We start from the raw sequence: 72,089 nt of genomic DNA, 5'->3' as shown, positions 1-72,089 counted from the left end.
AGAAAGTGCATAAAGGAGAATTGTAATCGCACAACACCAGAAGAAAGCAATGGGACTCTGGGATTGAGAAAATGTAGTGACAGAAAATGGTAAATGGTATGAGATGAAGGAGATGAAAAAGTATAGTGGGAAAGAGGGGCATGAGGAAAGAAGACAAAGAAATAAATAGTTCTATTAACTCAGTTGCACAAATTACCAGTTTATCATTGTTACAAGTATGTTAACAACACATTATTTTGTCCATTAACATTTATCTTCAATCTTTTAAACCTAGTTATTACATCTTCAAATGCCAATGACCAGGTAACAGAATAACATATATAAATATATATATTTATACATATAAATATCCTAAATTTATTTTTGACAAATAAAATTTGCAAAATCTATTAGCAAACATAGTATTTTATTAACGGAATTATATATGTATATAAATATAAATATTTTATAGTATTTTATCTATATAAATACATGTAGGCATATATAGTATATAAGTTTATATAGGCAAATAAGTATATATATACATTTATAAATCTGTTCTGGAATTTCTTTTTCCGTACTGCATGCTCAGCTTCCTTTCTAAGATAGGGAAAAAAAAGTGTAAAGAAAAGAAGTTAAATCAACACAGAGGCTTCTTAAACGTCTTCAAAGCACATCTTAAAAATTTTGGCCACTACCTTTCTGTGGTTTGCCTTTCTTGACCTTTCTGTTTCTTCAGCTTCAGCAGTCAGCATTCTTCCAGCACCATGCTGCTCAGGTACTGCATCTGTTATCTGAAAATAAGTGAAACAGTGTTTATCTTCCTCACCAACTATGCAAAAACAAATAGAAAGTTTTGATCCTACACAGTGCTATTCCTGTGACAAGCTTTCCTGTTTGGGGCTGTTAGATATTTCCAGTATTCTGTTAAAAATTGAAAGGTTTTGTAATCTAAGTCAACCAGCTCACTTTTTTCTCTGTTTCTAAGGACTGCAACAGTTAGGCAACATTCTTGCAACCATAATAAAAACAGTACTGTGGATCATTAAATGAATTTTGTCCTATGTATACGTGTCTGAACCTCATCTCACTGCTATCTAAGGTAAAATTGCCATTGCCTTAAATAGATGAGGTCGCAAGAGCTATCAATTCCCTGTGGTAAAGCCAGTAGATCGTAGAAAGTACATGCTTAAGCAATTAGAACAAACAATTCAACTCCTGATTCAGACCTAAACAGATTTTCACAATTATGTCTATATTTGCACTCCAGGAATGCTTCCTAATCTTTGCTTTTGTGGGGGTGCCCTGACTCAAATCAGCCCCGTGCAGGTGTAAGAGCGCAAGTGTAGGAAAATCCAGGTACCCAGTCAAGAAGGGAGCTGAGGCACGTTTCCAGTTTGGGTGATTGGATGGAAGCACCTATGCAAGTGCAGAGCCACCATGCCATACAACTTAGACACAGCCTGCATGACTTTTGGTCTTCACTGTTCTTTCTGTGAAACTGTTTCCTATTTCTCTCAGAGAAATGTGATGAGAAATTCTGTAAGGTACTGGGATAAAGCTGCCACAAATAATGGCTACTCATACCATCACTACAGCAAATAAAAGCTTAAAGACATAGTAGTCCTGTGAGATCCATGGATTTTAAGAAGTTTTATATATAGAAAATATATATCTAGGCATATAAGTTTGCTATGATTGAGAGATCACCTTGTCAGCAAGTTCCCTTTTTCTGTTTTGTAAAATATTTCTGTTTCATAAGATGTTCCATTTCAAATTTTGTTTTCTTTTCAAGCATTATCGTTTCAGTTTTGCTTTGCTTTGGCAGATTGGTTATTATAATTTTCTTTTTCTTCTGCTTGCAGTGTTGAAAACTGAAAAATAAAATCTAATAAGCACACAAACCTGTTTTAGTTTCCTGTATTGAAATTATAATTCAGGAAAAGACCACCACTGATCAGGCACGCCATATGAGAAATCTGAAAGAAACTAAGCAACCTTAAATCTTCAACTCTCTTTCAGCAGGGTGTCACGTTACTTTCCGAACTGTGAATTAGATTCAAAACAGCACAGAGCAAATCTCGAAAAAAAACCAACCTCCAAAAGTAAGATACTTGTTCAATCCTCTTCCCAGCCATCTCCTCCTGGTTCTTCACACCTCACACGAATACATATTCCCTCCTCCAAGAGACATTTCATGCCTGTTGTGTTTCCGCAGGTCTCCACACAGACACTCTGGACATGAACCTGGTAAATCAAATACATTACCCACCCATCTGTTAGAACAGAGCTTCCAAGCTCTCGGTAGTGTTTTGTATTAAACCTGTCCAGATCAAGTCTTCATTTTGTTTTGTCAGCTGCAGATACATTCCACTTTCTCTCACAAACACATGTTGGTAGCTACGTGGCTAGTTCAGAGGTGTAAACATCAGAGTCAAAGAAGAGATCATATTGCAGATACATTATGGTATCAGGCCTTCAGATAAAGAAAAGTGATTTTATCTACATGCTATGAAGGCTGCAAATGAATTTCACTGTAAATATTAATTATTAATTATTACTAAATGACTGCAAAACCAATTGCATGGTCAGATTCTCTTTCCACACGTGGATTTTATATTGGTGTGACACTCTAGATTTCAGCAGCAATATAACTGGCTAAATAGAGAGTTTGTAAAAGCAGACTTGGGCCCATTGCATCTATACACAAAATGCTATGGGATACTAGTGCAAAGCAGCTCTAAAGCCACAAGATTTGGTTCCCAGATGCTTGAAATATAAGCATAATAGGTTTTCTGCAGTGATTGTAGGGGCATGGCAGGATAGGAAAGATCATACCTAAAGACATTCCACAATCTGAATATCCCTACCTCTTGGGATGGTCCCATGACGAAGCAGTGGCACTTCTGAACTCCAGTTCAGGATGGCAGTCAAGAAGAAATGGATGACAGTTGCACTTGTACTTCCTGTAACATTTTCTGTGGAAAGATGGCAAAAACCCCACACTTCAAAACCAATATTAACAGCAGCTACTCTGTAGGCTTCACCAGTCCAATTTTAAACTCATAAATTCCTCCAGCTCACTCCTTTTCCACATTGAAAACTGTTTCCATATTTGTCATTAGATCACATTACTATTGTCTGTGCTTTAATATTCTTTCTACTTTGTTTTTATTACTACTCTGAAATCTCTGTTGTTATGTGTATCTATCGAAACTATGCTCTTCCTGTCTGAAAGAAGAGCAAACGTATTTTCAAATGTGGAAAGCAACAATAAACTGGATTAAAATTTAACTGTGGAAGACAAGTGAGACTCCTACGCCTTCCCAAAAATCATCTCCAGCTGATTGAAGCATATTCTTAATACAGAGTCTTGATCAACCTCTTGATGAGAAAAGTAATTGCTATTTAAACTGTAATTCATATCCTTCAGCTTAAAACTTTGGGCAGGCCTAATTAAGATTTTAGTCAGTTTTATAAATAAAATCAATAAGAAACATTTAACAGTAATGTAACAACCATCAGTACATTGAAATTTTTGCTTTTCAAAAGTTGGAATTATATTGTTTTAAGTATTTATTACTGTCACTCAACTCACTGCAGAATGATGAGACTAAATTTTATACCGTCCTTAAGAAGGAAGATTAAATTTGATACCTTCCTTAAGGTATCAAATTTAAACTAAAATTTAAGTTTAAAATTTAAAACTAAGGAAACAAGTTTCTGCTACCTATTGATCTCTCAAATGAAATCCAGGTGGAGGGCTAAGAAACTATGTCTTTCTTCCTTCTTTTCGACTTAAGTTCTCATGCAGCTTCATCTTTTTGCACTAATGTTGTTCAGAGTAGGACAGCAGGACAATCCATAACCACAATCCTACTAAATATTCTCCACTGTGAGCTTCAGCTTTCAACAACCACCCTCGGTACACACGCATGGTCTTTGGGCTGCCTCAACACTTGACCATCTGTCATGATTGCATGGTGCCTCTCCACAACTGGGTCGGATCCTTGCCTGAGGGCATTAGGTTCCAGACAATGGTGGTTTAGATGAGCAGTTTGGTTAACAGTACAAGGGCCATCTGTTCTACAGGAAATCCTTCTCTGTGTCATTAATGAAGTGTTCCCAGCATGTAACTGTTTTATTGCCTCCTTATATCAGCTTTTATGTAATGGGAATTATGAGGGCATGTTACTTGCAAATGAATAGTCTGCAAAAATACTAAATTTCATTACATAAATTTGTTTGATACGCTTCTTAGTACATATGAACACTAACCATATATTTGGCGGAGGAAGTAATTGCTTAGCTAGTGTTTCAGCATAGTTACAACACCTCAGTACCTCAGGCGATGTAAAAGAGACCTCAGTCTAAACTTTGCAGATCTTGCAGGCTATTGTTTTTGGACATCAAAATGTGAAGCCTGTTGAACAGGATTCCAAAATTTAACTTCGCTAAGGAGGTTGAGCTCCTCTGTAGCGTAAGTTAAGGTGTTGCATGTTAGCGTGGTCATTATAAGAATTGCATTTCAAGGAAGATCTTTCAGATATTTCAGATATGTAATCAAATACTTAATTAATTTTTAGCAGATTAAGCATGGCCAGAATCTAATAACGGAAGGTTTTAATGCTCCCTAAACTTTTCATTCACTGTTTAAACACACTTAGGTTTCAGATACTGAAACTGTAACTTACTGAGTAGGAATGAGCACTCTGTGACTAGTATTTTGGTAACATCTCCCCTTCCCCCCAATCTCGTTTTCACCTTAAAAGGTGAAAGTTTGAAATGCATCATATCCATATCCTACTTATCTCCATACAAAAGGCTACTTACAGCTATGTAACTTAAAATATTACTACTGCATTTCAAAATATGATTAGATTTTGCCCTTTACAAGACTTCTAATTGCCTAAAAGGTTCTAAAACTAAACCCTCTTGGCCAAACAGCCACAACGGCCTGGAGATGGATGAAGATAAAAGAGTTCTATAGATTTGCCTGGAGGCTTGACAGGTTTTTGCTTTATGCTTAATGTAGAAGATTGTCATAAATATCAGACACAGTGACCTGACTGGGAATCTTCCATTTTGGGTAATTGCAGGAATAGTCTTTCCTAAGTCCTGGACTTAGAATTACTTGAGCCATTTAAAAAAAAATCTAGAACCTTAAAACATACCAGCTAAAGGCTAGGGTCTTCTTTTCTGGACATAGTTACAGGTTCCAGTACTTGCAATACAAGTGGCAACAAAATGGTTTTATAAACATCAGTTCATACTATATAGAAAAAACATTCCTTTTAGTTTACTTAAATTCAGAAAGATTAGTAAACTTGAATGAGCCTCAAGAGTATTAATAGGACAATTTTCAACCCTGATAAATATATTCTGTCCTTAATTGTAATATTATTATAAGGCTTTAGAATAACAAGGAGTAAACCTTGAAGAATATAAACACTAAGGAAGAAAAACATTCAGTATGCACTTAATATTAGGAGTTTAGGGAAGTTAGGAAACAGAATGAAACTAGGAAATCGAACTACAAATAAGAGACATGAGGTTATGAAATAGATTTCAGGGAACTATAGCAATCTTATTACCTATGACACTATTTCTGCTCTACTCTTATAACTTTCCCATCATAACATTACTTGGATATGAATTATTTGCTCTAAATGAAGAAAAGAATGAAAAACACTCGATAAGAAAAATCTTCCCAACAATGGGACTATCTAGTATGATCTAATTTGCTTTTCCATCTCTAGTCTCCTGTTTCTGTAATAAACATTATTTCTTATTGCATATATCTCCAGTTTTATCAATAGTGTAGTATGCAATTGTCAGCTACCACTAAAACAAACTATAAACAGATATCCTATTAGTTTCAAAATCTTAATGTATAACAAAATGGATTTTCCAGTGCAAATATAATCCCTGTTTAGACATATAAAAATATCTAGAGGTGAATGCAGGTGTCCCTTCCTCTATTTACAAAACAAAATTACACAACCAAACCTGCTACAGTACAAACACCGAGTAAAATATCAGCTAACACCATATGTGTACTTAAGAGTAATTGAGAAGTAATTGAACTTTATTGAATGTGCTATTGTGTGCTCCTCCAAACCCACACTCAAAAATTAAAAAACCCTATACAGAAGAACCTTGTAATATCCCTTAGTGTTTTACTCATTAACAGCAGATCGTATCTTGAAAGCACTTCAGGCCATGCCAAAGTCTACATGGTTTCTGAGAGGCACTGTCTGGAGCTATGGGCAAGACAGCAGGTTAGACCTGGAATATCCACATTCCTGGTGTGATAGCCAGTGAGGGGTGGTCAGTTTTTGACATTTATCCTCTTGTTTAAGAGACTGAAAAGAATAAATGTGCTTTGCTCTTTTTAGAAGGGTGAGGGAGGAGGCAGCTTCATGTACTTTCTGGCAGGATCAATACAGTGCCGATCAATACCAATACAAAACCATACAGCTCTGATAAATGAATTTTTAACTCACCAGGTTAAAATCCTATTATCCTTGATGTGTCTTAGAGCAGAACAGCAATTATGAAGGGTTGTAGGCTCTATAAAAAATAACAATACTAGTACTAGTAGTGTAAGAGAACTATGGTTATTTGGATAGTCTTAGAAATTCAGCTAGCAGGAAAAAAAAAAGATTGTGGAATAGCAGCAGTAAAATTGTCAAAAATAGTATACAGCCAAGGATAATGAAAGATAGAACAGGAGAGTCAGGTATTGAAGGAACACCAAAAAAAATGCAAATTGTGTTTCCAACTCCTCAAAATATTTCTAACACGAGAAGAACTAGGCCAGGTAACTTTAAAGATGGAACTATAATCAAGGGCCCCCTTCATTTCCTCAGGTATATTCAGACAGGTACAAACTTGGTCAATGGATAGCAGACTTTTGACATAACACAAAAATTCACAAAAATACTAAAGGAAGCAAGAGGAAATAAAGCTTTTGAAACCGCAAAAATTAAGCCTAATAGAATACTGGAAAACCTGAAATTCTTATTTTATCAAATTGTACTAGAATAAAAGAGGAGATGTGAAGATCTGTCGTTAAAAAGACTGCAAAGGGCTTTGGAGGTAAAGTGGAGGCTGATTTTCTGTTGAAATTTTATGTTGTTGCTCCTGTGATTTAACTCTACTATTTCAGCATTAGGGCAAGTAGATATCTGGATAAATGTCAAAGCAGTGTTTAAATGATAATGAATCCATTAAATACAAATATAAATGAAGTAATTTTATAAAGGATATTCCTCTATGCCTATAACATTTTGAAAAATAAGCCTAAGCAAGAAGGAGATAATTACTAACAGTATACTATTTTTTTGGTTTAATACAGTCAAATACCAATCACACATATTTCAACTAACCTAGATGTGCTCCAGTTCAGTTTATCTCCGCATATGGCTTGTTCTCACCACATGCCATAGATTTGCAAACCTAACTATGATTAATAGGATATGTCAAATAACTGTTGAAGGAAATCCAGCTTCAGAAAGTGAAGCTGATTAATACTTTGATTTAGATATTAACTTCTAAACACTGACTTGGTTTTTTTTCCTATTATTTGAAGTTTTAGGAAGATCAGGGATATTAACAAACCTTTACTCAAATAAAGGCATTGTGAAACTTAAATCTAACTTTAAGGATAATAAAACAATTAAAAAATTCTTTGTTCTTGTAATGGTTCACTAAATTTATTCTGATATTATAAAAACATTCTGCAAAAGTTAAAGAATGTCCACTAAGATAGATATAAGTTTTCTAGGCAATTATTTTCTAAAATGATTGAAATATAATTCATAGTGAAAGAGAAATCCAACAGTTTAACTGTCCATACATATTTGCTGAATTACAGGATGTTGTAGTATGTACGGATGACAAATTACATTTTTATTTGAGCATGGTCACATTCAGAAATCTCATAGTAGAATGAGTTTATAGATAGTTCATATAGCGAATGGAAATTTGTTATAGATTCATAACTGCTAATCATTCTTATGAAGGAAGAAAAAGCAATTTGTAAAGGAAAACCTTCAAATGCTATTGAAATGTTAGAAGAGTTTGCCTTATGTCTTGCACATGTTCTTTACTTAAAGGATTACCAAGATGGTAAATGTACAGTATGACTTATTTGAGTAAGACTTTGGAAAGAGAAGATGACTAATGTAAAGCAGACCACACTTTCTCTCCATAAACCAAAGTGGTGTTTTTGATAATTTGGCATAAAAAAGAGAAAATATAAATGTAGATTTACTCCTTAGAGATAAAGAATAACACAAAGACATATGATTTTCTTATAAAATCAGTTTGGCCACTGGAATCATAGAATCATAGAATAGTTTGGGTTGGATCTTAAAGCCCACCCAGTTCCAACCCCCGTGCCATGGTCAGGGACACCTCCCACTGGATCAGGCTGCCCAAGGCCTCATCCAAGCTGGCCTTGAACACCTCCAGGGATGGGGCAGCCACAGCTTCCCATGGCAACCTGTGCCAGTGCCTCACCACTCTCATAGCGAAGAAATTCTTCCTTATATCTAGTCTAAATCTGCCCCTCTCCAGTTTATACCCATTAGCCCCCTCATATGCCATTTTTAATGAAAACAGAATTTTAGGAGGGACAAATGGATTATTTGAATGAGCTGCTTTATGGACTTAATACATTTACGTGACTGTGGGCATTTTCTAAAGTGTTTGGCAGATAGATAACTATAGGTTTTTGAAATATACACAAAGCATTTAAACCATTTTAAAATTTAGTTATGCATTTATATTTTATTTGTAGACTCTTCTATATTCCAAATCCATTTATTATTTTGCAATGATCTTTACATTCAAAAGAATTTAATGGCTTCTCAGTATTCTGAATACTGACAGCTTCAATGCAGTAAGATAATTTAATAGATATTTACCTGTTTGTAACATTTCCTTCAGCTGTATAAATTTATAATGCGTATATTATTGTTCCTTGGAGGCTAGTACAAATTAAGTGCATATGTCTGCAAGAATAAGCAAGCATAACTCACATAAAAATGTCAAGAAACAAGAAAATCTCCCTGACAGGTATCTCGGTCATTTCTCAAGAGTCTCCCAGCACCACTGAAGACCTTCACAGGATTTTTCCTGATAGTTAGTAACTCAGATGTTTACTTTACCCAATCGCCCTAGCAGCATTTTAAATTCTGCTTCTATTTCCACAGTCCCTTCAAGTTCACATTCTACTTAGTCAGTCTTGATGAAGTAAAGGAAATATTTTTCACATGTGGATAAACATGATTGTCAGCTTAATTTTTGGAAATAGAAGTATTCAACACCTGGACTACCTTTCCTTAAAAACTTGCTGTGTGAAGGCACTGTTGTAGCACAGTAAGCTGTTGGTCTTCTGCAATACTATGACATATGCTTAGTATAGAATTTGTGCTTTTTATAGTCTTGAAATAAGTAGGTAATATGTCAAATAGAAAACATCCTGGATTTCTGCCCTTGTGATTCATGTAAATTGTATTTTTTTGGTAAAGAATTGCTGGCAGAAACAAAACTAGGATTTGGGGTCTAATGTTTAAATGTTCTTCAGTATTTTTAGCTATCTGTGAGATACAATGGTAATAAAGGAATTTCTTCCACCTGACTCCTACCTTCTAAGTTGAACTGATTTCAGCAGAACAAACCCTGAGTTAGGCTAACCAACTAATTATAGCTGTCAAACATCTGTGATCTGCCATGCTCATTCACTTGAGATTAAAGTGCGAGGAACAGTGAGTACATGGCTTCTTTTCAAAGGGGCAGTGAGTAGAAGATAAGGATTTAGTCTAGTAGTGATATTTCTTAACTCCATTTAGATTAAGTGGAAAAAAAGGCTGTTTAAAAGAGTGTAGTTGTAATGAAGGCAGACTGGCACTAGCACAGTGTAAGGAAAGTATTTCATTATACAGTCAAAACAGGTTTAAGAGTGGAAAAAGATAAACTAGACTATGACAAATAAAATATAGATCTAACACAAGCAGAGCACTTTGCAATGTTAGCTCATAAAATCTATGTTTTTCTTAGGAGAGTTAATTCCATACTTTTTTCCTGTGCCACATCAAAGGCACTTTGCACCTTTGTCTTGGCATCTTCTCTCTTCTCTTTCTGCTGCTAAGAGGTACTACCAAGAAACATGAACAAAACTATAGGCAAAAACTTTTGGAAAAAGCCTAATATTAACTAGCGTTACGGTTTATTGAGGAGTTGTATTAAAAAGGGAAATAAGGAACCAATGTGTAAATAGTATATTCACAGGCATGGGACTTTTTGCAGATTTAAAGCTAATTATATTAGCGCTTTGATCTATGACAGTGAAAATCTGTCTTTCCATTTACCATCTGGGGACATAATAACTAGAGAGAAAAATACTTAGCTTTTTCTTTGAAAACTCTGTTGAATATAAGCTGGGACTGCCATTTTGATTGTCAACATTCAAAAGTGACAGCAACTCCTTGGCTTGTACTGAGTTGTACCAAAGCCAGTTGTTTCTGTGGTACTGCTCAGAATTGCTCAAAAATTTGTACTATGCAAATGATGGGAAGGCAACAAGATTGTTTATAGACAATGAAATGAAACTGAATATTGATGGAATCATTAGAGATGGCAAAAGGGGAACACTTAACCAACTGAGGTTTTTTCTGCTAAGATTTATGCCAAGATTTTACTGTTGATTCATTTTGGAGTACTCTGCTCTTGGTTATGTTTTGTAATTATTTATTTTTATCCAACTTTGTTACATTTTCCAGGACATAAGCCACTAGGAAACGTCATTATATAATATTAACATTTTTATTTATTGTAATAAGTTATAAATACGCAAACTCTATTATGACAGAAAATATTATACATCTTTCATAATCTTCATGGAATTGCTATGAAAATTTGTTAAAACTTAAAGAAGATTTTTCAGGATGCTTTTTTCCAATCACACATCATAGGATTTATACTTTCAGATTCAACCTTACTTACACATTACTTTTTACATTCAGTACGTACTCTTCCTTTTCTTGAGCACTATGTGCTCTGAGAGTCTGTTTATTGTCTTGCCCATCCATCTTTCATTTCCACATTTGTATGCACTCAGAGTACCAACAAGAAGTCTCAATGAGCAAAGCCTTTAAGTTCTCACTGAGTCCTTGCTGTTCCCCATAGGATAAGCTTCCACTTTCAGTGTTTTTTTCCCACTCACTGTGCACATCACTGCCCTGACTTACCTGACTCAACTGCATTACTGCTGTATTTCTTTTGTGCTTAACACTGATTTGTTTGATAAGTATGCAATGAAAAGATAAGGCCACAAAAAGTTGCATGCTAAAGGCTACTAGGTATGGCACATTAGTCAAGGTACCTTCACACCATTTCATGGTGAATTGTGATGCATACTCTGTGTTTTAGGGCACTCAGAGACCTTAGAACCCACCTCATGAATATGTTCTAGATATTTGGCAAATGGGTGTTTGAATTTAGAATAGGAGGAGAGGGAAGAGTGAGGCCAAATCCCACTCAACAGCCTTTGCAAAGGTTGGACTCTTACATGCTCAATTGTTTTGAACTCAGACTATTACTACATATGCACAAAGTTTTGCCCAATTAATCTGAGAAGATCCCCTTACTTAATGAAGTGTTTCTAGATAAAGATTGGAACTAATTTTGGAATAACAACAACAACATGTCTAATAATCAATATTTATTTTAAATATAATTTCATTTTTAAAACTCAGCTTTCACCTAAATCAATAGAATCTTCCTAATATCTAGATTTTTAAAGATATATTAAGGATATATCAAATCTGACTACATAATCTTTGATGTTAAGTGTCCCATTGGGATTTCTAGAACTATCACAACTCAATTTGTGACTAAAAATGTGGTTTCTACATGCCTCAGTTGTAACTGAGATCCATAAATCTGTCTGAACTTTCATGTTACATATCAGTTCAAAAACATATTAAGATGTCAAATCAAATCAACCCTTAGTTATATCATCTTACAACAATGCCTTCAAATGCTTTTCGTAAATGTACAAGTCAGACCGCGTACTTAGCATTAGCTAGAATTCTCTGATGGCACTTTCTTATCCCAAAATATTGGAAGAGAAGAGTCTATACCCTCATTTAATGGCTTAAATTTGGACTATTAAGTTTTAAAATCATGTTTTAAAATCTTTGGACAATTAAGTTTTAAAATCTTTCATCTATAATTTCCTAATTCCAACAGAGTCCTGCTTAAATCTTCAGGTTAAAAATTTTTCCTAAAATGTGATAAAAGTTATAAACTCTTTTCATTATGAAGGTCCTTATTGAAATTTACTTAATAGGCAGTTTATTTTGTAGGATTTTATTTTTTTACCTTCATAAATTGATTTGAAAGACCTACTCCATAATATTATGTTTTGTTTTTTCTCTAATTTTAAAAAAAATCAGTCCTACAGTACTTACTCAGACTGACTGAAACTGAGTAAGTACTGCAGGTTTGGCCCCCTATTAAAAAAGCCCAAGACATATGGTGCTGAGATTAACAAAACAAAGTAAAGCAGCTATGACTTGGCACAAAGTTTGACAAGCTGCAGAAAAGCAAATGTTTAAATAACTGAAGTGGTACTGATTTTCTATTCACAACCTTTTCTTTTCTAAACAGTATCATATTCTTTTCCAGCACATTTAGATTGCAAGTCAAGCTGTGTTTTATTTTTTATTATAATAAACCCAGTCAGTTTACTGTAACAAAGACATACTAGTGGCGATCAGTGTGAAAGCCAGTACGAAATCAGGCTGGGGGAAAAAAAAAAGTCAAATGGTAAAATAAAGGACCAGCCGTCTGGAAAGTTCCTGGATCATGTAAAAAGAAAATAAAAGGCAGTGTTCTTATGAGACTAATGCAGAATACAAAAATATTTTAAGACAAAACTCTGAATCATTGCCTACGAAATTTTAAACAGCAGCAGCAAATCCTTTCAAATAATGTTGCATTTATTAAATATTTCCCAAGTCCTCCTAAAGCAAAATAGCAGCATTTTTTACAAAAAAATATTTATAGTAGCATTGCTTACATCTGTTCCTCTCAAACTATGGTAGGATCAAAATAAAACTGTAAAGTATTTTGCCATCTTTTTTCATATGCAAAGCAACTTTCCTATTTAAAAAATAAGTTTATTCAATCTATGGGATACTAGAAAGGTTTTGCATATTTTATTAGATTTGCAATAAATTATGGTTTACAAAATATAAGGTTTTTAACTAATGGTATTTCATTTTCGAGTCCTGCCTTCATTTGTTCTTGGATTTTAATCAACTAAAATATGAACATGTGAGAACTAATTTCAGATTTCATACTGCAAGGTGGCATAATCCATTCTAAGTACGATCTCCCTGATCAAGAGGTTACCCATAGACATACACATGTTTTTTGTATTAAAACTGTTAACAGGCATTTTCACTTACAGTTAGATACTTTTATGTGGGGTTTAATAATTTCACAAAAGTCCAACTTTTAAAGTTATTTTGACATAAGGAAAGTAGACCACGATGTCACAGGAGGCAGGAAGCTGGTGAAAACATTAGAAACAGATTTCATTGAGTTAAACTCTCAGAAAAGTGTGTATTTGTGGAAACTTGTTACAGTCAAACAGCAGTGGCAGTTTGGAACCGCAGGAACAATTCCACTGTTCTCTGTAAAACTGCAGAAAGATCAGCAGATGTCTCTGTCATCTGCAGCAAGTTCTAACATGTCCTCTCACAATGTCAGGCAAATTAGTCTTGTCAAGGAGAAACGATTGTGCCTAAAGAGCTGTTTAAGCAAAATCCTTCAAGCATTCTTCAGAAGTTCCAGAATGAAACTCCCTTAAACCGTTCCATTGCATGGCAAAGCTTCCTTGACTCTGCTAGGTTTGAGATGTCTGGGACTTCTGTCAGAGCTACTGTCACTTAGGACTTGCAAGTTAAACATCTATATTTCTCAGTGTCACCAGGAGCGCAGTTTGCTACTTACTGGATTTGCATTTTGGACATATTTAAAACCAGACAATGATGAGTACAACAGTGACATTAATTTTCTTTCATAAATATGGAGAAATGCTCCCCTTCAGCATAATAACATAGATGCTAGAATGCTCAGCCACAAATCAGGGCAGCCAACAATGTATGCCGCTGGGAGTTTTATGGGGCTTGATTACAATATCCCAAGTCATGGAAAAGTAGCTTAACTACCCCTCTATGATGAGAATAAGCCACCAGTTCTGTTCAAGCTGTGCTGTTGGACACAAAGAATATGAAATTCATGAGACTAGATACAGAATACTCATGCACGAGCTTGACAACATACCAAAGCTGTGACTGCATGAGAAAGGGACAATCTTGTGTTTTGACTTGCTAGATCACTCATGCATTTTACATTAGACTATAAACTACAAGAAATGAAACCTCACCTCCACTGCCACACATAAAACCCAAGCAAAAATGCTCAGCAAAACTCTGAAGAAAGAACAAACCTACAGAAACATTCTATGCTGAGTATCCTAATATGTAGCCCAGATATTATGGCTCTTCTGTGCTTGCTTTCCCTGTGTCCAGCTTTAAAGACAGTGTTTTTGCACTCAACACAGTATAAACTAGTGATTAAGGCATTGGTATATGGAGCTACAGGTTCAAAGGTCCTCAAGTTCATCAGTGATCAGAACCCTGGGTAAACATTCTAGTCCTTATGAAAAACTCAATCCCTGCCATCTCTTACGATGCTTTGAGAGAAATTAAAGAGGCAATTGTCCAGAGCTATTGCACAGCTTGGTTGCCTGGGCACAGGAGGAATATCCAGGCTCCCAGTCCCAACTTCAAGAAATCAATCAATGATTTCCAATTAATCCAGGTAGGAGACAGTGCTTCCAATATGTTTCATCACCACTTATCACTAACTGGTGTCCGCTTTGAATCCCATTTTTAAGTGTTAGGTTTTCTTTACATGGTGTACATTGGGTACTGATGTCTGTATCAACCTTGTCAACTGTTTCTGGAGTGAAATGTCCAACTGGTGCTATAGTAGTGTGTGCCTTCATGCTCAGCTCCTCTTTTTAAAGATCAAAGCCTTTTAACCAAAGCAGAATTTATGCACATTCTGGCCATCGAGAGAACAACTTTCAATGGGATATGCAAAGGAGGGGGGAGGGAGGAAACTCAGAATCTAAAATCAATGTAGTTAATCTTTTAGAATTGTAGTTTTTCTTTCAGGAATGGAAATATAACTAGATTCATTTTCAGAATTACAATGGGAAGAGAAGGACTGCTTCCAAGACATCTTGCAGCACTTCAGTGTTACAATTTAGCTCACTGGACAGACACTGCAGTCACTGTGAAAAGCTACCTGTACACATAGCTCTGCTGGAGTCAGCTGGGAGGAAAGTGTGTGATCCAAATTTACACAAATGTAGCACTTTCAAATCATGTGAGAGGCATACAGAAAAGAGTTGCTATCCCACTGCTCAAATCCACAGATTGAGGTCGTATCTATGGAAAGATACAGATGTAAGACAATGTCCTCCATTATATGGAGATGAAGGGAATGGAAGGAAAGGAAAATACAGGTTTGATTCCAGGAAAAATTTCCAGTGAGTGAAAGGATAAAAAAAAAGTATCATTAAAAATAATCTTTGGACTTTGTAACAGAGCTAATAATCTTTGGACTTTGTAACTGAACTAAGGAGAGATGTTCAGTATAGGAACTGGCCTTTTCTTTCCAGTATAACGAGACTTCAAACTTAAGTGGGATTCCTGGGCACTGTCAGACCTAGAAAAAGAGAATAAAAACCAGAAGCAGCATCCCTTCTTTGATGGGCTAGAGCAGTGGACAGACCAATTGGTTTTCCACTTCTGATTTGGAATTCATATACAGAATCCTAATGAAGTTACACTTTCAACACTTCTGTAAGGATAAGCAGGTATCATCATTTTCAGAGTGGGAAACTTAGTCACAGAAGATTCATCTAAGGTCATAGGAAAGGCAATGACTGGTGCCTCACTCCCCACAAATATATATATTTTTTTACAAAAAGTATTTGTGTGAGAAATTAGTAATTCTGCAATAAGCCTGTAGAACTGTGACTCTTTCCCTTTATTTCTCAACACAGAAGTGAGTTATCTACAAAACATTTTGGAAATAGTTCAGGGAAAGAATGTTTGTTATAGGAAGAAGGTCTGTGTCCATTTCTTAATTTTCAGAAGGAGGACTATACACTGTAGAGTTTTAGAGGACTATTGCAAGATAGGAAGCCCAGTAGAAAGATATCTAGACGTTATACTGGGGAAACATTGACAGCTGTCAATCTTTGATTGACAATGGCATTGGAAAGTTTTTTAAGAAGTCAACTTTAATACCTTATTTAGCAGTTGTTTTGCTCAGATAGCACATATATAATAATTCACATACACTAACAGCTCCGTCCAGGGGTAGTGGAATATTTAGCAAATCACTGGTTACAAAAAATAAACATTTTCTTATTTGAAGTTATCAGCTATTTGCATATACAAATCTTCTTTCCTCACCTGCAAAAGCTGATTGAATATGTTTCTCATTTTATTGAAGTGTTCAGTCATTTTACTGAGGTTTATCAAGGTTCAGAATTTTTGCTGTGTTTTAATGGCATTCTGAAATACGACAGGATGAGAAAAAAAAATCACTGTATTATCACTATACAGTGAATTATGCCACCATAAATCAACATGTAACACAATTCAAGTTAAAGTCTATTTTTCAGCTATCAAATAGTATTTGAACTATACACTGCCAACAGTCCAAGCTCGTTCCTGTTCTCCCAAAAGCATAACTCACAATTATAAGGAATAAAATAGTTTTTGAAGAATTTGCTCATGTTTCTATTTTTGATGGCTTTCTTTGCATTCACTTACCTGAAAACAAGAGGGAAAAGAGAAAATCCATGAAATCACGTGCCTATGCCTGTGTATTCAAATGTTTGCCTCAGGTCAGTCTCTAAATCCAGCCGAACGCACCAGGGATGCGAGTCCTGGCAGAACGGTGACCTTCACCGCTGCCCTTGACATTCACGGCCTTCTTCCTGCTGTTCAGCCGGCTGGCCAGAGAGAGATGAAGAAGTAAGTTCAAGAGCTAAGTGTGACTGAGTGCCTACAGCTTTTCATTAATACTAATTCTGGACATCCTTGCTGCTATTCACAGCCAATACAAAGTGTTTTAGCAGGTGGTTCTTTATTGCTCATACAAAACTATCAGAAGATAAGAAGCACTATTGAATCAGAGGATAAACTGGAATTGGGAATATTGTCTATGCCAAACTAATCTTGCTGTTATTAAAGGTGATACTGGGTCTAATCTGCATGGACGTAACAAAGCTAAGCAGCCAAACTCTACTCTATTGCCATAGTTTCTAGTCCTCCGTTAAATGTTTCACTCTGGTAATATATGAGAAGTAACCTGCAGGTAAAGACTGTACATTTATTATCCTTATCAGGAAAAAAAGCTTCATTTTAAGAACCGTAGTAATGCATAGGTATCAAAAGTACTGATGGTTTATATGTGAGAAACTGATTCTGTTAGAAACTTCTACAGAAACAAAAACGTGATTCTATGAAGAAATGCACAAGTTCAAAAACTGCTCCAGACAGTACATTTTAATACAGTTCCCATAAGATACAACAGTAGGCCATCACTAAAATTATAAGTATCTACAAACAGCATTTTTCTATTTCAGTAATTTTATGGCATGCATCTATCACAAAATATGAACTGTAGGCACATTGCTAGGCAATATTAGAAGTCTCAAAAACCACGGTGAACATTCCTTTGTCATAAATTAAAAATATGTAAATCTATGCATTAAAATTAGAATAAATATGTATGAATTTCTCTACAAATACATACAGAATTAGCATTGAATACCAGAAAAAAGGCAACAGTCCAGAAACAAGTTACCATCCTTCTGAAGCATGTTAACAACTATTTCCAACTTTACTAGCATTTCTTACATGCTGCATTTAAACTAACCATCTTGATCTAACATCGGTTTAAAGTTTTACCTAATAAGTATTTTTCTTTTTCAGAGTGTTTTAGACCATTTTTGAGACGAGAAATCTCATTGTGCAGTCTGAAAAACTCTTCTTTCAAATCCTCATTCTCTTTTGCAAGCATTTTTTTTTCATGGTCATCAGCTTCAAAGACAACCTGAAAGATAGCAACGCCTTGAATTTATAAGTGAGGAACCAGGGATTTAAATATGCTGCACTGGTATAATATTATACAACACAGTATAATATAATTTCTGAATTCTATTACAGAGTCATAATATGAATAGAAAAAAAGTCGAGCCTCTAAATAGGGCCCTGCTAGAAGAAAGGCTGCAGTACATTATATACAAAGACCATAACACATGGGGACATTTTATTGACAGGAATAATGCATATCATACTGTTTGTGTGCCCTCATCATTCAGGTCAATTTATTATGGAGGCTGTGTCCAGGAAGGCAGCTGGGGCCTATCCACCCACACTTCCCCCCGTGTTTCTGAAGCGCTGTCCGTAACTAGGCAGGCAGGAGAGACCGCGGACAGGCAACACCAGGGGGTTGCAAAGTGCATGGCGAAGGAGGGGGGCTTGTTGCCTTTGTGCCATTTCTCAGTGACAGTGCTGCCAGTGTCATGAGGAGCACATCACATGTCAAAGCAGTGAAGTTTTCAGGCTGGGAGCCGCATGGAGTCCATCAGGCCTCCTGATATCAACGCAGTTGGTTTTCTACTTGGTGTCGGAGCCACCCAGAGGCAATTCATATTCTGAACATTAACATGGCTTTGCATGCCTGTCACACATAGACCGTGCAGGGGTTTAATGCTATTGAAGCCTACGGTTTAAATCTCTATGCAAACAGTGATTACCTTGTAAGAAGGTTCCAGGATAACACGCAACAAAAGACTTTAAAGTTATAGTTTTAGTAAAGCAAACTCATTTACATTTTTATTATGCGTGTCCTTTGTTTAAATCTTGCCACGTCCATTATGGAAAAGACTTCTTATGCAACTGAAGCTTATTGGGACAGCTACTCTTTTTTTCTTGTTGGTTTCAAAGCTATTGAAAACATTTGAATATATTGTCTTATGGCTGTCTAGATTTTACCGCCACATATTTCTTTTAAAATTATAGAAAAGCTTTCAGAGCTGGCACAGATTTTTATAGTAATAATAGAATATTAACTAACTCCTGAAACCATTTAAAATATTAACACAAAAGAGAAGACTCAGACAGTAGTTGCTTTGCTTACTGAAGAAAATTTAGGATATTTGCTTCCCTTGGTAAAAATATGAACTCTTTGTAAAAATAATTTCAAAACAAAAATGTTAAAGGACTTTGAAAATGAAAGGCCAAGGTTTTCAAATGACATTTAAACGTAAACTGTAATATAATTATGGGTAAAAGTTAGTCCATAACTTTTGGGTTTTCCTCAGAACATAGACTTTTTTTTCCCTCAAATTTACCAGAACAAAATACCAACGTATTAACACGCAGTTTTGGACATGAAGTCTGCACAGATTTTATAAGAAACCATGGAAATAAAACACCAATCGCTTTGGAAAGCAATTCATGTTAGTTTGTGTTTCCCCTTCCTTTACTGAAGAAACAGTAGCAATTTACATAAAGGCTAATAATTATTAACAAACTCGTCACTTTGAATAACGTACAGTTTTAATAAATTCTAATTAAATACTTCAACAGCATTTCATTTCAAACAGTCTTTGTGCAGTAACAGATTTAAAATTAATCCTCTAAGATAATAACCAGGATGCATGCTTTTCTTGAAATCTTTTACCAAGCGATGCCCGCAGAGGAGCCACTTCAAGGAAAACAGCAGCTAGGAAAACAACACAGGCCATAGTTAAGTAATTAGCTAACACCCTGCTCTAGCAGTGGTCAGCTCTAAACCACTGCAAAACAAACTTCGAATTTCAAAAGACCTTTTAAGTAACAGTTACAGCACTTAATAGGCTTAAGTATTTGTTCCTTTCCTCTGGCTGCATTTGAGCATCAGCAGCTGGTGCTCAAAGAACCTTCACATCAACGAAAAGATTTTCATGTGACTAAGATTTAAATGGCATCTCAAATATAGCTCTATTCACCATCTTTTCTGTTTTAAGGCAGGGCTACAAAGCCCTCACAAGGCACTTTCCTCCCCAACGTGCACTTGGCACACGACTGGGATAAACTTCAGCTGCAGCGCCACCGCCTGCTGGAAGCGAGGGCTGCAACTCATTAACTATTCTGTCTCCTGCGGCAATGAGGACACTCATTAGCAAAATGAACAAAGGGACAATTTTCTGTAGCTACAGTCATCTGTTACACTTTGAGTGGCAGGTTTTGTAGCAATGTTCTCTCTACCATCTGCCCACAGCGGTAGCGCTTGGCTTGCTTAAACTAGGGAACTTTTAAGTTGGAAGAAAAAAGGGCTAGAGGTTGGAAGGCAATTATAACACGCCTCACATAGGAGGCTTTAATATTTCTCCCTTTTTCTGTTTTATGGACTTCATTATAAAAGTTTTCTTACTTTAAAACACAAGCATATTTTAGCATTAATAAATTCTAATACGTATTTACTATGGTTATGTCTTGTAGACTCTTATAATATTACTTTTCCGATAATACCAGACAGATGTGCATACATAATTTTGGAATCTAACAAACTTAAACTAGATTCATCCACCTATACTTATAGCATTCTAACTCATTAGTGAAAGGGGAAAGAATATAGCTATTTATTATGCAGTTGTGAAATATGCATCTCATTTTGGTATGTCATATACACTAAAATTAATCAATTGGCCTTTTGAAAAACAGCTATGGTTTTTGCACTACTATTGCAAATATATATGATGCAAATTATTTATGCTCTCCTACAACACCAAAGAGGACAGTATTTGAGCATATTCTAGTTAAAATTATAAACTGAAGCTGTTACTGTTGTTGATTTATTGGGAATTTGCCTTGAAAACAAATCCATTCTTGAAAATCTATTATCTAACTTATGATATACCTTTAATTTCTAAACTGTACTTTAGGTATTTAAAGGCCACATTACGTGCACCAGAAGAGGGTGCAATTGTACAAGCTGTCATGAAAATCGCGAATATACCAGTTTTAAGTTGCAAGTGAAATTATCATTTCAATATGTATTTATATTTATTGCTATTATCCATAACATGTCACTTTCCTATTTTTAAAATTTTAAAATCAGTTTATATTTATATATTTAAAAAAAATGCAGTTTATGTTTGAACATGAGAACCTCCAGTATGGCCACTGGTTGAATAAATACCTGTACTTTTCAGTCAGTCACCCTGTTATTACACCCCTATCTTCAATCAGCTAATGCCTGTATTCCATAATGGCTTCTAGTCCGGAAGATGAAGATGCCATCATCCCCTTAACAATATGCTCTCATTGACAATCATTCTCATAGTGGTTTCATCTCACAGCCACTGTGTTGGATTTTGTAATCTATGGAGCTCTTTTAAATATATCAAAATGTAGACACCAGCCAGGAAGGGACTAACAAGTTGCTACTGGCCCAAATAGCTCCATTTACATTGTCAAGGCATGTCAGAGCTGGAAACAAAGATTAAAGACAGTGTAGCTTTGGAGGGAAAATAGACATTTAATTTCAAAGTCTTTGACAGAGGAAAATGGCAAATGTTCCTTGTTTCTGTTCTGTAGAAATGTAGAACTCTGGGATAAGATACTGGTGATAACAAACTTTTGCTGTATGGACCAGCTGAAGATTATCCGGTACTGAAAAAGTCCCTGAAGTGCAGCCTGAGGATAAAGGGTTAAAGAGACAATTTGACACTAACTGTTTATTCCAACCAGCCTTCTCTACTTTCCCTTTTTTCATGTATACATGTCTGGGACAAAGATCACTTAGACAATTTTTGTGAACTGTTGTTAGAATACTTCTTGTCACCTGGAGTGAGACTGAAGACTACGTGTACAGCACCTCTTCAGAGAATGCTGTATAAATCCCGAGCCCTAGGCAACATTCCCTAAGTCTTCTACATGGTAAGGTACTCAGATTCTGTAATCAAGTAATCTCAAACTACTTCATAAACAGATTCAAGCTGAGTTTTTCAACTCAGGGCATTTTCTCTAGACCTTTAAAATGTTTTGACTTTTTCTTGTTCACTTCCCTAACTACACAGAGTAGGACTAGCAGTGACAATATTCCAGAGATCAAATATTTCTTTATACTTATCTAATAACTGCAATATTAGATCAACCCCTTTAAAAACTGTTGTAAACTATGAGTCTGTGTGCAGTTGCCAGTGTACTCCAACCTCATCTCCCCTCTTCTTTTTTGTAGGTACTGAATTCCTGAAGATAGCTCCCTGTTTTATAGGTAGGAGCTGTGTTCCTTGCTGTAAAGGTGTGACTCATAATTTGTTTCAATAGACCCAGTGCATAGCAGTTTGCTACAACTGCCAAGTGCTGTCATTACTTACTTTAGCACTCTGCATTGCCTTCAAGTTTAATTAGCAGTCTTTTAATTTAATTCCAGGGCACCAATGAATAATGTCAAAACTTCATGATTTATCACAGAACTTTACTAAACAAACAAGCAAGACCTATACAGTATTGATTCCTCCTTTACAAGTATTTTTTGAAATCTTCCATTGTTGAACAAGAGCTTTGCCCAAAGAAAAGGTCTCCATCTCATTCATAAATTACACAAAGTGTAGGACCTAGAGAGCATCCCATCTTATTGGAGTTAGAGGACAAGCAGCAACTGTAGATGTTTACCTTACAAGCTCCACAGTCTATGTAACTAATGTAACTTTGACTGAAGTTCTTGAACTGAAGAAAAACTTCACTGCTGCTCCTCTTGGTTTTACCCTGCAGGCAAAGGGTCTCATCCATGTTTGTCCTCCTCTGCCTGAGGTCTGAAACAGGCTTTTAGGAGCTTTCCATCCCTTAATGGAAGATCACAAACATAAATTTTAAGGCATGACATATCTTACTGTAGCACATTGAATACTGTATTTTAAACACCGCTACAAAGTCAAATACCTTGCAAAAGTCTTCACAGGCACCACTCAGCCAAACTTGTATTATACTGAACTAATAAAATCAGCTTTGCTGGAAAATATCTATTTTGTACAAATCCTTTAGTGCTGTTAAAAAAACCCTATATTAAGTTTTCCATTATTTTAACATACGTAACACAAACTGTGCAGCTGTCTCTAGGGGACCCTGGGATCTAAGCCGTTTGTGTCTCCTTGTCTAGAAATATATACTATCTGTAAACATTTTAAATCCTTCCTGCAGCTTAATAAATCAGAAAGTAAGTGTTAACCTGGGATACAGGCATCTTGTTCTGCCTCTTCCTGTATAAGGGACATATATTTTTAAATTACCCCTAGGATTTTCACATTAATGTTTCTATATTTTTTACCTAAGAGTAAGCTCATACAGCTGCAGCTACTTCCCTTGCTCGCAATATATTAAGATTATTTTGTACTTAACTGTGCCATTTACAGTTCTTTCCTTGATGCATTGCCCACTTTATAGTAATTATATTAATTGCCATGATTCCCCCTTTCCCACATCTGTTGTATGTTGCTGTAATTTCTATCACTAACTAAAACTGGACTTCAGTAAAAACTATCCTCTTCTTGATTATGACGCTATGTCTTTTTGGTCATATAACACTTTTTTCTTAAGTATTTCACCTTTTTTTCATATTATTGTGTTCAGTTTTTAAGCATCAGCCAGTTTCCCTCATCAATGTAGATCAAGCTTTTGAAATATTGTGTGTATGTGCACTTGCATACACGAATGTGTTCATGTACTTATGGTATAAGTTATTAACTTATCCTTCCTCTTGGCTTCACCTTGAGTACTGTGTGCAGTCCTGCGCCCCACAATTTAAGAAGGATGTGAAGGTCCTTGAATGTGACTGGAGGAAGGTGACGCAGCTGGTGGAAGGGTGGAAGGAATGTCTTGTGAGAAGCGGCTAAGGACTTTGAGCTTGTCTAGTTTGGAGACATAGAGGCTAAGGGGTGGCCTCATTGATTTCTAAAGCTTCCTGAGGAGAGGAGTTGGAAAGGGAGGTACTGGTCTCTTCACTCCAGCATCCAGTGGCAGGACACATGGTAGTGGTTCAAAGCTGTGCCAGGGGAGGTTTTGACTAGACATCAGGAAACATTTCTTTACCCAGGTGGTGGTCAGACACTGGAACAGGCTTCTTAGAGAGGTAGTCAATGCCCCAAGCATGTCAGTGTGTAAGAGTCACTTGGACAATGCCTTTAATAAGATGCTTTAACCTTTGGTGACCTCTGAAGTGGTCAGACAGTTGGACTAGATGATTATTGTAGGGTTTTGTAAACTGAAAATATTCTAGTCTATTCTAATCTAGTTTAGTAATCCAAAACTAACGCAAGATCTTCCAAAGAAAAAGCAAAGAAAAGGGAGCCTGATCCTGCAATTCCCTGGTGAGAACACTGCTACTATATGCTTCATGGAATTCATATGCATTTTTTAATGATGGAGTGATCATATGAGCTGGATTTTTGAAAGAAAACTTTTCACACACAAAATGAAGTTTGCATTATTCTAGACAATATATGCAGCAATGACTTGACCTTGTGCAGACGTTCACATTTTAGCTAGACGCATTTTGCTTGTTTATTAGTTGTGGAGATTTAGTTCAAAGTCAGACAAGTCCAGAGGACATCACAATTCAGCCTTAAGTAGGTATCTGAAACTGATCAAATGAATTGTGTCCTAAAAACTACTTATTTCTCTGCCTTGACTATCAAGAAAGCAAGCTGCATCATAAACATGTCTAAATTATTAAGTGATACAGAGACAAATGCCAGTCACTTAATTTTTCTCAGAAGCGACTGTTTCCCAAAAGAAGTATTTCACAACTGGATTTTAAAAGGTAACATAGTTTTTCTTCAAATAGTCTATAGTCTACAGTGCTTTTTTAAACCAACCCTGCTTAAAATGTTAAAATCATTGCTAGGAAGATTCCAAGATTTTCATTTAAGAAACCATCTTTTACACTTGGTTTTGGAGCAGAATTTCTTTCTTCATGTGATGATGCTACACATTATTACTCTGGAATGAAGAAGAACAAAAATTAAAAATTAACATCTTTACTCTCTCTGACGTCGTAATAAATCTTGTAGTTTCTTTCTTTACAGAAATTATCCTTTCTTTCACTGCTCAAGAATAGCTTTTGCTTTTCAACCACCCACTTAAGCTATGCAACATTCTTGAAAAGTGTATCATCTTCTGTCACTTGCTCAGTGGTTTTAGCATTCTGACTTCCTCTCACATCTTTTTAAAATTCCTCAGTCTCATAGTTCCCCATATCTTTTCTGTGGACTTTTGTCTTTTGCTTCACATGTGTCTGTCCTATTCTATGAAACATCCACATGATTAATGCTAGTTTGGATTCATTCACAAGTGCACCTGTTCTCCTGGCTCTTCACATGTCTAGGAGATCATTTATTCTGTAAAAACACATTCTTTTCTCCTTCCAGGATTCTTTATGATTTTCTATATACTGTATTATACAGTAGATTCTGCTAATATACTGTGCGCACCTCTCATTATATACCTTCACCTGACTGTGTATAAACAACAGTAGAACAAATATAACTAAATATTTTTCCCTGCTACCTTTCACAACTAACCATGTAAGTAAAGTGGGGGGGTTCCTGTCTTTTCTTTCTAATACTGGCTTTGTTTTATCAAGAAGTGCAAACCTGAATTCTCCATTTGCATGTGGGGGAAAAAAGATAAAATTTAAGTTACGTAATTTCTAATTAGGATTATTTTTTACTGTTCCAATTCCATAATAATTCTGTTAATAAGACATTTTGTGACGCAGACCCTAGAGGGCAGCAGAAAGCCACCTGGAGGGCCCACTACAGGTCATCATTCTCTAGTCACCAGCCTGACTCTTCAATTGCCGAGTTTATCAAGATATTTTCATTTTTTATTCAACCAAACCCCATTTTATGTGATTACTATGCTTCTGCCTTCTACCAGATCCAGTCACAGATTGTGAATGAAAGCAAGTTCACCTTCATTTGCTATGAATTAAAGAATGCTCATCCCTTCATTTGATGTGACTACTTTTAACTACCCTCAACAATATGGAAAAGTAAGCATTGGGACTGCATGTTTGGGTCTAATTCCACACTACTTGAGTATTTTGTGGTCAATTTTTTTTCACTAGTCAAGGAATTAAAAACACTGCAAGTTTTGCTTTCTTCCACTGGCAACTACTAGCACACCTCATTCATGTTGTAGTAACCATACAGTAACTTGCGTGAAACTCCGCTTCATAGAATCATAGAATAACCAACTCGGAAGAGACCCACCGGATCATCGAGTCCAACCATTCCTATCAAACACTAAACCATGCCCCTTAGCACCATGTCCACCCGTGCCATAAACACCTCCAGGGAAGGTTAATCAACCACCTCCCTGGGCAGCCGGTTCCAGTGCCCAATGACCCTTTCTGTGAAACATTTTTTCCTAATGTCCAGCCTAAATCTCCCCTGACGGAGCTTGAGGCCATTCCCTCTTGTCCTGTCCCCTGTCACCTGGGAGAAGAGGCCAGCTCCCTCCTCTCTACAACCTCCTTTCAGGTAGTGGTAGAGAGCAATGAGGTCTCCCCTCAGCCTCCTCTTCTCCAGGCTAAACAACCCCAGCTCTCTCAGCTGTTCCTCATAAGATTCTCCAGCCCCTTCACCAGCATCGTTGCTCTTCTCTGGACTCGCTCCAGAGCCTCAACATCCTTCTTGTGGTGAGGGGCCCAGAACTGAACACAGTATTCAAGGAGCAGTCTCACCAGTGCCGAGTACAGAGGGAGAACAACGTCCCTGGACCTGCTGGTCACACCATTTCCGATACAAGCCAAGATGCCATTGGCCTTCTTGGCCACCTGGGCACACTGCTGGCTCATGTTCAGTTGGCTGTCAACCAACACACCCAGGTCCCTCTCCTCCAGGCAGCTTTCTAGACAGACTTCTCCTAGTCTGTAGCACTGCATAGGGTTGTTGTGCCCCAAGTGCAGGGCCTGGCACTTGGCCTTGTTAAACCTCATGCCATTGGACTCAGCCCAGTGGTCCAGCCTGTTCAGATCCCTTTGCAGAGCCTCCCGACCCTCCAGCAGATCAACACTTCCACCCAGCTTAGTGTCGTCTGCAAACTTGCTAAGGGTGCACTCAATGCCTTCATCCAGGTCATTGATAAAGACATTGAACAGGGCTGGACCCAGCACTGAGCCCTGGGGAACCCCACTTGTCACTGGCCTCCAGCTGGAGTTAACTCCATTTACCACCACTGTCTGGGCCCGGCCACTTGAGTATGTTAAGCTGTGGAAGGGCAAAAAAAAAAACCACAACAAAACTTGTAATAAATTGTATATTTTCATGTTAATCATTTTGTTTCTACTCAATATAGTTTAAATGCTACGTCTTCAACAAAAAATGCAAGTACACCCTTCTCCAGGTTTTGAAGTGCAAAGATATTCTCTGTAGTTTATGACATTAATACTCAGAACAGTAGCCTCCAGTCACATTAATGATTAAAACCCACCTCAATATTTGCTCTGAGAACAGCCAGTGCATCACATAAATGTAGTTGGGAGCTTTGTTGAATGTGGCCATCTTTCTGCAAGTCAGTTTGTAATACATTACTAAGAAGTTTGATGTGCAATAGAAGCACTCAAGCAATTACAAAACCAAACCAACGTTTATGTATTTTTATCTATAATTTAAGAAAATTAACTGCTATCCAAGCTCTTGAATTCGGAAAAAAATTCTAAGCTCATGTTTATTTTCTATAACTTTTTTTTTCCTTCATTGAGTCACTAAATTGTGGAGTAATTTTTTAACATTCATATCAGAAGCTTAAAACTGAAGCTTTACGCATATTTCTCCCCTGTAGTGAGTGCTCACTGGTTGCAACATGATTCTCTAAGAGTATTAATTCTTGCATGGGCTGTGATTTACTACCTAAAGATAATTGACTACATATTTTCAAAGAAATACACAGGAAAAGAACTGTAAATAATCCATACACACAAAAAAGTGTGCTACATTTCCTGCTTATGAAAATACTGTTACAAAGTATTGTACTATAAATAATCACACTACAATTTAAGAAGTTTTCCTAGGTATGGTCGTTAATACACCAAGTACAAGGTAAACCATGTTCTTTTAATTGCAAATTTGCAAAAGACACTTTAGACAGTTGCTTTTAAATCTCTAGTAGCACTTTTCTTTACTTCCTTATTTTCAATACTTCTGTGGATTACTTTTCATTAAATAAAATGTATCACTGTGTACAAAGAGGGCATTTGAATGAGAACTGGCATCTTGCGAAGATTAATATATAAGTGAACAAGATTTCTCTTCTTTACCCACTTATTTAATAACTCCACTTCTGTCAGTCTATCATTTATGTATTTACAAAGATTTGAAGCCTGCTCTTCAATTTTTATTTTTTTTTCATATTGTGCTTGACTGATGCTTTTGTAGATGAACAAATCTTGATGGAGGGAGTGAACGAACTGAAAATCAAAATCTTAGTAATATTTAATTTTATATATGAAGCAAGCTAGTAAAAAGAAGAGTATGGCTATTCCATTACTCTGTTCAAGCTTCTGATGACTAGATTAACTGACCTAAACACAAGCATCTAAAGCATTTCCATGCCCTATGGTATCCTCTTTAGTCTACAACAGTCACTCGGGTACAAGCCTCTACACCTGTCACAGCTTCACATCCATGCTTTGGACATCTTAGGCTGCCAGCAGCCTGAAGAGTAAAACACCTAAATTTAGGTGCCTATGTAAGAACTAGGTAAGTTTCTGTTATGGGCAATGAAGTCAATGGAACTTGACTCAGTTGCTCATGCACACATGGCTTAGTGTCAGAAGAAATGAGAAATGAAAAACATCTTACACAGGGCTGGCAGAGAAGACAGAGAAGCTAAAGGAAACCCGTCTCTTTCTGAAAGCAGAGACAGAGGCCAAGTGCATCTTTACACATCTCCACTGACTTCAAAGACATATCTACACTGACTACACGGGACGTTCGATGCCCTGCTCAGATACAGATACTTCCATGAGACATCTAAATGCAGATTGACTGTTACGGAAAGTATTGGGAAGACTTCTATTATGAAAATAAGAAATACTGACCATAATGTTCTCTAATGAAAAAAAAAGTAATTGTATGAAGAGAACTGTAATTTATTCAGCAGGACAAATTATACATTATAAAAATGTGCCAAAATGAATATATATTGCTGTGTCAGGGGTCTCAATGCTATCTTTGCAATGTTTCTTGTCAGCACTACTCCAGTGTACCAGTCCCTTGGATGATTAGTATTTAAAACTGACATTAAGAAAATTGTGACTCATGAAATGGAAGATCTGAATATACAATATTAAGATGTATTTCGGTAGTCTCAGGCAAGGAAAGCATAATGACAACAGATCCTCAACATAAATATACTTTGCATCCAGATGTACAGAATGTTCTCTCAAACTAAAAAGAGCCCCACTCCCCAACCTTCAGTAATGCATATATTAAAGGTATTTGGATTCAGTATTTGACAGACAGAGAATATTTACACAGGAAAGATATTCAGCTTTCTCAAAAAATAATTATTTTAGGAACATTCAAGTATCTACCAGATGGTAGCCAGTCTGTTTCTGCATAGGAGACCCTAACATATATATCAATATAAACAGCAAAAGGTAAGCCCAGAAACTGGTCATAATTTGTTTATAAATTCTAATTCAATACTCTGCAAAGTATTTTAAGTTAAAAATAATAACAGCATATTAATTTTAGCAAGAAATGTCAGAGGAAGCATTCAAGGAAAAGCATTCTGCTTACCACTGGCACCTGAGCAAAATACTCCAAAGTCTTTCAGGGATATGAGGCAGAATGAGATAGTGCTTCTAAAAGTAGTACCAAAAGCATTTCGTTGTAGTTCTTATGTATACATACAACACCCTAAAAAGAAAAATGAGGGTTTTTTTTTCTAGGAAATCAATCTTTTGGAGCACATAATTACTCTATGCCCTGAAGCATCTTCCCTTGTAATTTCTTACACGGTGAAGGGACTGACATAAACACCTAATTTTGATGGACTGAATCTCCCTCTGCAGGTCTCTAGAGGCATGGTCTTCCATCACAAACTGCTAAGGCATTTATCTTAAGCAGACTGGATTATGCCTTCTTATGAACTGCATCCTCCCTCCCAAGTGTAAAGCATTAAACTTCAGCAGACAGTTTAAGATACACATATAATTGTGCAAGAGCAGATAACGTGATCTCGATCTTCTTTCTTATTTGCTTTTGTATATGATTTGTGCAAAGCAGAAGCACTGCACTATTTGATTTAATATCTTTAATCAGATATAAGAGGTTTCCTTAGCCATACTCATAACAGGTATCAATGGACCTTACAGGCCTTCATTTCACAGAATTACAGAATTACAGAATCACAGAACTACTAGGTTGGAAAACACACATGCGAGTCCAACCATTCCTATCAAACACTAAACCATGCCCCTCAACCCCTCATCCACTCGTCTTTTAAATACCTCCAGGGAAGGTGACTTAACCTCCCATGGCAACCTGTTCCAGTGCCCAATGACCCTTTCCATGAAATTTATTTTCTGATGTCAAGCCTGAACCTACCCTGGCAAAGCTTGAAGCCATTCCCTCTTGTCCTGTCCCCTGTCACTTGGGAGAAGAGGCCAGCTCCCTCCTCTCTACAACCTCCTTTCAGGTAGTGGCAGAAAGCAATATAGTCTCCCCTCAGCCTTCTCTTCTCCAGGCTAAACAACCCCAACTCTCTCAGCCGCTCCTTGTAAGACTTGGTCTCCAGACCCCTCACCAGCTTCGTTGCTCTTCACTTTGTCATAGAAGGCAATCAGGTTAGTTTGGCAAGACGTGCCTTTCATGATCCCATGTTTATTTATTTCCAGACTCTTAGTCACTATTAGACAGATTTAAGTCTTCCTAACTTTCACTTACATTTACCTTTTTAGTACATCAAACAATGTTAATACCTTTATAATTTTCTCTGATTCAGACAGCCAAGTATCCCAATCTCTAATGCTTCTATTGTATATTATTCTATTTCGAAAACAGAAATTTATGTAGTTTAACTGAAATGGGCATATGAAGGCAGAAGCGAAAACAGATTCATTAAGACTTAACACAAATCAGAGATGGTAGTGACAAAAGTACAAGTTCTATAGCATGAGGAAGACTCTGCTACAATACTTCCCTTATTTACCGTGATTAAACTTGGATAGCAACAGCTAGCTCCTTCAATTCTAGTATTTCTTTGACATCTGTAGTATTCTGTCTTTAAGTCATCTGAAATGCAAAGCCTGCAAAGCCAGACAGGATTAAAAGAACACTTGAAATGCTGCAGCGTTTGCATTAATCATGTTAATGAATCTCCTGTTACTAATGGAAATTCAGTGGCAAAGTGCCTATAACTTTTTTATCATTTGACTTATCTGGCTTTTCTAACACTGGGGAATTCAAAAGAGTGTAATAAACACACTAACAGTTTGTTTCTATGCTTGTTTCATGAAGACAAGTGTTTTTAATCAAATAACAAATAACAAAATTAAACAACACTAATATTATGCCAAAGAACATAAATGAAAAAGCCGGAGAACAGAATATATCTGTCAGTAAATAGATAATTTTCAGTGTTCTGTAGAGAAATAGATGAATCCGGAAGTTTTGGACTGTATATTAAGTTAGAGGCTGGATTTTCTGTCTCACTGATAAACTCAATTATTTTTATATTATTAACATGGTCTAAAGAATACAAGATTATTAAATTTTTTTCATTAAAAAAGAGAATTGGATCATTAAACAAAAAAGAATTTGACACTACCAAACTCCCTTTCTGTTAGAAACTATCCATAATGACAAAAAATTCTTGGACAAGCCTACCTAATTTACAGTCATCACAACTGGGCAAATTGGTTTAAAATGTCAAAAGCATGCAACCAGAGATGTCCTGAAGACCTCTTTATTTTGTGAGCAATAAGACATATTCCAAGCCCTATCAGTCTTAAGGATCACAGAGCTGTGTTACCATGTCCAGACAGTTCTGCACTGCAGGAGGGCAGATGTGAAGGTTCCCTCTGGAGCAGCTGTGACCCAGCTGTGAGGTTACACTGCAGGATGCAGCCAACGTCACAGTTACTGTGGGCTATGTTAACTTTCGTTTAGTTCACCAATGGATTACTTTCAACGGGAAGTACAAGATTTTTCCAAAATATAAGAGAGAAGAGTACACGATGCATCCTTATCCTCACCAGTCCCTGGAACAGCAGCAAAACACAGGGAACACTGTTGAACAGGTAAGACAGGGATTTAGGTGAAAGCTCCGGGTATGGTCGCTCCAGGGGCACCACCAAGACCAAAATTTAATCATACAATCACAGATTGGTTTGAGTTGGAAGGGACCTTAAAGGTCATCCAGTTCCAACCCTCTTGCCATGGGCAGGGGACACATCCAACTAGACCAGGCTGCCCAAGGCCCCATCCAACCTGTCCTTGAACACTTCCAGGAGTAGGGCATCCACAACTTCCCTGGGCAACCTGTGCCAGTGCCTCGCCACTGGGTGCATTCCTCCTCATGTCTAGTCTAAATCTGCCCCTCTCCAGTTTATACCCATTGTCCCTAATCCTATCACTACAACAATCCTTTGCAAACAGTCCCTCCCCAGCTTTCTTGTAAGCCCTCCCTTCAGGTATCCGAAGGTCGCTATAAGGTCTCCTCAGAACCTTCTCTTTTCCAGGCTGAACAACCCCAACTCTCTCAGCCTGTCCTCACACAGGAGGTGCTTCAGCTCTCTGATCATCTTTGTAGCCCTCCTCTGGACCCGTTCCAACTGAAGCCCACCAGAGAGTATAGGCCAGCTGGAGAAACAATAAAATTATTAATCTGTGTTTGAATATACTATGTGATCTCCTTGATATTGATAATTATTAGCATTTACACTAAAAATCACCTCATTGTTACTTGAACTCAAATTACACCAAGAAAGATGGCAAACATTTTAGACTGAACATTCCAGAAATACCACAAAACTTCATAAATATAGAATCAAATGACTTAGCTAACAGAAACCATAAGGATTTTTAAAGAGGATAATTGCTTCTAATGGAGTTGAATTTTGCTCAGATTAGCACCTATATCTGTTCAATGTAATGTGTAATTTTTGTGGACAAGAAGTGGTTTCCTTTGTCCTGAAGAATAAATCACTATTTGCAGTATTTGGTGTGATTAACATAATTAATCATTTAAGCTTCTGTGAATCCACAAAGATGTTATGGATTCATGCAGTTTCTAGAAAAAAATGCACCTTCATTTTCAAGACTGAAATATTTTTATGAATTTCACCTTTTCTGCAGGCTCTGAGCACTATTTCATTTTATATGGAGAGTGATATAAACTACCAAGATAAAATTAAATGCTAGATTTGTTCTCTTCCTTGAGCTCAAGTTGTAAAAGCAATGAAACAACAATCTCTTTATATTAGTGAAATGGAAGAAATTTAAGAAATTAAATATACTACAGGAGATGTCATCAATACATTCACTAATATTGTTTAAATGAATATAGAAAGGCAGATTTCATTACTGTCACATGTGCTGAGTAATAATTTAAGCTGATCCTTGTAACTCAGGTATTCTTCTCAAATGTTTTCTTTCAGTTTAGGAAAATGATAAAGGCAATTGTGTGAAAAGCAGAAGTTCTTGGCTTATAACCAGCATTTGTAAAACCTGTGTGACATTTAGATTACCTGCCAGCAATAGTAACGTAGAGAAAAGTGCATTTTGGTTTGGGAAAAAAATGTAATTTGAAGTTGTAAACAGAGAAAAAACTATTAAGATAGGCTGTAGCTTGATGTGGCAAAACCAGCCAAAAAATTACATCAATATTTTTATGACAACTAGGAATCAGATGAAGATTAAGGTTAAGAAAATTGGTTTTCTTGATCCCATGTATTTCTTGGATACATATGAAAGGAACAAGTTGTATCCATTAGAGGGTCAAGGGGACTGACTAGGGGATTCACATTTATGAACACTGAAAAACACAGAAAATTCAATACTTGGCTTATGACATATTTAATCCTGTGTTGTTTGTTTGTTATTTTTTACTACAGTCTGCTCCTATGATTCTAACTACTATCTTTATGTTAAGCAGCTCAGTGCTTCACACCCTAATTACCTACTGCAGTCATTATGACCTTGTTTGTTTAGAAATGTCTTCGCTGTCTAGCCTGGGCATGGACAGCTAGTGAGTCTTTAAAGATGACAATAAAATCACATTTATTTATATCTTCATTCACCAAATTCCCTGAAATGGATTTTATAGGATTTTAACTCATGAGCTGCTGAAAATGGATTTGGAATGGTACTGGTGCCGAATCTTAAAGAATAGTATTTATGGCATAATAAAATACTGGTTTTAACTTTGAAAAATGAGTTAGTTGTAATCTCTGAAAACTAGATCCTCCTTGCCTCTGATTTGTGTCCCTCTTCTCCAGGAACGTTGCTGTTTCACTTTCCAGGGCTTCTCCTTTCTGTGCAGGGAACACTGTGGCACCACAAGTGAGAGAGTGGGCTTCTCCATCTCACCATGGCTGCTCAGTTTAGATGAACATCTAAACTCAGTTTAGATGACTTCTAAGGAAATGCTGTTTACAGATGCACATAACTTCTTTTTAAAACAACATTATAGAATCATTAAGGTTGGAAACGACCTCTAAGATAATCCAGTCCAACTGTCAGATACCCTTTATTGCTTAACTAACCCACAGTACCTGGGGTCCATCATGTTAGAAAAGAACAAAAAAGCTTCTATGGCTGTTCCTGATGTGTTCCATCTACTGGCTACTGAGGTAAAGGACAATAAAAAATATTTCTATAAATATATCAACAGCAAAAGGAGGGCTAAGGAGAATCTCCATCCTTTAGTGGATGTTGGGGGAAGTGTAGTGACAAAGGATGAGGAAAAGACTGAGGTACTTAATGCCTTCTTCACCTCACTGTTTAATAGTAAGACCAGTTGTTCTCTGAGTACCCAGCCCCTGAGCTGGAAGACAAGGATGGGGAGCAAAATGGACCCCCCATAATCCAAGAGGAACAGGTAGTGACCTGCTATTTCACCTAGATGTACAAGCCTTTATAAGTCCAGACGGGACCCACCTGAAAGTACTGAAGGAACTTATGGAAGCGCTCACCAAGCCACTTTCTATCATTTATCAGCAGTCCTGGCTAGCTGAGGCTTTCCCCTTGATTGGAGATTAGTAAATGTGATGACCATCTACAAGAAGGGCCAGAAGAAGTATCTGGAGAACCACAGGCCTGTCAGTGTGACCTCGGTACCAGGGAATCTTAGGGAGCAGATCATCTTGTGTGCCATCACATAGCACGTACAGGATAACCGGATGATCAGGTCCAGTCATCATGCATTTAGGAAAGGCAGGTCCTGTTTTACTAACCTGATCTCCTCCTATGACAAGGTGACCTGCTTAGTGAGTGAGGGAAAATCTGTGGATGCTACTTACTTGGACTTTAATAAAGCGTTTGACGCCATTTCCCATAGCATTCTCATAGAAAAAAATGGCTGATTGTGGCTTGGACAGGTGTAAGCATTTGCTGGATGAAAAACTGTCTTGATGGCCAGGCCAGTTGTGGTGAATGAAGTTAAATCCAGTTGGTCACCAGTCACAATTGGTGTTTGCCAGGGCTTGGTGTTGGGGTCCAGTCCTGCTTAGTATCTTTATCAATGACCTGGATGAGGGGATTGAGTGCTCCCTAAGTAAGTTTGCAGATGACACCAAATTGTGCAGAAGCATTGATCTGCTTGAGAGTAGAAAGGCTCTACAGAGGGATCTGAAAAGGCTGAATTGATGGGTTGAGGCCAACTGTGTAGGGTTCAACAAGGCTGTGTGTTGGGTGCTGCAACAATCCCATGCAATGCTCCGGGCTTGGGGACGAATGGCTGGATAGCTGCCTGGCAGAAAGGGGCCTGAGGGTATTGATTGACAGCCAGCTGAATATGAGCCAGCAGCGTGCACATGTGGTCAAGAAGGCCAATAGCAATTCTGGCTTGTATCAGAAGTAGTGTGGCCAGCAGGACCAAGGAAGTGATTGTCCCCATGTACTTAGCAGCGGTGAGGCTGCACATCAAATCCCATATTCAGTTTTGGCCCCCTCGGTACAAAAAAGACATTGAGGTGCTGAAGCTTGTCCAGAGAAGGGCAATGAAGATGGTGAAGGGCCTGGAGAACAAATGTTATGAGGAGGGGCTGAGGGAAATAGCGTTATTTTTTTGGTGTGGAAAAAAGGAGGCTGAGGGGAGACCTTATTGCTTCCTGCAACCACCTGAAAGGAAGTTGTAGTGAGGTAGATGTTGGCCTCTTCACTCAAGTAACAAGCAACAGGAGGAGAGGAAATGGCCTCAAGTTGCATCAGGGGAGGTTTAGACTGGATATTAGGAAATATTATTTCACCAAAAGGGTTGTCAAGCATTGCAACAGGCTGCCCAGGAAAGTGGTTGAAGGTATTTAAAAGAGGTGTAGATGTGATGCCTAGGGGCACGGTTAGTGGTGGACTTGGCAGTGTTAGGTTCACAGTTGGACTTAATGATCTTAAAGGTCTTTTCCAACCTAAACAATTCTGTGATCATGTTTCTTTGGCCTGGAATTGTTCAGTCTCAGTGACAGATGAAAGTGATGACACACAGTAAAGCACCTCTCCCCTTCTAACTACCTCAGGTTTTTGCTTCAGATTCTAATTGTGATCATTTTACACATTCAGTCTCCTTTTATTGAAGTCATCAAGAGTTAATGTCGGCTCATTAATTTCTGAACGAGTCTCCAAGGTAACCAGGTTCATGTGCTAACAATTCTTGATATTTTTTCTTACAACCCCGAATTCCAGTATTTCACATAAACAAATAATTTTCTAAGCTAGAATGGGTCACAATACAAGTAAGATAATTAAAACCATATGCATTTCCTATTTTTACTCATTATCTGAGGTATGCTTGTTAACCTAAGAGAAATACAATAAGTCTAATTTATTCTCACTGGCTTTGTTGGGGAAAAAAGTGAACAGATCTTCAGGCACATAGATCCTTCTGGAAGTGTAATAAAGCAGCAGCAAGCTTCATAAGAGAGAGAGTTGTTCTTTGTTTAAACTATTTACATTAATTCCTTGGGCAATCTAGAAGGAAAAAGCATAGCAGCATTTTCAGAAGAAAGCTGTATTTGCAGAAGGAGAGAATGACTGATCATAAACCCCAGCAAAAGGAGATAAATGGAACAGAGAAGTGGGACAAGATTTGACTGCACATTAAGATCAAAGAGAGCTATTGCCCTACTATTATCATTAAACCATAATTGTCCTCACATTAACAGGCCATCCTGATTTCACCATGTTGCTGCTCGTATTTTTGTTACCAGGATACTTACATAAAATGATTTGCTATTATGTCATATCTGAAATCCAATACTGTGAGTCAGGACTAAATTTATTTATTGCCAGTTTGTATCAATTTCTTTTTGGCTAACGCCATTCTTGAGCTTAACAAGCGCTTCTTACTCACTAGTATTTAATCTGTAATGTATTTAGAGATCCCTTCTCAACCTTCATTAGATAAAGCAAGCCAAGAACTGTAGGCTCCTCTTGTTAGACGGTTACCAGTGCCCTCCCTGATCATCCCCTTTGCTCTTGTACCAGTCAAAATTCAACATCCTTAGGAAACGCTTACCAGAAATGCATGCACTATTCTGGATGAAGTCTCACAAGTCTTTTCTACAAGAAATACTTATTTTGGATCTGTTCTCACCTGCTGTGTTCTAGGATCCTGTTTGTCTTTTTGAAAGCTACATCACATCAGAAGCTGCAGTGAGTCTGCAGCTGAATAGCATGTATGGGTGCTTCTTCTCTCCTGATTCCCACAGATGAGATTCTGCTAATAGCAGAAATACTGACCAGATGGATGGTCTTTCTGTTAGATTTCATCAAGTCACAGACACAATTCCATCTCTAAGACTTCAAAAGCTTCCCATATGATGCTTCAAAAATCTTTACTGTAAAAGTGCTGCTCAGCTCCGAGTCATTAGTGAAAGTCAGGAGCACAATAAGTACCAGGGTAATTAATGCAAATATTAAAGTCAGTCCCAAGCTGAATCTTTGAAGAATTCCACTGGCAAGTTTCTTTCAGTGTAACGCTTCCTTTAACTTACCTTTGGTTGTCTCTCGCCTAGCTAGGGCCATTGTCACCTTTTATTTCTTGTTCTAATCCCTACCTCCATTGTCCTGATTTTGTCTGTGATAGAGTTAATTGTCTTAGTAGCTGGTATAGTGCCGTGTTTTTTATTTAGTAAGGGAATAATGTTGCTAACACACTGATGTTTTTAGATGTTGCTAAGTAGCACTTATACCAAGTCAAGTGCCTTTTGGCTTCCCATGCTCTGCTAGTGATCAGGTGCACAAGAAACTGGGAGGGAGCAGCTCCAGGACAGCTGAGCCAAACTGGCCGAAGGGATATTCCATATCGTATGATGTCATGTTCAGTCTAGAAACTAGGGAAGCTGGCTGGGGGACTGCAATTGGTGCTCAGGGACTGGGCGGTGAGAAATTGCACTGTGCCTCACATGTTTTGTATATTCTTTTATTATCATTACTATCATTCTGTCTTCCTTTGCTGTCCTACTAAGTTGTCTTTATCTCAACCCATGAGTTTTACTTTTTCCCTATTGTCCACCCCATACCTCTGTGAGGGTGCACATGTGAGTGAGTGGCTGCATGGTGCTTAATTGCCAGCTGGGGTTAAACCATGACAGATGGACATGCACAAAAATCCCTGTTCAGTTGAAATGCCCAGGTCTGATACAGTAAGCTGATTATATTTGGGATTCTTACTAATTGATTAATGTTTAATTATCATAAGATTGTCCTTGTATAAAAATCATAATTTGAAGAATATTCACATTTTTGTGTATGGATAATGTAGCTTATGTTTTAAATATGCTTGAATAAGTACAGAAACTCTTAAATCAGAACTTTGAAAATACCAAATCAGGAAAATTATTCCATATTGAACATTTATGTATGGAAAAACTAAATTAGGAAAGGTTTAATTATTTACACATATGCGTATGACATCAGTCAGGATGAATTGATGTCATCCCTTGTCTCTAATGGCTCTACCTGCATTTTTTTTTCTCATTAGACATTGGAGTTAAATAGCTGTGTTCTGATCTTGCCGTAACAGTTAGCTCTGAGGAACGCAGATGGAAACAAAGCAGGTTTTAAATTGTGATGAGGTAAGTTTCCTCTCTGCGTTTCATCAGGGCTTGGACATGACTTGCTGAGCTGGTTATGTAGAGCATAACCACAGCCCTTTCCCATAGGAAGGACTCGGCAGTGGAATAACAAAGCTGGTTAATGTAATGACGTGCTATTCTGTGACTTCCAAAACATGAAGGATGAAATGCAGTTTTCTGCTACACTCACCTTTCTGTGTGAAGGAATGATTCCCCCCTTTGTTGCTTACTGACAGGAGAATGGTGAGGAAAGGTCTGTGTTGGAAGGTTGTGGAAGGTTAAGGGGATGACACCTTCCATTGAATTCGCTTCAGTGTCCAAAGCCTTTCCGTTGCAAGGTCACACGTGGAAGTGTTGGCTACTTACTGTCTCACAAGAGTATTTTTTTACTTCAAGAGAGTAGGCAGTATGACACTGGCTTTTCTACCATAGCCCTCACAGGTTTTATCAAGATTAATCTACTAATAATATTTCCTGTAGTTGTGAGTGGCAATTTCCTGCTTCTGGTATTTCTGTATTGCCCATTTCCCCTATCTCCTTCCCAGTCTGTTTGCATCAGAACTCTGTCCTGCTCCTGGTATGAGCCAAAATAACTACTTTCCTCTACTTACATTAGTTATTAAGCAACATGAAAGGGAAGGCAGGTGACCATTTCATTTCCTACAACTGTTAACAAAATACAGACATTACAATCATTTTTATATCTCATAACATTTATGAAACCAGAGAAAGCAACCATTTCTAAATGCCACACGTTATAAAGCTTGTTTACATCACATTATTACCACTACTTTTTTGCAGAGGAAACAGCATTGTAGATCCCTTTTTTTTTTCTGGTAGCATCTTAAGGATCTATGCACAATGACCACCATAAATGCTGTCTACTCTTCTGAGTAGAAATAAGAGATTTGACCTGCGTCATCGTTCACATTTAGAGGCTCACTTATCAAGCGGGATACCACCCGAGACCTTGAGATATGAGCAAAACTCTATATTTATCACTAACAGCCCTTTTTCCAGGAACTCTTGCCACATGACATCATAGTATGGGTTACATCTCTAAAGACTACTGCACACAGACGGTGCGTAAGATTTTAACATGACAGTATAGCAGAAGCTGAACAAGAAACAGTGAGCCAAAGCTCTCTGAGACATAACCCCTGTTTTATGGAATGTATTCGCATCCAAGAAGTAAGTGTGGATACAGCTTCTCTCCTTTTTATGTTAGTGGGACATTTAGGATTAAACGAAGTAGGTAGTCTATTTAATACCAATACCGATACTTAAGCCATCACAAAGCAGCATCAGGAGAAGAAAATAGAGACTGAGAGTGGGAAAGAGTAGAATTGGCTCGTGACATCTGTGCAGGTTCATTAACTATACCCTGAATATGTTACCTGTAACCTGGTAAGGTTTATGAAAGGAATGATATGATACGATACAATATGATCACCTGCAGCCAACAGAGGATAAAACAGATGATTCATGAAGTTCCTTCTAGTTGCAGCTTATATGTACTTCTTCTCTGTACTGGAAGATCCTTGATATATATTTCTGTTTTCTGTTAATTTTTAAATTTTGTGCCTGATATACCACTTCAAATTATTAATAAAACTTAAACATTTCACTTTCCAATTACGTTCAAAGAGCTATTAATTAATTAAATAATTCAGACAGAAATATCTTTGGCTGAAGGGCTGTTATGCCATATTAAAAAAAAAAAAAGCAGTGGAAACGCTTGTTCAGTGCAATTCAATACATCATCGAAGCTAACTTCTCCCTTTTTCACAAACAAACCTTCCTGGTGATGTAATTGATTTGTTCGTTCCATGTCAATCACGTATCTACTACACATTAATGTTAAAAGTGGTTCCACTCTCAGGCACCTACTCTTACGTCAGTGAATACCACTGAGGTTCCACAGCTGTTTTGTGATCGTGGTTTGCCCTCTGAATGATCCAAACAATTCCTGGCATGTGCAGAGTAATCAGTGATAACAGTCTTGTCAGAAGAAACTTTATCTACAGGAGACGTTTGTGCTTTATTACTACAGAGATGGTTTTGAGATCTATTCTGTACTAGCAAAGGGCTGTACTTTCCCCTATAATTAGTGAATCAGAAGCCCAGGATCATTAATCCATGGAGGACAGTGAAAGGCAATCTCCATACTGTGTTCTCCTAGCTTTCTAAGACCCTCTAGTGCCTGTGAGGCCACAACATGCAGACAAAAGTGACAGAAGTGGCAAATGCAGGAATATTCTGGAGGCAAGAAATCTGAGTGTTGTGTTTTATCCAGGCACACTAAAGCAAAGTGTAGTTTTTTCCTCGAATCATCATCAGCTGTATATGCATCTCAGAAAGACATGGAATAACCCGTCTTCTGATACTGAAAGGCAGTAAAGGCACAACCGCGGCCCTGACTTTTATAGACACTCTTGCACTGAAGACATTCAATTTCTTCCTTGAGATTTCTTTTTCATAAGAACTGTATTCATAGCACTTGAACATTGCTCTCTGGAGCAAACCATGGCTTAGGATGTTATGTTAAACCAGATATTAGACACCTAAGAAATTACCTTTTAGGTAAGTGCTGATTTCTGGTAACTGCTAGTATGAAAGCTAAAAACTAGCCATGAAATGCTTGTGCTGCAAGCAGTTCAATAGGATATTTGCCACTGATCATCCAGAGACTGGATTCCACCCAGGCCAAATATGTGTGACTAACTGGGTGCTCAGTTATGGAAAATGATGGTTACGTGACATCATCAGTATTTAATAACAACACAGGTAAAACATAGCAAGGTGAGTTTCTCTTTCCATTTACTTCATATGGGTGGTAATAAATATGTTAAAAGTAGCCACACTATTAACACTAAGACAGCCGTATAAATGTTTGTTGCACCTCTCAGTTACCTAGCAACAGATTTTGATTGTATTTTAAACTTATTAGCAAGCTTACAGTATGCATTTTAACTGAAAATACAGGAAAGATGTTATATTTGTTTGTAAATGAAAACCAAATAAAAGAACATTCTATCTACTACCATTACCAAAAACTGCTGGCATATTTAGCAAGTATTTCAGGATACTCCTTGGATTTTTGTTCAGAGATAAACAAGTTTTTTGTTCAGAATACATTATAGCAGAGCATCAGGACACTAACAGAATGGTAATTTTGGCATACATAATAAATATGTTTCCTTCCTCAAACGAAGCACTACAAATGCTGCACCTCGTTGTAACTAACAATCAGAATTAAACAGCTATCCATCTGTTAATGTACCACTATTCCAGATAAGCCATGGTTTTGGAGAGGCTGAACAGTCATTAGCAGAAGTTTCTCTAATAATGCAGAAGAAATAAAACTGCAGCACTGCGTATTCAAACTGTAGCAGTCACTTATGACAGAAGTGCTCTTGTTCTGCTGGATGCATTACTATTTTCTAACAGAAAGAGCTGCCCCTCTCTCTCTCTATTTACCAGACCTTCAACCCACCATCCTGTAGCCAGCTTTGGCATTTACTGGCAGACAGAGCAATTCACTAAGCAAATCCACAGAGATACCTTTTTTAAACTAAAAAGTAGGCAGAAGGGCTAGTGAGCATGAAATAATCATAGAATCACCAGGTTGGAAAAGACCTCTTGGATCATTGAGTCCAACCATTCCTATCTGCCATGTCCCTAAGCACCTTACCTACTGGTCTTTAAAATACCTTCAGGGATGGTGACTCAACCACCTCCCTGGGCAGCTGTTCCAGTGCCCAATGACCCTTTCTGTGAAAAATTTCTTTCTGATATCCAGTCTGAACCTCCCCTGGTGGAGCTTGAGGCCATTATTGTAATAACAATGAACCTGCACATTTACAACCTCCCTAGGAGAGGACAACATCTAGTGATTTTACATTGAATTGCCTGTGAATATACTGGAACACATTTTTAACTGGGAATACACCTTGTCAAGTTCTGACCAAGAAGTGAAACTAAACAGGATTTTTTCCTTTGCTCCAAGCCTTCATTTCAGGAGGGAAGATTTCGATTTCATAGAATCATGGAATAGTTTGGGTTGGAAGGGAACATGAAGGTCATCTAGTCCAAAGCCACTGCAGTGAGCAGGGACATCTTCAACTAGCTTAGGTTGCCCAGAGTCTCATTCAACCTGACCTTGAATGTTTCCAGGGATGGGGCGTCTACCACTTCTCTGGGCAATGTGTGCCAGTGTTTCACCACCCTCAGCGAAAAATAGTTCTTCCTAATATCTAGTCTAAACTTCTCCTCTTTTAGTTTAAAACTATTACCCCTTGTCCTATTACTATAGGCCCTGCTAGCTAAAAAGTTTTTCCTCATCTTCCTTATAAGCTCCTTTTGGGTATTGAAAGGCCGCTGTAAGGTCTCCTTGGAGTCTTCTCTTCTCCAAGCGGAACAACCCGTACTCTCTCGGTCTCTCTTCACAGGGGAGGTGTTCCAGCCCTGTGATAATTTTGGTGGCCCTCCTCTGGACCCGCTCCAATAGGTCCATATCTTTCCTGTGCTGAGGGCTCCAGAGCTGAACACAATACTCAAGGTGAGGTCTCACCAAAGCAGAGCTGAGAGGCAGAATCACCTCTCTCGACCTGCTGGACACACTTCTTCTGATGGAGCTCAGGATATGGTTGTCCTTCTGGGCTGCAAGTAAGTACTGTTGACTTATGTTCAGCTTCTCATGCACCAGGACCACCAGGTCCTTCTCTGCAGGGCTGCTGTCAACCTCTTCATCCCCCAGCCTGTATCGATACAGAGGGCTGCCCTGATCCAGGTGCAGGACCTTGCACTTTGCCTTGTTGAACCTCATGAGATTTTCACAAGCCCACTTCTCCAGCTTGCCAAAGTTCCTCTAATTTACCACAATTTGATCAATATATATTCCTCTCTCAGCAATGATTAGTCCAGAAATAAAAACTCACTGACTGATCTCATGAGCTATATTTAAAACAGAGTTCTGAACATTCTGAAATACAAGAGTCACTCTGTAATTTCAGAGCACTTGTAATATCTTATCACCCTGTAACAGGCTGACAAAAATGCTTCTGGCTAATGCCCATCACCATTTGTTCTAAAGAGATCAACTTTCTGGCTGTAGCAGGTAAGTCAGGACATTTGGGCTTTGATTCATATCTGATACACATCTTACATTTCAACTTTGAGGCAGTAATTTTGGTTATATATTGACTCTGTAGACTTTTGCTAAGAGGTTTATTTAAAGGTTCCTAATAACACATGGAATTAGCCACTGTGTTTCAGAATAAAAAACCAAGGTGGATGTGAAAACCATTCCCACAAATACGCACAGTTTTTAGCATGAAGGATTTCAGCATTTTTCCTTCAACATGCAAGTTAGCTGAGGGGATCAGAACACTTTTTCTGTGTAAAGAGAACAAAATTCCAAATTGCACTGCTCATAGCTCTGGAATCGGCTGCAGAAATTGAAGACAGAAAAGAGATTCCTGGAAACGGATCCAAAAGATGATCCAGGAAGTATTTTGCAGGTGATCCTCTTAGTTACATCTTCTTAGTTAGCATGAATGGAATGAGGAAGGGAAATTTTTCAGAATATCCAAACAGAGGGTTTTTTTTGTTTGTTTGTTTGTTTGTTTGTTTGTTTTGAAGTTCTGCAATCTGCCTGGATTACTGAGGCATTTCTGAAAATATTTGATACTGGGATGAAATTCAGAGGAGGTTTTAAACATCACTTTGAAATCATATTCTTTTTCTTCTTCTGTTTTGGTAGGAATAAATGTTCACGTTAACATTTGATCACAGAGTAAAATGGTGATTCCTGGTCAGCACGCCTGTCAGAACGTAATTGAATCCAGGGAGCATAGATAGCATCATCATTCATAGAGAAAGGATTAGATATGGCTGTATTTATACCACAGCGATGGATAGAAGTCACAGCCTAATTTTAAGACACTGCATGCATTAATAAAGCAATTATTGATGATCGGAGAGTTGTGATTTAAACCTGGTCTCTCCTGTTATTAGGTGACGAAAGACCTAGGAGTGTTGGTTGACAGCCAACTGAACATGAGCCAGCAGTGTGCCCAGGTGGCCAAGAAGGCCAATGGCATCTTGGCTTGTATCAGAAATGGCGTGACCAGCAGGTCCAGGGAGGTTATTCTCCCCCTGTACTCGGCACTGGTGAGACTGCACCTCAAATACTGTGATCAGTTCTGGGCCTCTCACCATAAGAAGGATGTTGAGGCTCTGGAACGAGTCCAGAGAAGAGCAATGAAGCTGGTGAAGAGGCTGGAGACCAAGTCTTACAAGGAGCGGCTGAGAGAGTTGGGGTTGTTTAGCCTGGAGAAAAGGAGGCTGAGGGGAGACCTTATTACTCTCTACCACTACCTGAAAGGAGGTTGTAGAGAGGAGGGAGCTGGCCTCTTCTCCCAAGTGACAGGGGACAGGACAAGAGGGAATGGCCTCAAGCTCTGCCAGGGGAGATTTAGGCTGGACATTAGGAAAAAACTTTTCATGGAAAGGGTCATTGGGCACTGGAACGGGCTGCCCAGGGAAGTGGTTGAGTCACCTTTCCTGGAGGTGTTTAAAGGACAGGTGGATAAGGTGCTGAGGGACATGGTTTAGTGGTTGATGGAATGGTTGGACTCGATGATCCAGTGGGTCTTTTCCAACCTGGTGATGCTATGATTTATACCACACCTTTTACTCAGGCACACACCGGCTCGAGGTAGCATCGCAGACGCACAAACACCTCCCGCTGCCAACGACTGAGGGGAAACAAAGCCACGCCCGCTCCTCCAGCTCCAGCCCCAAATCTCCCCGGACAACCAGCCCCGGGCGGCCACGCCCCCCCGCGCCTCGGCCCCGCCCCCCCGCGCCTCGGCCCCGCCCCTCGTACTGTCTCCTTCCGCCGGGGGGCGGCACTCGCCCCGTGACGTCACGCGCCCGCCCCGGCTCCCGCAGCTTCCAGAAGGGCCCGGGCGCCGCGGGGAGGGGGCGGGGCCGCCGCGGGTGGCGCAGCGGGAATTGCGGCCGCCGCGGGCCCCGGCCGGGGCGGGGCAGGGCAGGTGGCGATGCCCTCGTTTATTTTTACCCCGGCGGCTCATCCTCTCCGGCAGCCCCGGCGCGGCCCCCGCCGCCGCTCCCCGCCCCGGCGCCGCCGCCTATAAAGCGCCGCCCGCGGGGAGCCGAGGATGCAGCTCTACAGCTCCGTGATCACCCACTACCCGGCGGGCGGGACGACGGCGGCCGCCGCGGCTCCGCCGAGCGCCTCCGGCGTCTTCAAGGTCTCCCTGCCGCCGGGCCCCGCCGAAGCAGCGACCGCCGCCACCGCGGGCCCGACCCCGGCCGCCGAGGGCCCCGCCGAGGCCAGCTTCGCCGCCGCCGCCATGCCGGCCTTCTCGTCCTGCCTGGAAGTGGTGCCGGGGGGCGCGCGCCTGGCGGCCCGCGCGCAGGGGTTGCCCGGCCGCCGCCCCGCCGAGCGCGCGCTGCCCGTGCGTCTGGCGGCCCGCGGCGCGCGGCCCTGGCTGCCCGAGCCCGGCGCCGAGCCCAGCAACCGCGGGCTGCGCCTCGGCGAGCACTGCCGCGCGCTGCGGGCCGCCGCCGCCCGCCACGGGCCGCGCCGCGACCGGGAGGAGGAGGAGGAGGCCGAGGAGGAGGAGGAGGAAGGCGCGGGCCCCGATGCGCGCGGGGGCGCCGGCGGCAGCAGCGCGGAGCGCAGCGAGAAGCTGGCGCTGTACCTGGCCGAGGTGGAGAAGCAGGACAAGTACCTGCGGCAGAAGGGCCGGTTCCGCTTCCACGTCATCCCCGACGGAAACTGCCTCTACCGCGCCGTCTGCAAGGCGGTGTACGGGGACCAGCGGCTGCACGGCGAGCTCCGCGAGCAGACCGTGCACTACATCGCCGACCACCTGGACCACTTCAACCCCATCATCGAGGGCGACGTGGGAGAGTTCCTCGTCGGCGCCGCCCAGGACGGGGCCTGGGCCGGGTACCCGGAGCTGCTGGCGATGGGGCGGATGCTGAACGTGAACATCCACCTCACCACGGGCGGCCGGCCCGAGAGCCCCACCGTTTCCACCATGGTTCACTACCTGGGGCCCGAGGACCCGACGCGGCCCAGCATCTGGCTGAGCTGGCTTAGCAACGGGCACTACGATGCCGTGCTGGACCGCGTGTGCCCCAACCCGGAGTACGAGGCGTGGTGCAGGCAGACTCAGGTACAGCGCAGGCGGGACGAGGAGCTCGCCAAGTCCATGGCGGTGTCCTTGTCCAAGATGTACATTGAGCAGAACGCCTGCTCTTGAGGCCGCCCGGGCCGCGGGGCTGGGAGCTTCGCTGCGGGGACGGAGTCGGAGCGTGTGCTGGCTGTGATGGTGATGCCTTAATCCTTAATGAAGCAGCAGCACCCCGGCTCGACGAGGACTGTAGATGACGGGGGATAAATGCAAACGTGTTTGTGATGTTCTGTTGTAAAAAAAAAAAAAAAAAAAATTAGCCTGGGAATATTTGCAGGCAGATTCTCCATGTGTGTTTGTGTCTCCCCTCCCCACTATTTTCTATAAGAATGTATTTTTTTGCACAATACTTCTGAACTGTTACCTCCATCTTCTACATCTTACATTAGTATCTGGCTTTCAGCTGTACGGCCAAAAACGTTTGTAAACGGTTTTTGTAAATAAGGCTTATGATGTAACAGCTATTTTTTTGCTGTGTTTTTTTACCCATAAACCTTATATTTTTACCAAATGAAGTTGATGTTAAACTGACGCTCCCTAATTAAAGTAAGCATCCCGAGTATTTTCTTGCGAAACTGAAACAATGGTTTTTGTGAAAGTGCAGCAAAGTATGAACAGACTGCGTTTTGGAACAGTTGGCCTCTCTGCCTGGAGCACAGAACAGGTCCTTTGAGCCAGTTGGAATGCAGCTACACATGAACAGTACAGGGAGCAGTTGACTCTTCTGAGTTTAATTACTGTTTTGAGTAAACTGGCCTCTTGTTGCCTGGTTGTTGGCTCACCCTCTGCTCCATTTATATTATTTATCTGTAATAACAGAACATTAACCTGCAATAGAATGTTGTGACTAGATAATAGTCTACCGCTTTGGCAATAATTGCCTTGGCTGCACTTCGGTGTTTGTGTTCTTGTTTTTGGGGTTATGGTGTCTTTTGTATAAGCCCTGCTTCTTTTTGGCATTGGTGTTGCACCAACAAATCATTATTTGATCACAACGTTGTATTCACTTGACATTATTTTCTAACCAAGAGGTCAGGAATGGTATTTACACTATGGTTTAAAAGGAAAAAAGTATTTAAATTGAAGTTTGTATGGTTTGCTGGGTCAAACATTTAAGTGTTTCCAATCTGAATTCTGTCTCTTCTACTTTATGATTAACTTGTTAGATATATTTATTAAGTAATGCAGTTTGTACTTTTTTTATTTTGTAATATATTGTGATTTTGGAATTTTTACTGTATTTGTATAATAGGAGTATTCACAGCTAAAATGGAATGAATAAAGAGTATAATTTTACTTGTGCTCTTTTTTTCCACCCTTTGCGTTTCTGGGGTGAAGAACTGCAAGCGTGTTCCCAGGACCCTTCATTTAGCTTCTCTGCCTTAGTTTCTCCAGTTAACAGATGGGGAGAAGGGACATGGTACTCTGCAAAAGTGAACTACTAATTCTGGTGTTTATGGACATGTAGAAAGCATTTAAAGTTAATTGAATATCTGTAATTCTTTTGTAACTGTAGAAGAGCTTTGCGTATCTCTGTAATGAGAAATTTTTTTTGTATATTGATGTGCCTTAGAGGGGTTCTCAAACATGGTAGCTGGGCTAGTAGTGTCGGGGGGTGTGATGAACAATTTCCGTGCTGAGCTGTGTGCACTCTTGGGCTCCATAATTGGAAGTTTATATTCTGCAGCCAGCCCTAAAAGTGTCTTACGTTTGCCCTATCACTAGTGATACGTTTGCAACTCTCTTCTTTTTACTTGAATAGAGATAATGTCATAAGGTAATACATTTTTTTTCTCCCCTTACAAGATGGAAATGCTTTGCAAGTTTAATATTAAACTATACTCTGTATGCACGCACTTGCATGCATTTACAAATCTACCCGCATCTCCAAAATTACTAGAAGGTGGTGGGTTAAAATCAGGATTAAAAGTGAACCCATTAGCTCAGAGGCAGCAGTCTTATTTGAGCACACTCACGATAAAGGAGCTGCAGGACTGATTGTGTGTGTGTTTGGTAGCTTTATGTGAAGCAAAGAGGAGATTTAAAATACTTCGTTGTGTCGTTTCCAAAATAGTGGTAAACACAGACTATGTCTTCCCCTTTTTTCTTCACATGCAATCATGCTTTTTTTCTTAAAGATCAGAAAGGTGAAAAAACCAGTCTTGCCAGTCCACTCGCTATCCGCTTTGCTGAAGCTCTGGAAAACTGAGTTCTGAGGTAAGAGCAAGGCAGAGATAACAGGCATGGATGTATTTGTGAAGAAAAGAGATAGCTGATGAGGAAAACAGCTACCCAGGTGGCCATGTGCACAAATACATTATATCAGTGATGTGTTTGAATGATTAAAAACTTTGTATACAGACTGCTTAGGTTTTGGGTTGGATATGATGAATTTGTTCGAGGTTGTCAATATCCCAAATTTTTTGAAAGCATTTCTCTCAGATCTTTTAAAATTATCATTTTCTGCTATGTAATGAATCGTGATTACAATTTTTGTTTGTGTTCTGTGGCACAAACCATAGAAATACTTACAGAGTAAGCTAAGCGAAGGATTGGTATTGCATAGTGTTCACTCTGTTAAAATATTAGCAAAAAGAAGAGTGTTAAAAATGAACAGCTCAGAACGCCACAAAGTTCCTTTAGCAATTGGATGCTACTGCATGAGTCACTGGGGCATGGAGATAACATTAAGGAATTTGAAAAAAATAGGTTACTTTTTGAAGTAGTTTGCAAAGACATTGAGGATGTCTTGCTGAAGCAGGTAACAAGGCAGCTTGTATTACGTACTGTGTCTGTTCTAAAAGGAAATGACATAACCAGTATGTCAGATGTTTCTGGCACGTGAGAAGTGAAAACTTTTTTTTTTTATACCTCTGGTGCTTAACGTTTGGCTGAGACACAGTCAGTTATCCTAATACAGACAAAGCTTTGCAAAACTACTTGTAGCTTTGTAGCTTGCCCTCAGCAAAGCCACAAGTAGATGCAAGTTTTATCTTTTTGTCCCCTATTCAACAGTTCCAGTAATGAGGGAAGGACAAATGTTGTCCTTGCCCATAGTTTCAGTACCTGATTATTTTAAATCTAGCTGATCACTTGTATAACCCTTCTAATCCTTAGATCTGTCTGGAGACATTGGTCAACAGACTATTTTTTTATTGGCAATAATGAGGAGGACAGTTTAATTTTCAATATTTGGTGGTATGGCCCTTTAAATCAGGGAGGAAATGTTTTTATTTTAAACTAAGAAAATGTGAACTAGGGCCTGTGGGAGCATAAACTTCGTGATGCTGTCTTTGCTTTTACTTTATAATAGAACTATGAATCGGTTGACATGTTGGATACTTAATTCACGAGTTTCTTAGGTTGCCAAGGCTGTGGCATTCTGTCACTAAAGGTGCGAAGGATATGTTAGAATTTTCACGTGTATTCAACAGACTCTTACACAAAGCAAGGTTTGCAAGAACTGAATTAGTTTGCATGTACAATGAATGCATGCCAAAATAAGGGCAGTGGGCGAGTGGGAAAGACTTGTGTGTTCTTCATCTCAGTCAATGATTTTCTTTTGGAAAGTTCAGTGGATGACTCTTTGTGCTTAGTAACTTAGGGTGCATAAAAGTTGCCTAGTGCCAGCTACTGGGTTTATCTGTTGTACTTGGTAGGTACATTACATGGCTATAAGATAAATATGTTTCACTCATGTCACTTGTAAATAAAAGTGTATTTCAGTACTCCTCAGACATGTACCAAACCACGTGCATCCAAATATTACTTCTATCTGCTTTTGCTTTTGTTATGTTAGAATTAGTTGTTAGGATTTTTGAGGATAAAATTCTAATTTTGGCTTAGTGGTTTGTCAGTGCATGCATAGGGGAATTTAAGCAGAAAATGACAACAGGTATCTCACAACAGGGACAAGTACATGGCATTTACTGTTTTTTGCTTATACTCTTTCATGCATATTTAATGGTTTGTTTATATGCATTGATAAGTGGTGTTGGTGCAAAATGAAAAAACCTCTGCTTTGGTGTTACAAAGATTGTCCTATTTCTGAATGGCATGGTTATATGAAAGTATGCAGCATGTGGAAAGGTTGTGAATGACCATTTGAAAGGACATCAGCTCTGCGAAATGCAGCTCTATAGTCATTAGGGCTTTTTAAAAGAAGAAGTAAAATTTAAACTTTGAACTTTTTAGTGTTATACGGGCTGATTTATAACACACACGCGCATTTTAGTTGAAAAAAGTGGCTTTCATATTTCCTGTTCCATTTTAATTTGTAATTTGTCTTTTTTAAAAGCAAGTTAATAGTATTAATGGGTAGAAAGCCATAGTAATGTGGTATTATATTGTCCTTCTGTCCTTTGTTTCCAGACTTAGTATTTAAAATCTTTTTTTATACAAGGTAACCCATTCACAGTATTGAGGCTGCAAATTCATAGAACTAAAACACTGGCAAGTTCCAGGTTTATGTTGCACGAGTGGTTATTATTCTGCCTCTTCATACATTTGTCCTAATTATTGAATAAGATCAGGCTTCTCTGGAGAAAAAATGAGTGTGCAATTGTAGTAACGTGAGGCATGTACACACATAGAACTAATCTGTTCTACCTAATCTTAAATTTGGCATTTCCTGCATTTTCAGTGTGTATTTTTACACTACCATGCTTTTAGTGCATATTTTATTTCCTACAGTTTTTAATGGAAGTTGTAGGAAACGAACTGGTGTGCCATTCTCATGTGGCGTGGTTAGTCGTGTTTGAACCTCCAGCAATGTAGCACAGTTAAGCTGTGTAAAGGGTGGCATCTGCAGTGAAGACGACTATAGTGGGAGGAGAGGGTGACTGGGAGGAAGGCTGGGAGATGGTTGTGAAGGAGCCCAGGGCATCTTCTGTCCTTTTGTCTCCTTCAGTTCAACCGCATTCCAAGCATGAGGAGATCCCAATTCACTCTGTGGTGGGCCTGTATATCATGCTCGCTCTTGTTGGTCACTGGTATTTAGCTCGAAAGTTCTTACACTGCCAAGGTTTTGAGGGACTGCAAAAGAAAAAAATGATGCAACACTGTCTCAGAAAAAGCTCAACAGAATTTCACAAAGAAAGATGTGATGTTTTCCTTCCTGTGAACTTTCGTTGCTAAGTATCAATGAGTTAAAGGGTGGTTGAATATCAAAATGGTTTGCAAGTACCAACAAAATTTTAAGAATCACATAAAGCATGTTGGCAGCTTTTTGAGACTCAAATAATGCTTGAAAGAAGCTTGTTTTTTTTTTTTTAAAAAAAAAAAATTCATTATCCAGACCATATTATTTTTACAGGTAAAAGGATCTGGCATTTTTCCTGCACTTAACTGGTTTTGCTAAGTGTGAAACTTCATTTTTCAGCTGTTCAACTAACCAACATTTCCGGGCAAGAAAACCCGTGGTTTCATATCTCTGGGTGGTCAGATTTGGAATTTAGTAAACTCTGTCAGTTTAACCTAATATGGCTAAGAGCAATACTTCTTCCCATTGCTGATGCTGTACTCAAGTTTAGATGGCTGCTTTTAAAAATTATATGATCTTTGGAACTCCAGCTGAGCTTCTTTTGATATATTTTTTAGAGAGATGCTGTGGTCAAAATGTACTCCTTTTGTAAATATAGAATACAGCACCTTTTAGATCTGAGTTGACTGTCTTCCATATGACTTAAAGACTGGGCTTTGACTAAGCAATTAGACAATTAATTAATGTGTTTATGTGACTTGTTTGCTTTCCTACCAAACTTCAGCTCCACTGGATTAGGTTACTCTCAGGGGCTGACCTTGCCTTTTGTGGATTAAGTTACTAGTGACGATAAAATTATTGTCTTGTTAATTACTTGCACAGTTTCTATTACTCCTGCAAACCCGACCTGTAATCTTGTAATTTCTCTTCGTTTTAATTTTTGTTGCTTGTCAATGATTTGCCCGTTGGAAATTAGTTATGCTGTAAACCAAAACCTGCTTAAAGAAGACATCTGAATGAGTTTAGAAGTTCACATCTGTTTTGCTGTTTATGTATAATTGGAGGGAAAGGTGGTGCCCAAAATGGAGCAGCTGTGAAAGGACTTGTTTTGCTCTGAGGGATGGTTACGTCAGCTTTAATGCTCTTGTGTTTATTGTTTCTTAATAATAAGGTTATAAAGTTGTCTCACAACATGTTATATTTTTGCTAAACTGAGAGTGGAGACAAAAGAGACTAATACTGGTAGATTAAAAAGGAAAGCAATCTTCTGCTATTAGGAGCCAGGAAGTAATTGCTATTTTCATTTATTTCCCACCATGTCTAGTATCCAGTGAAATAAAAGCCTTTAGCTTTAGGGTAAGGAGTGTTTGTGCATGTAGTCTGTATCCTTCTTGAACTGGTAGGTTGAATATGTGTGGAATAAAATCTTTTACTTCAGATTTATACCTATAAAAGTGGTGAATAAGAAGTTTCCTTGCCTAAATGTCTGTTTTTTATGCTGTAGAGCATTTAGCTCAACAAAGCTACAGTCACACTGGGACTTCTATGAGAAGCAGTGTTACTAACAGCACATGCATTGCAGGTGTTTGAAAACTTCATCTGTGTCTTTTTTTTTTTTTTTTTTTTTGGCATGCAGCTTATCTGACTTACCAGGAAGTAAATATTTATAGATGTTTTCTCAGTTAGGTGTCTGTCCTTTTGTATATACTCACAACAATTCAAGTAAAACTTTTGTGTGAATGTGATTCCTAGTAGATTTTAAATTTTCAGCTAGTATTTTACAGCAGTTTCCCTGAAGAGGCCTTGTAACATCTGAATTTGTTAGAAATTGTAGCAAACAGTAGAAGTTTTAGTGTGATACATTTTCAGATGATATATTTGATAGCATTTGCGTAGTCAGTTTCCTTTTCTTGTAGAATAACATTATATAGCTCTGCCCAGTGACCAATATGCTTCAAAATGAACAAATAGAACAAATCTGGGCTCTGTTAGATAAATTAAAAAGTCTTTTAATGAGCAGCAGTTCTTGTGGAAAGCTTTACCGAACATGTTATTGTAAAGGGGACTGTTGGGATGCCCTAGTACATGTTCTTCAAAACACTTTGTTGTCACTCTGAAATTGTTTCAACAAAAAACCCAGAAGAATGTGATCTGTTACAACAAAATGCCTAAAATTACAAAACAGGATTCCAATAGTTCTCGAACTGTTCTGTTCTGTATGACACTGTCAAAACAAATTTCCTGCTGTATTTGCTTCTAGGAATTCCGTAAGAATTCCTTCAAATTATTGGTTAAGTGTTAATTAACACATGGGATAAACTTTTTCTTTAATGTTGGCAGGGCTGATATGCGGAACTGAGGGGGCAATATGATTCTTGAACAAGCAGCGCTTGTTTGCCCATACATTACTTTTCTCTGACTAACACCACCAACAATTGCTGCATTATCAAATGTCCAAAAGCTCAGCCGCACTTAGGTTTATATATCTATCAGAAAAGGCTCTGTCATTTCAGTTGAAAAACTTGGCAGAGATTCATGATGAAGCTAGAATTACTCCCTAACCCATGCAGATTATCTACCACATGGAGTATTATTTGTATGCTGAAGTTGCAATACGTACTTGAAATGCACTTTGATTGAATGTAAGAATCACCAGGCAATTACAGCATTTATCTATGCAGTCCTGGGTTTCAGATTTCCTCAAGCTGGTTTGATCCAGCTTCTCTTGGGCTCACCATCCATCCCTGGAGCAGTCAGTCAAGGGCCCACAAGAGCCAGTGTCCCAGCCCAGCATCTGCTGTTTTAGTGGGAGGGATGAGACAGCTTGGAGAAGGAGCGGGGTCAGTGAGCCCTGAGCTTGGTGCGTCAACACCACTCCTTGAATTTCCCTTTGAAACTGTAATTTCTGTGACATTATTTGGTGAGTAAATAGCAATAGAATAAATACCAAAGAAAATTGCACTTTTTTTTGGTTATTATCTTGAAGCACGCATATTATGTTGCACCAGACTCATCCCCAGGTTACAAAAGATGTAAACTGCTCCAGGTGGGCCATATTTGAAAGGAACCATGGCATCCATCACTCCGGAGGCAGATTATACAACACCTTGTCAGTGGCCTCAGCCTTAACATCTACTGGAAATCACTCTGCCAACCAGGCTTCTAGCCTATGAGACCAAGTAGGTAATAGTAGATGCTCTACTTCAGTCAAGGGATTGAGTTAATCTCTGTTAAGACATTTGGTGCTTCCTCAAGTCTTTGAGCTTTATCTTAGTGCTCTCTGGATTGAGCTCTGGCCAGCCTGTAGCTATATCAAATCTCTTTCAGTCACTTGATACTGATAAAGGAGGTAGACAAGAAGGTGCTGTTGCTGTGTAGGGAAACTTGTGCTCCAGCATATCTCATTGATTCTCCTAACAGTGTCCTGTATCACTCCTGTCTAGTCTGAAGTGTGAGGATAAAGAAATGATACACCATTGCAACACAGAATCAGCTCTCTCTCACTACTCCCTTGAAATCTCTCAGATAAAAATCTTCAGATCTGTGCCAAGCCAGTTACGCTTACTTGTTTTTCTATAGACTATAAATATATCGCTAGGACTTTATAGCTAGCCACGGAGCATTTTACAGCTCTGGAAGTGCTACAGACATTTGATCACATGGAGATCTTTAGTGGAATGCAATCAGGTTTTCTACCCGATTTAGCCCTGAATCCAGATTTATCTGGTGCTCAAATATGTGTTTCAGTCTATTTGCTACCACCACTATGTATTTAATCCCCTCAAAAACTTTAAGTGTTTATTCCCATAGCATAGGGAAGGAATGTTGGGTATTGTTTCCAGTGATAGTGAATACTACCAAAACGAGAACGGAGAGGAGTGTAGCACCTTATAATGGGAAATGTTACATGACTGCTTAAAACCAAGAGGAACCCCACTCTGAAAACTTGTTCTTGACATGGACATTTTAGCTTCCAGTCTTTTTTTTTTTTCTCCTTTTTAGGTTAGGCTGTGATATGAAGTCAGATCTTATGAATGGATCAATTTTCCTTGCAGATACTGCTAGGTACTGTGAATGAGGACGGGAAAATGCAATAAAATAAAGAGACAAAAATGTTTATATGCACACCAAAAAGATTATGAATTGATTTCTATCCTCTCACTACTAAGAAGACTTTGAAAGAATAACTTCAGTCTGAAACCCTTCTTTAGAGAGCCTTATTCTTGCTAAATATTCTTTATATTGACTGTGTGCTTACACATTTGCTAAATGCTCTGAAGAGTGGATCAGGGTTGCACCAACAAAATGAAAGTTATGCATCTGTCCCTGAAATTAAAGTGTAGCATGCAAGAAAGCCTTGTCTTCCAATGGCCTGACCCGTGAGTTTTGTATCTCACTTATAACTTTGCCTTCATTTCCTTGGCATAAAAAATGCTTTTCACATTTTTTTTGCAAACCATTACCTTTTCCTACTCAGAGATTAAATATTAATAGAGATTTTGGTGCTTGGGAGTCATGTCCAAACCAGATTTTAGAAATTTTACATCTTGATTTATGTGTTGTTTTCAATTTCACAAACTTTATGGTATAATTCAAGCAGACATCTGTGAAAAATAAGTTTGTAAAGCAGTATTAAATCCACCTCTGTAGCCTTTTGAAGTGCATGTGTACAACTGTGTTGTTTGTTAAATAGTCAGGGAATTCTGAACAGGGGATATCATGTGACTAGGATACTATAAAAATCTGACATTTCTTGTTCTAGAGTGCTTAACTATAAATTTCCAGATTTTTTTTTTTTGGTGGGGGGGGGGGAAGACCTGAGAAAGGAGCTTCTTTACGCTCTTTGCTGCTGTCTTGATGGGCCTGCTCGGACCAGCAAAGCCCTGAACTTTTCAAGCTTCCTGAAAGAACAGCCTTTGCCTCTGGTTATTGTAGAAGGGGAATGAAATGCAGACTCTGTTTACACAGATTCATGAAAGAAAATGTTTGAAGGGGAGAATGCTATACCCATGGCTGTATGGAAGATCAGTATCATCACCTGTGCAGTATTTGAAAAGCTTTTTCATGACTCTTCTTCCTTCTACGCTGTGCACCGAGATGAAGAAAGAAAATTACTCTGCTAGTGTTTTGGGATATGTCTGTGCTGCAAAGCACAGTGCTGTGCAGAGACAACTTGCTGGGCTCAGCAGGGGCTGCAGCATTGCAATAGCAGCGTGGTCCTTGCTAGGTAGAAGGGAAAAACAGATCTCTGAAGAAGGTTAGTAGGATTCTGAGCCACAGGACTGTTTTACTCTCTCTCACAGTGCACATGCAGGTTCCTGGGCGCTCTGGTGAGGTTCAATATCAACACCCAGGAGTGCAGGTCAGCCTTTGGGGATTTATTTCTGTGGACTGGATTTCAAGGTATCTTATTTTATGCAGAGCTGCCATGCAACAGTCTTACAATACCAAGTTGCAACCATTGAGTGAGGAGTATGTAGCCCCAGGAAAGAGTTGAAGATACTGTATTAGATGTATGAAACTTCCATACGTAACCAAATTGCCATTTATTAGGAAGCCGTCATGACCACAAGCAAGAAAACAGTATAGCAGTTATAAACAAATAACAGAAACCTCTTTTCAGCAATGCTTGTGGAGAAGAGAGGGAATTATATGATGACCGTTTATTTCTGACCCCTAACTATTAAGACCTAGCTACTCTGCCAGTCTCTGGGACTCAGATGCCTGAATTGTCACCTCCCAGTCCTCCTTTGACTTCACTTACAAAATTCTGTGCTTGTACTGCAGAGCTCAAAAGGGTGGCTTAGAATAATGAGATGTTCTACAGTCATATGTCTGTGAAACATTTTAATGTTCTGTTTTTTCTGAAGAGTTAGGAAGAAGTCACCTGTTTCTAAATCGTGGAATTTTTAAAGCACAAAACACAGCCTCTGATATGCATGCAAAAAATTGTTTCTTTGCTCTGGCTACTTGAAAATATGCCTTTCACCCTCCATCATCCCAGACAGGGCCAGTACTTGTACTCCCATCACTGTCTCCTGCATTACCTTCACCTTTACTCTTACCCTATGCTAACCTATTGCCATGCTCTGATCCCAGCGCCTCTTCCCCTCCCTTGCAGCCTGCATCACTCACTGTGGTCATGACCACATTTCACAGCATCTGCTCTAGTAATGCTGATTTAACCTCCATGACCCACAACCAAGTGGCAGCTGTTTTTCAAGAGGGCAAGCTTTGTTTTTACTGGTGGTTCCTCAGAAGCGACTAGATCATGATGGGATTGAGCGGCCATTTGGAGCAAGACAAGTTAAACAAATTACAAGTTTAAATGCAACCACAAGCCTACACAGCACTGCAAATCCTGGAGCAGTTAGCAGGAATGCTGTTGTGGAGGGCAGGGAGTGGGGCAGAGCAGACTCACTGCTGGGGCTGGGGCCATTTCTGCCCAGACAGTGGCAAAGTTCAGCCCTCTCCTGCTCCAGGGATGAAGGTGCTTAGGCAGAAATAGAAAGGTCTAAAGACTGCATTTTTAAGACCAGCTTTTTTGAAAATGCTTTGGTTCTAAATAACTTAAGTTCATTGCATCGTCACTGGTAACTGCCAAAGCTGTTTTACCATGGCACTCTGCTCTGCTTGCATTGACAGAGATGAGAGCTGTAGACACTGCAGACAAATCAGCCCACCGAGAGGGCCAGTGGCCGTCCTGGTGGACCAGAGCTCACAGCTTGGTCTGAAGGCAGGCAAGTGGGGCACTGGAGTAAGCAGAGCAGTTGGTTAGCCTGCTACTATCTTAGCGATGGCTCCCTGCAAGCATGGATGTCTGACAGCCTACGATACCTGCTTCCTCTCCACCTTCTGAAAACATAGTGCTTGTTGAGGTCCATATTATTTTGTGGTTTTTAAAAGCTGTGCTAGACTGCAAATTCTTCAGTGTTTGGGTCATCTTGTGTTCTACGTGGCACCCTGTAAGACTGTCACCCGGCCTGGAAATTTTAAGTTAAAATCCTTGCAATAACACAGCTTTTCCAACATCTTCATTGGTAGCCTGTGGCTGTGACAAGCTCTGCAACTCTCTTGCTCAATTTCTGCTTATCAGAGATACAAGAAGCAACTTTCTCACAGTGTTAGAGCTACAGCTAACAGGCTTATAAACAGCACAAAGTACAATAGAGCTGCTATGAGTCATGGTAGATTTGATACACGCACTTTATTTTTCCTTAGTTTTCTGTGCTTGTAAATTGCTAATTCATGATAGATGTGAGAGAAACATTTGACACTTCTAGTTTTCCATTCTGTTAGGCTCCTTCTGCTGTTTTACTTTAGGCTGTAACCCTTTTCTGCCAAACTTGCTTTGCATTTGTTTTTGAGTAAGTACATGCACATGTCTGTATATACTAAAATACAACATTTATTCCCTGCATATTAGTAGGAAAGATCTAGCCTTTACTCATGCATCTGTAAGTATTTGCAGATAAAACAGAAAACTCACGCAGTAGATCCAGTTATTGACTGTTCTGTTAAAACAGTTTTTATAAAAGCCAGAAGAAGTATCTCATGTTCAAATATGTAACAATTTCAATCCCTTAATGAGCATAGCATTGTAATGCTAGTCTTGCATTTGAACAGAATGATCTCTGACACGATTTCCAGTAAAAAAAACCCAAACCCATACATTTCATATAGTTATCATTAAAACCACACTTGTTTCAGTGGAATTCACAACTTTCAGAAATACAGAGGCTCATCATCCGTTTCTTTGCATTTCCAGCCCTGGTAGGGCCACTTGTGCTGTTTGTAGAATACTTTGACCAAGGCAGAACACGGTGACAGCTCTTGAATTAATAATAATTTGCAAAATAAGTTCCCTGCTCTCAGGCTATTTCATATCACTAATTTGTTTTAATTTTAAGGATTTTATCTCTATCCTAAACATGATTAGGGATAGAAACATGTTTATAAAGCTTTTTGTTGCTAAATTTAAGTGTTGTATATTGTAGCATCTCTTCAATGCCTTTAAAAACATAAGGAGATTAAAAACCTCAGTATGTTATATTCCACTGACAGATGAGAGTTGATATTTTCTGTTTTATATAACTGGGTAAACAATTTTGTAGGAAAACAGCATTACCATCATATGTTCTTCTCTCAAGCAGTAGGTGTACAAATAATCTTCAACAGAAATGCCTTTAAAAATAGAAAGAGAAAAGTAAGTTGTATTATCTACCTTTGGCTTTCAGTTCTACCAGTACAGATACATATTCAAATACTGTGATGCTGTCTGTTTCAACCCTGTAGAAAGAAAGATCCCTTGTAAGTAAGTGTCACGCGTCTGGCTGTGTATCGTTGTAATAATAATTCATGCTTACTTCTCCAGTGTTCAGAACTCTTGTTCCTTACAGTGCTGAACCTGTAAATAAATGAATCAGACACCTAAATAATGGGCACAAGATTGATAGTTATGTTGTTTGTGATATGTCTTGTGTTTCATTACTTTTTGCAGTTCCTCACAGGTTTTATTCAAGCAGAGTTCTAGCTCAATTTTAAAAGCCAGTGTGAGCTAAGTGTGCTTTTGGCTAAATTTCGTTACCTTCCTTTTCTGAAGCTTTCAGTTAGTGTGCCAGAAAAGTTCACCAGCCTTGGAAAGAGGCACCATCTTTATTTTTTACATATTTCACTACAAACAGATGCTTATGATGGAGGAATTCAGTAGCTTCTTAAAGAGATCAACAGATTACATTACAGTTTGATGGGCGCATTATTAGAGGATTAGAAACCTCTCTTAATGACTAAGATTAAAAGCATCATCAATCTAAGGTGTTACATTGCTTGATTCGCAAATACATAGGTATAAGGGCCTGCACTTTCTAGCCTTATGAGCAGATGTGGTTTTGGCTGTTATAGAAAGCATTATTGGTGCCAGAATTCCTAAACATACCCAGAACACCTATTATAAACAAACTGAGAGCCCCTACTGTTGTTGCTAGAGAGGGAGAGAATAAAAGTTCAGCTTTACCACACACTGAAAAAAACCTACTGATGTTGTGAACGGTTTTTAAATGCAAAGTTTATTTCAATAAAAACAGAAATCTACATGGAAAGAATTTTTGAAGTTACTTTCAATTGTATGTTAATTAAAGAATGCAATAGTCTTTTTCTGAACAGTGTGCTTTTAATGCTTTATGTATGGTATGGTTCTTAAAGGTCATGAATTTGTTAAAAGCCATATGAAAGTGTGCTTCTTGTAATGTTCACAATGTAAAACTTACATTGTAATGTCAAACTTTTAATGTTTTGAAACTTTTCAGTTATATAATTAAGACCAAGCAACTTCATTCCTGTTGCGATGGATAAATGAGTATGGATAATGGCAGTCATTGTGGCAGTGCATGCGAAATAGTTATTGCAGCAGTAATGTCTTTGAAAGAGCCTAACTGGTTTTCAATATACATCTCGGCTTTTGGATCCAAGCGACTGGTATCTGAGCTCAACATTTTCAATATTCATTTCTGCAATGTAAAAAAGTTTTTACTCCATAACAATGCTCCTCTGAAATGATTGCATTTTTCAGAGCTATGATTTCAATACAAAACTATATTCATAACAATTTTAGAGTCTTGGTAGCTTGGAATCTGTTCAGAAAATAATTTAAGGTTTATAACCTTTATCAGAGGAAAACCTTTTCCATGAATTTTTCCTGTCTTTCCAACAACTGCCTCTTCAGCTTCAAACACCCGTGTGTCACTTAAGTTGCCATTAGGAAAAATAAATATCTGTAGCGAATAAATCCAGAATGTGCCTCAGCAAAAAAATAAGTAGCACGCTGCCACGTCTGTTGCGTTCTAGATCCTACGGCTGCGTTTTGCAGAATAAGCGGCAGCTGTACTGATTCAGAGTGAGCAGTCACCTGGAGGGAAGACTAAGAACAGGCTAAGCACATGTGATATTTCCCCTTAGAATTTTGCCCCCACTTGATTTTTCTCTGCTAATGGGAATTATCTGTTCGGTTGATCTATTTGGTAACCCCTTCTCTTGCCAGCACTGTAAGTAACTGGTGGTGTCCTTTGATTTTCCTTGCACCTACAGCTTCCTTTGGCCACATGTGGCACTCTTCAAATGTCTTGTGTCACACACCACATGTTCTTGAGGTGAAGCTGAACAACTCCCACCCTCAGAATGGGAGGTGCTGGCAGGGGCAGGAAATCTCAACTGCCTGTTACTAGCATTTCACACCATGAGCCACCGCTGTCTCGGACCTCTCAAGAAAGAAAACCTATTAAAAAGATGAAGCTGAACCTTCAGAAGATGAACTACAACTGTCAATGTAAATAGAGAAAAAGGCTTTTCTTCAAGTTCCACAGGCAATAAATGACCTGTTGCTCCTATTTCCCTGCAGGAGATAAATGTCTTACCACCTGGCCTTGCTAACACTCTGTTAGACTCCAGTTACTTTTTCTCTCAGATTTAGTTTTAACTATCACTGCCCTGCTTGAAGAAAGGCTCACATACCCGCAAGCTGTTGTTTCTCCTCTGTATCCGTTGGTCTATGGAAGATTTTCTGCTTCCCACAAACTCTCCCTTTCTCAAGCCCTTGAACGTTCAGGGTGGTAACAAATACAACCAAGGAACTGGCTATCAAAGGAATAGCATTGTCTAATTTACTGCTTGTTCTTTGTTTCCTTTTTAGGTTGTATTTAGTGTCAGTGACACAGACTTAAGCTTTATTAGCACTGAATCCTGAGCATAGCGGAAGTCAAAGCTATGAGGGTAGGATAACTGGGTAAGTAGGCCAATAAGTAATTATGATAAGAAGTTTAGGATAATTAGTAGCAGCAATAAATGGCCAAAATTATCCTGCTTGAGTTCTCTGTTCTACATCTTGTCAGCGATCATTTTCTTAGGACTAGTTATGAGAAGAAGCAATAACTTGTTGAACACAGTTGCAGTCATAGAAGTTAAAATTAAATGACAGTGATGGTAAAGAATAACTGTGTTATTTTATGCAAAAAGGATAATATAACTGGTGTTAGTAAAGTAGAATACTTTACATTGATTGATGCAGTAGATGGACATTAATGAGCACTGAAAGTCCAAATGTGGAGTTAATCATAGAATCATAGGATAGTTTGGGTTGGAAGGGACCTTTAACGCACATCTAGTCCAATCTCCCTGCAGTGAGCAGGGATGTCTTCAACTAAATCAGGTTGCTCAAAACCCCATCCAACCTGATCTTGAATGTTTCCAGAATGGGGCATCTACAGCCTCTCTGGGCAACCTGTGCCAGTGTTTCACCACCCTCAGCAAAAAAAGATTTTTTCCTTATATCTCCCTTGAATTGACCCTCTTTTAGTTTAAAACCATCATACCTTTCCCTATTGCAACAGGGCCAGCTAAAAAGTCTGTGCCCATCTTATGACCTGTCTTTTAGTACTGAAAGGGTGCAATAAGGCCTTTCTGGAGCCTTCTTTTCTTCAGGCAGAACAACTCCAACTCTTTCAGACTCCCTTATAGGAGAGGTGCTCCATCCCTCTAATTATTTTTGTGGCTCTCCTTTCGAACTGCTCCAACAGATCCATGTCTTTCCTGTACTGGACTCCAGGGCTAGATGGAGTATTCCAGGCAGGGTCTCACCAGAGTGGAGTAGAGGGGCAGAATCACCTCCCTCAGCCTGCTGGCCACACTTCTTTTGATGCAGCCCAGGATATGGTTGGCTTTCTGGGCTATAAGCACACATTGTTGGCTCATGTCCAGCTTTTCAGCCACCAGTACCCCCAAGTCCAACCAATGAATGGTTGGACTTGATGATCTGGTGGGTCTCTTCCAACCTGGTTATTCTATGATTCTATGATTCTAAGTCTGTCTCTGCAGGTCTTCTCTCTCTTTATCCTCTAGCCTGTATTGATACTGGTTCTTGCCTCAACTCAGCAGGACCTTGAACCTGTCCTTGTTGAACCTCATTAGGTTCATATGGGCCCACTTCTTGAGTTTATCCGGGTCCCTCTGAGTGCCATCCTGTCCCTCAGATGTGTCAATTGCACCACTCAGCTTGGTGTCATCTGCAAATTTGCAGAGGGTGCACTTGAACCCTCTGTTTATGTCATTGATGATGATGTTGATTCACCTTCCCTGGGGGTGTTTAAGGCACGGGTGGATGAGGTGCTTAGGGGCATGGTTTAGTGTTTGATAGGAATGGTTGGACTCGATGATCCAGTGGGTCTCTTCCAACCTGGTTATTCTGTGATTTCTATGTTAAACAGTACTGGTTCCATATGGATGTTCTTCTGCAAGTGTCGTTGTTGCCTAGTGGAGCACGTAAGTGCAAAGAACCACAGACACACGTGGGTTGAAAGAGAAGTGACAGCTACAAAAAGAGGGGTGCAGCTTGACCATGAAGTTGCCCAGTTGAAATGCCAATGGAAACCTTCACAGAACACATGACAGCTGCATATTCTGCTTTCTTGGTATTGCTCATGTTTTCTTTTTCTGTCCACATTATGTTAGAAATTAAAGTCACCAGAAAAGGCTGTATCATTATCCCAGATCTTCCTGTCTGAAGAACTTACAGCTTGAATAATAGTCTTGTAGCCTGGCAAACTCATGCCAACTTTTATTTATATCTATGTTAGTAGAAGTCGTTAGGCAAGGAATATACTGTAACATTTTCTTAAAAGATAAGGAAGACAGTGATCATTAAGTCTGTTACTACATACATGCCTTTCTGAATATGCTTTAACAGTTGCAGCAGGAAGGAGAGAGCAAGAGAAGAGAACGTTATTGTAAAGCAGCCCTCAGCATCTCCTGTGTTTGCAGGATTGTGCAGTTTTTTTTCTAGAACAAAACAATCAGCTACAGAAACAAGTCTAAATATAAAATTTGCAGTTTGTCTGCAGCCTGGAGAAGGAACAGAGAATTTCCCCTTGCTGCAAGGGAATGTATTGGTGACAAAATAGTGACATGTTGCTTGAATTCCTTATGCTTCAGTGATGTAGTCATCGTAAAGGCTTGGAAGAGTTCACTTTATTCCCAGCACATTCTTAATCCTGTTGGTTCAGAAGACTTCCTTCTCTTTATTCGTTACTGCATAAGAATATATCATCTTATAGATGCTCAGGGTGTGTCAAAACTTTCGGAAGCCTAACACTGCAGTTTCTACATTTCTTTGTGGACCTTCTGATCTGGCAAGATAACCCCCAGCTCTCCCTGCTCCAGTACTTGTATTGGTGGGGGCATTTCTGATTTTGAGCTTCTCTCCAAAACTATTTGTGGAAGACTGCATTTGTACCTCTGATCTTGCTAACATCCACTGGAATTTCCTTGAACCATAAAGGTTAGGATCACAGGATTGTTTAGGTTGAAAAAGACCTTTAAGATCATCGAGTCCAACCATTAACTTAACACTGCCAAGTTCACCACTAAGCCATATCTCTAAGCACCATGACTACACATCTTCTAAACACCTCCAGGGATGGTTTTTGGGCTTCAGCCTCAAAGCCAAACGTCCACACACTGGTTTGATCTCAGTGAAAGTTTTTTTTTCCTTTTCATAAAACAGAAACTGAAGGATCCACTAAATTCTCAGTGGAATATATTTCCAGGAAAAGTAATTATTCAAACCGTTGCTCTTTCTGAGTATCTTTTATTTTGCAAGTGTATCTTTCTCTTTGAGGAGAGAAATACGAACTTCATGGGAATATTAGACCTTCCAGAGTAGATGTAGGCCTGATCTGAGTGTTGGGTATTTACATGGGAACAATTTTCCGTAATTTCAGTTCAGCCATGGTCAGGGTTCATCAAGACACACAGGGAAGTGTAGATGTATGCCTAAACATGACCTCAAATAAATCAGTTGCTTACATGCCTATACATACTGTGTATAATAGTAACATATAGGATCTTCTGGCAACGCACTGTTTAAAAGATAACAAAATCAGCCTGTGCTTCAGAGTGCTTGAACAAATACAAAACAATTTGTTTCATATGAATGAAATATGCCAGATGATTTTTTGATTTTTTCTGTATTCAGAGAAGGTCAGAATAATGAAATGAATAGCTTAGTCAAAGTACCAGCTTGCTGCTTGGGGATTCACTTTACAGTGGATGTTGTTGCATGCACCCTTTTGAAAACAAAGCCTGAGTAATATGTATTGTAAGACATTTATGCAGGCTAACAATATAAATGCATCCATGTGCACAAAAGCTCAAGTGCTTATAGTAGGTCAAAATACATTGCTGGCAGTAATTACAGGTTCAGAAATAACATTACATTTCTTTAACTTCATAGAGCCATAAAGAAAATCAAGTAACAATCTTGATACGATCTTCCTTTTGCCAGATCTGACAGTTTTCTAAAGTTTCATCTTAAAAAATGTTCACGTCTGCTGCTTTGTCATGAATCAAAATGTATCCTGTATGACTAGTAAGGAGTGATTCACCTGAATTTTTTGTAACTTATGACATACAAAAGATTCAGCAGTGAAATGGTTAGACTCGATGATCCAGTGGGTCTCTTCCAACCTGATTATTCTATGATTCTATGATTCTATGAAGTGTATTCTATTGAGCGAACCATTGCCTCTGAGGTTTAACAAGAGGGCAGTGGGTTTCCAGCGTGGCATGTAACATCACAACGTGATCTCAAATTGTGCATCCATATGGTGTCTTGGGGCTTCAGTGTCCTCTGTGCTGTCCTTATGTCAGAAGTTGGGGCTGGAGCCCTTGGCTTCCTTGCTGAAATCTTCCCTTATACTCCCATGTAGAAAATCCAAGTATTCAGAATGGGAAAAAGACACTTGGCAGCTGTCACTCTTTTTGAGTTACTTGATTGACAATTATTAGAAAATAGCAGGAAGCAATGAAAATAAAAATTTCACAAGGAAAGAAATTAATATGGCTGTTACATAAGGCAGGAAACCATTTGTCACTTAGAGAAATCCTAAGCAAGTGACTGAGCAAAGACAGTTAAAAAGTGATCAGGAAGAGAGGTGCGTATGCATCTGGAGGAGAAGGAGCTGGCTCCAGCTGCAGGCAGATTTCCAGTGTACAGATGGGACCATTTGTTGAAAAGAAGCAAAATTCTGACATCAAGGGTGTGTGAGAATCCGTGTGGATTATAAATGTCATTCCAGGTCTGGGGTTTTGTTTGTTTGATTTTTTGGTTTGTTTTTTTTTTTTTTATTCTTGTTTGGATCTTTGATATCTTCTCTAAATCAAAGATCATGGCATTTTGCATTCAGCATAAGTGAACTGGTGCAGCACAGCCATGCCTATCTTCTGTTGACCTAGCCTAACAGAAGAGTGGTCTGGTCATCTAACTGTCTGATTTTCTGTCCATCTCTTTATTGCTTCTAGATAGCAGGCTGCTGTTGTGCCTGTATAACCTATTCAACTACTCTACTTTCCTCACAGGCTCCTCTCAGGCCTGTACACACTGCCCCATGCACTCTTGCTGCTGCTCAATTTATATTTTTCTTGCCTTCTCCATCCTTTTTGAGCAAGCCTGAGATGTTGCCTGCATGGCTTTGTCTGGAAAGCACTGCTACATGGTTGGCTGTTTTCAGTGGCTGAGAATTCACAAACCTATATGGTTGTGTTGAGTAAAATGTAAGAATGTCTGGAAGAGAATGATTTTTAAACTTTTAGTCAAGATAATGATTTACAGAATAGTTACAAAACTTAGCTGCTCTTACTGCATTGGCTAAATTCTGTAGGTCTTTAAGGCTACAGCTACACTAGTAATCTAATTAACGCCAGGATCTAAGCCCAGGCTAATAACTGGATTGTTAGTTGAGTTCCTAGCAAGTTTTGACCTGTATCCACCAGCATTTTCCCCAAAAAAATCTCAGATCCGGTCCAGAGCTCAGCTTCTGCTGGGGATTGCTCCCCAAAGGCAGGAACACTTGCCTTTCCTGGAAGCGTAAGAAAGTTTACCTGCAGAGATGCAAGCCACCCCTTGGTTTCAAGGCAAAAGCATGAGCCCTGACCTCTTTTATTTACTAGTGCAGTAGTGGCCTAGCAGTCTTAACGTGGTTTCCAATGGAAAAATCAGTCTCCCTTTCAAAACAGAATAGCGAAGGATTGCCAGCATAGACTACAGCAATGGGATGAGATCCAGCTTCGTGAGGATCATACTGGGGATGCTTTCCATATTGTAAAACAAAATAACTTGTGTACAGGTCTCTTTCCATGCAATGAAAGCTTAATGTGGAATTATGTGAAGAGTTGTACTGGGGCTGACAAAAAGGGGAGGCTGCAAACTCTTCAAGCATGATGCCTGGCACAACTGCAGAATCACAACTGAAGTAGGTCCAGGCAAGGCCTGGAAAGAGAAATAGAATTCTCCAGGTTCAGTGTGTTCAACCAGATCCTATTGTATGCTAGCCTGGGTGACTGTGGACAGTGCAGAGCACTTGGGAGGATTAGGTGGATATGGTATTTCCCTGCCTCGCTTCTCCTTGTCACAGCAGGTGGGCAGTCAACTGAGCACTATAACTGAGGTGGGCAAGAGAAGAGTGTCAGCAAACCCAGGAGGAATGATACAGCCTCTTCTGTCCTTTTGATGCTCTCTTCTGACTTTGTGATTGATGTCACCTCTGAAAAATCTGTGACTGACTGAAGCCTTGTGTTGGACTGAGCAGATCAGCCACATTCAGTACCTGGACACAATGCAATGAAAGTGTAATTGTGACTGCTTTGTGAATTAAACTTGCTTCCTAGCAATTTTTTTTCTTAATGTTGCCAGAAATGATCTAACAAAACAAAACAAAAAAAAGTTGAACCTAAACTAACCATAAAAAAAATTATTATTTCTTTGTTTTCTTTAATCTGCTCATGTATTAAGGGAGGATAATGCTGATGGGAAAAGCAAGTTTTTGGCATGTCTGTTCCATTTAGAGGACTCTGACTTGAAGCCTGTGCATATTTGCAGATTGAAGGAGGATGAAGTGCTAATCTGATAATAAAGCCTCTTATTCTAGTGTGTACACAAGACTCATAAGAAAGGTCTGATTACAGATGGTAAAAGAGTTAAAGTAACATATTTAAAATTTAAAAGAAAGAAATAAGTTGTTGTATTTACTTAATTTTGAATGGGAAACAGAAAATACACAAAGCATATTGTGTATGAATCTTGATTTGATGGAGAATGGTTTGGGGCTGTTCTCTTCAACGTGGCTAAGTGTATTTCAATATCTGTGGCATTGCTAACTACCAAAGTTACGATTTGGACTTTAAAGTTGATGAGTATATGATGGAACTGGAAAAGTGCATCATAAAAGATCACATCCATGGAAAATGTTTTAATAATCATCAATATTGTGAGAGGAAAATAATGTATATTACAACCTAATGTGGTTTTTGGTAACCCAATTACTTTTTCTAAGTTTACATAACACAGTGAGAGCTCTGCAGTCTGCCCAAGCTCAAAAGGTTGCTCAACTCATTATCAGCACAATTGTTTTGAGCAATAATAATAAAATATTTTCTTCTATGTACAAAGTGCTGATGAAAATTGTTGTTGCTACCAAGTGTATATGGAAATGGGATTAATTTGTTTTTATGTGGTTATGGGCCAATACAAACAAAAATTTTGAACCATGAATGTCAGCATTAACCTTTAGCTTGAAGGTCTCTCTCAGCCTGGAGGGAATGTTGGGTAAAAGAGAAATAAAATTGAAATAGAATAGAAATTCTTCATAAAATGTCATTTTGAATGTAATAGTATTATAATTTAAGACACTACTAAAACCATACAAATAAATTCATATTAACGTTAAAGGTCTCTCTAACTAAGCTGTTGAAACAAAAAGCCACCACAGGCACGAGAAGTGCTGCATAATGAATTACTGTTAAGAAAACTGAGGCAAATCTTCCAGATCCAGCCAGTCACTTCTCCCTTAAAACAAAAGAAAAAATGCAACAAGAACACTAAGAATCAAAATAAATTAGTAAATAGAGAATACAAATTTAGGAAGATATAAACTTCCCCGCCTTCCCTCTCCCCTCCCTCCCTCCTCCCCTGCAAGAATTTAATTTGCAAAAGAAGGTAAATTGTTACATTGCTAGCCTTAAATGTTTACCATTGTATTATCATCATACTTAAGTATCCTGCCCCTAGAATCATTCAGATATTGTAGAAATGTTATTTCTGGGCGTTCTTAAGCTGAATAAATCATTAAGCATTAATATATATAGCATAAATAAAATCCACAGAATGAAAACTTTACTGTTTGAGTTAATTTTTTAATGGAACAACACAAAAGTTAGGGTAATGTAAAATGCTCGTTAATAAGCTGTAGCCCATTGTGACTCGCTGTTATATCTGTATTACTTAATGGTCTTAGGCCTTGCCACCATTAGGCTAAATTGGACTAATGATTGGAAACTTTATTTATTTGGTGGAAAGGAGGAAATGACAATCATGAGTCATTAATAATTTTACTTTTCATTTCTGTCTTTACAAAAGCACCAGGAGAACATGCTAGACACTAAGTATGCTTCAATTAGAGCAGAGGGACAAAGCCCTGGCATCACGTTGTGAAAGAGGCACTTTACTTGGACTTCTGTGAATTTAAGAGCAACAGGGCATTAAGACAATTTGTGTTAGGTGGACCATTCTAAAGCTAATATTCTTAAGGCTTTCAGCTGATCAGCAGTTGTCATTTATGAAGTACTCGCACCACACAGAAGACCAGCTTGCTTGAAACAAAGAAGTTAGCATTAAAAGCAAAAATACTACACTATCTATCAAACAAGCATTTACCCTCCTTCCAAAAAACTGGAGCTTCACTGTGTTTCCTCATCTACTGAAATACCTGAAGCTTCCCAGGCTCGTGTAGTGGCTTTAGCTAATTGCAGATGGTCTTAAAAATGGAGGTTGTAACACAGGCAGGTGTAAGAAAGTGACATTTTTGCAGCATGACTCCTGTTACTGCAAGCATTGCTGGGTATGATGTTGTATGCACACCAAAGTATTATCAGGATCTGGTGACAGTGATAGAAATCCAGCCCCCAGTCAGTGTCCCATCTTTTATTGTGTTTCCTAGCAGTGGAGCTGTGCTTTGCCAACCTATGTGCAGAGAATGACTAGTATAGAAAGTAGAACAAAGTGTTCCAGAGGAAATGAATGATGGAAAATAAATATCTTCTTATTCTTAATGATTATTTGTTCTTAGAGCGCCTTGATTTGGCAGCCTGCCTATTCATTAGTATTCTCTGAGAATGCTGTGTACTCTACTCTGTGGGATGGGATAGGGCGAGATGGTATGAGGTGGGATGGGATACGATGGGGTGAGGGTTGGAATGGACTTCCTCACCCAGGAGTGCTGGATGCTGTTTGTCCTGCTCCCTCTGATGGTAGCTGCTTCCTACTGCCTGTCACTTGTGAGAGGACAATTTGTGATGTCCAGCTAGATGACCTGTGGTAGGCTTTCACATTACTT

General features: G+C 38.9%; 1 protein-coding gene and 2 long non-coding RNA genes across 3 annotated transcripts; 2 read left to right on the top strand and 1 right to left on the bottom strand.

The window, feature by feature from the left end:
- Positions 1-19,774: 19,774 nt before the first annotated feature.
- Positions 19,775-27,711, bottom strand: LOC138722371 (uncharacterized). Its single transcript, XR_011337691.1, has 3 exons — positions 27,636-27,711; positions 22,818-22,987; positions 19,775-19,881 (listed from the first exon to the last, which is right to left on the bottom strand). It is a non-coding gene; the product is annotated as an uncharacterized lncRNA (long non-coding RNA).
- Positions 27,712-40,504: 12,793 nt separating this feature from the next.
- Positions 40,505-45,421, top strand: LOC138721919 (uncharacterized). Its single transcript, XR_011337636.1, has 3 exons — positions 40,505-40,635; positions 43,896-44,112; positions 45,209-45,421. It is a non-coding gene; the product is annotated as an uncharacterized lncRNA (long non-coding RNA).
- Positions 45,422-46,425: 1,004 nt separating this feature from the next.
- OTUD1 (OTU deubiquitinase 1) lies at positions 46,426-48,971 on the top strand. Its single transcript, XM_069859502.1, has one exon. The coding sequence runs from the start codon at positions 46,632-46,634 to the stop codon at positions 47,742-47,744; it is 1,113 nt and encodes a 370-aa protein (XP_069715603.1). The 5' UTR covers positions 46,426-46,631; the 3' UTR covers positions 47,745-48,971.
- Positions 48,972-72,089: the final 23,118 nt, after the last annotated feature.

The sequence above is a fragment of the Phaenicophaeus curvirostris genome, chromosome 6 (genome assembly GCF_032191515.1).
Source record: "Phaenicophaeus curvirostris isolate KB17595 chromosome 6, BPBGC_Pcur_1.0, whole genome shotgun sequence".
In the NCBI taxonomy this organism is placed as follows: domain Eukaryota; kingdom Metazoa; phylum Chordata; class Aves; order Cuculiformes; family Cuculidae; genus Phaenicophaeus; species Phaenicophaeus curvirostris.
The sequence above is the reverse complement of the archived record's forward strand: the minus strand, read 5'-3'. Positions and strand labels throughout refer to the sequence as shown.

What these genes read in the sequence shown, in the direction of transcription:
- OTUD1 (XM_069859502.1), top strand. Translation starts at nt 46,632, where the DNA reads ATGCAGCTCTACAGCTCCGTGATCACCCACTACCCGGCGGGCGGGACG.